The 55,655-nt window shown below is 40.3% G+C and overlaps 2 protein-coding genes across 4 annotated transcripts; one reads left to right on the top strand and one right to left on the bottom strand.

Moving 5' to 3' along the window:
* The first annotated feature begins 16,425 nt into the window (after positions 1-16,425).
* On the top strand, positions 16,426-25,533 carry elapor2a (endosome-lysosome associated apoptosis and autophagy regulator family member 2a). Of its 3 annotated transcripts, none has more exons than XM_062421608.1 (20): positions 16,426-16,607; positions 16,684-16,831; positions 16,923-17,012; positions 17,474-17,579; positions 17,703-17,855; positions 19,055-19,143; positions 19,255-19,435; positions 19,547-19,675; positions 20,348-20,438; positions 20,531-20,633; positions 20,726-20,863; positions 21,995-22,258; positions 22,348-22,521; positions 22,628-22,814; positions 23,041-23,137; positions 23,231-23,332; positions 23,468-23,594; positions 24,496-24,674; positions 25,078-25,246; positions 25,365-25,533. In XM_062421608.1, exons 1-20 carry the CDS (start codon positions 16,450-16,452, stop codon positions 25,431-25,433), a joined length of 2,754 nt encoding a protein of 917 aa, XP_062277592.1. In that variant the 5' UTR covers positions 16,426-16,449; the 3' UTR covers positions 25,434-25,533. The 3 variants fall into 3 exon arrangements, with proteins under 3 accessions (XP_062277592.1, XP_062277593.1, XP_062277594.1); XM_062421609.1 differs by having other exon boundaries at positions 25,078-25,252; XM_062421610.1 differs by having other exon boundaries at positions 22,348-22,537; positions 22,641-22,814; positions 25,078-25,252.
* Positions 25,534-32,601: 7,068 nt separating this feature from the next.
* grm3 (glutamate receptor, metabotropic 3) lies at positions 32,602-51,127 on the bottom strand. Its single transcript, XM_062421611.1, has 11 exons — positions 50,810-51,127; positions 49,354-49,497; positions 45,807-46,076; positions 44,680-45,298; positions 37,449-37,691; positions 37,139-37,328; positions 36,540-36,849; positions 36,239-36,432; positions 35,931-36,063; positions 33,840-34,017; positions 32,602-32,678 (listed from the first exon to the last, which is right to left on the bottom strand). Exons 1-11 carry the CDS (start codon positions 51,125-51,127, stop codon positions 32,602-32,604), a joined length of 2,676 nt encoding a protein of 891 aa, XP_062277595.1.
* Positions 51,128-55,655: the final 4,528 nt, after the last annotated feature.

Genomic DNA, 55,655 nt, shown 5'->3' with positions numbered 1-55,655 from the left:
TATTTTTCAAAGTTGTTGCACTGACTCCCAGTGACCAAAACTGTCTAGCAATGCTGCTTTAAGTAGCTTTCATGTATTAGTATATGTATTCATTATCAGCTAGTTTCAACATTCATTCAACTTCATTGAAGCTATATTATGTTCAAAACTCAGACTTAATTTTGAATGGAAATATTCCAGATGTAGCTACACTGCTTTGAAATTAATTCTGTAGGCTTTAACAATGATTGACTTCAGTTAATAAGTTTTTAATGACTGGCCCAGCAGCAAGCTGCTGCTTATTAAAGGGTGAAATGGTGTCCTTCAAATATTTTAATTCTTTACCATACAGGTGATGTTCACAGCATTCTGTAAGGAAGGTCATTTGATTTTTCATCAATTTTGATTACAATCACAGATCAGTCTGACCATTCTTCACTTTAATCACAACAGATCTGTTGTTGTCACAGACTGAATATCCTGAGCATTCTTTGTGATAAAGAGTAATCTGCTTACTGATGAAGGGTCAGCGGATCTGCTTATCCACCATCCTTCTGTTAAATCCGCTCACTGAAACCCCTAGTTTCATAGTGAGGGTTCTTGGAGTGTCTCTCATTGGGTTCAATCTCTTTTGGATAAATATCTAAGTTGCTGTACAACTACTACAGCAAGCTTACTGGAAATGACAAAAAGAAAAGAAAAATACCCAAGGGTTGGGATTGAAATCTAAACATGTGGGCGTCAGAGGAGTGAAACATTTCTCAGGACCTACTCATAATTTAGGAGAGGGGTGACTAAGAGTGTTGAGCTGAACAATAGGATGAGTCACAAGAGGGGTCGTCTCTGAAAGAGAGGACACTCCCTTCAGAGACTACCACACTCAGTCTCCCACCATGCAGGAAACAGATGTGTATGCACTGGATGTGTGTATGTGCACTGTAGTTATTTCTGTTGCATGCTTCACTTAAAATAATGCACAATTATGCTGTATTTATAAGTCCTGTCAGAGGTAAAACCTATACGCTATAGGAAGAAAGTACTTCCTAACTGCTGTGGCAAAAATAAGTGAAGCAAACTCTCTTGACATCAGCGAGATATTGCAACTGTCAGTGGTTTCCGTTTCAGAGAAGTTCCGTACACTTAAACCCACAATTGAGATGGAGAGATTGAAGGGGAAAGTTACATTGCTCAGTTACAACCCACCCCCTTTTACTGTTTTAGAAAATGCCCCAAATTTCACTCAAAACTACTATGCTCTTTACAGACTCCTGTACAGTTTACCTTTCTACTCAAAACTCTACAATATTTCCAGTGGCTGACCTGTGAGGGCACAGTCCATAGTGCTGTATACATCCTTCACTGTAAATAAAGGTTGATTGGATTATGCAAGCAGGTTTGCAAACTGAAGGTCATGTTGTTGCCTTTTCCTGTGTGTATGTGGGGGTTTCCTCACTAGGATTTCATCACTGCCTGGAACTGGCGTTACAGCCCCCACCTCTCTATCTCACATCGCTGGTATCTAAAGTCTTATTTCTGGGACAGATGTTTCTGTTATCGTCCAAAGGTTTCCCATAGTTCTTGTGTTTGCACGTGTGTGTATGTAGGTTTCCAAGTGAGGCCCCTTGTTTTTTCTTCGTCAGGCCTCCAAGGGCCTCAGGGCCTCCACTTTAAACAGGATATGACAGTTATCTGAAAACCATGGTGACAGAGAGGCTTTCCTGTGAGTGAGAGCAGGTCCTAAAGCTGATAATAGTGAATCTCTTTTCAAGATTTGAAGGATATTATTTTTAGGAAAGACATAAATATGTAATAAGGAATAAGGATATATACTTATATTAAATTAACTGAAGAGTTTGGTGACTTAATTTTCTTTCTCATTTGTCACTCTGTGTTATAGTAAAAAAATGCAAATTTAAATATGAATCGGCTTTGATAATGCACAAGGAAAAGGTCATTTCCACATTGCTTTGCTGAATGTGTGTGTCTCATCACTATAGGAAAGGAATAGATGGTAAATAATTGCATGTAGTTGTAGTGTACATAAACCCCCCCCCCCCCATGTGTGCGACCTACTTTGAATGGCTGGGGGTCTATACCAGCAGTACACCCACCATATGCTGAAGCTGAAATGCATGTTAAAGAGCCGTTGGTTAAATATGAGATATTTGTTGAAATCATCAGTCCTTTTTTTTTTTACATCAAGCCACTATTTTCCTCTCCTTCTGACTCGTCCCAAACACACTTGAAGCATTCTTTCCACTCTGTTCTATTTCCTCCCTCATGTCTGACCTCGTAACAGTAAGGGCAAATAACCTCAGTGCACTGGCGGAGAAACCGCAAGATAAAACTGAAGTAGTAATCCACATTTATGACATGTGTTTTGGAAGAAATTGCCAATTAAGTCACTGCGAGTGACTGTGTGAGTTGCGTAGAAGTTTGCTTGTGTATTATGTATCAGAGGGAGTGGATAGATTGTGTATCTTTAATAAAGCTGGGTGATCTTTTAATGGAATTTGGGCGACACTCCCACTGTCAGCCTCTCTGTCTGTCTCTGAGATGTGTTCACCAGTTCTTGGGGTAACGTAATGCTTTCAGCTTTTCGTACCGTTCCCTCTATTCACTGTGAATGTTCAGCCGAAGTTCAGCTAATTCAATCACTGCTGGATGACTCACACCACAGTGTCCCTTTCTCCACAAATGCACAGACACACACAAGCTTGAAGGCACACGCAGGCACGCACGCAGGCACGCACGCACACGCACACACACACACACACACACACACACACACACACACACACACACACACACACACACACACACACACACACACACACACACACACGAACACATGCACCATGATGCCTGGCTGGATGAGAATTGTGAGGTCAGTGCTGTGTCAGCCTCGCAGGACACTTGTGAAATAATCTCTTGTTCTCCAGCTTTATTACCCACACACACTCTCCCTGTCTGTTCTCACTATAAGATGATTCACGGCCATGCAATGCTATCGTGTTAATTATTGATATTTCTGGTCCTTCACTATGTACTGTACTTGTCTGCACCATTTATATCTTACTCTCTCTTGAACATCAACTCAGACATTCTTCTGTATCTATGAATACTGTGGAAAGGCGTCAATGCAGTCCAGAGCAAATCAATGTTCATAAACCACTGACAATTTTTTCAAGGCTGCCTCATTTGCTTAGTCATTGGCATTAGGATGTTTTTTCACTTGTCACTGTTCTCATTCACTACACATATGTTTCCCTTTTCTTATTATAGCTAAGCCACACATTCCTACCGGATGTACAATGTGAACACAGCCACAGATCTGTTCTATTCAAATGAAAACGGTTTCACTCAAGTGTAGATGAGCAAATTAGAGTTTTGATGCCAATTCCTGCATTTGCATGCCTTGGTGTGTGTTCGTGTTTGCATGTGTTTGAATGTGATGCATTTGCACACATGCAAAGATTAAGATACAGTAATTCTACTGCAGCCCTTGGATGTCGTCGCTGAGGCTGTTATTACTGGCCAAGCCACCCAGATTTATTGAGCTTTACTGTACAGAGCCTTTCTACTTAACCTAATGACTGCCAACAGAAATGAGAGCAGATGGTTTTGTATCAGTACAGTAAGGGTAAAATATCCACAGAGTTGGATTAAAGCACCCACTATTTACCAAGTCCATTTTATGACACAATCTCTATGTTTATATATGTGTCTGGGATATAAATATTTGAAGGGCAGTTAAGAAATGTATACTCTGCACAGATGTTGAAACTATTAGAAAGTTAGTTTACATTTAAATGTAGTATTGCAGCGTGGGTCTATGAATGGCTTTGTCAGGCCAGATTAAATATCTCAACAACTGTTGTATGGATTGCCATGAAATTTGTACATTTATGGTATCCAGAGGATGAATACAGACTTACGTGGCCCCCTGGCTTTACATCTAGTGCCACCAGCAGGCCAAAGTTTTCACCTAACATCAGATGTTACTGACTTCAGCAATCCAATGAGTTCTCTTCTAGCACAATCATGAGGTTTGTGTTTTGAAGAAACTGGTTTGAAGAAGCTACACAATTGAATGGGCTGTCATAATATCTGGCACATAAATACACGTCCCTCTCAGGATGAGTTTTTTAACACCTCTTCTTTTAGGGCCATCATAAGGTCAAAATGTACATTTTTCCAACAATTAGATTTATAATCATATACCTGCAAAACTAATGCAAATACAAATTTCAACCTCTGCTGAAATTTGTATTTAGTGTTAATTATTAAGTCAACTTAAGTGAACGAAGATGGTGAACATGATTAGAGTGAATATTATAATTGCTGAACATGTTAACATGCTGCATGTTAGCATTGTAATTATGAGCATGTTAGCCCGCTGACATTAGCATCCAGCTCATATCACCACTGTACCTACATCCTCACTGAGCTACTGATGTGGACTGTAATGCTGTGTCCCAAATCCTTATTACACACTAATAAGCAGGTTGTGAGTATGTAGTGTGTTTACATTAGAAAAAAGGGACACAATTTAGTATACTTAAAACTATTGAAATGCTTGCTAAAAAGCCTTTCGTGAGTGTGCTGTTGATGTGCACTTTTCTCCCATAATGTGCACAAAAGGAATAGAGGAGCTACCCACAGCTGGACAAAATTAAGGTAATAGTGGATGGTGATGAAAAAACACCAGGAACACATCACAAAACAAAACAAAACAAAAAAGTTTTTATAAACATTTTTCTGTCTTTTTGTTAGGACTAACAGGTGGTGGCATTCTGAAGTTGCAGTGTGATTGCCTTTGCACAGCACACATTTTGCATAATTTCTTATAAAAGTATAAAATGATGTACTGTGTTGATTTCTTGTATACAAACTTGAAAGAATGTTTACATGCCAAGTTAACTAGGAAGAATATTATATAGTTTATACTGTGCACAGTTGAAATTGCAACATAGCTCTTGATTCAAGACATACACAGTTGGAATAATAGAGCGCCACCATTTCTAAATACAGACATGGAAGCGCATTCCATATTTAAGCATATACATACAAACCTTACATAAAAATCTCAGTACACCTTCACAGAACTAACAAAAGCTAAGAGGTTAAGTAAAAACTAAAATGGCATTAACCCAACTTAATAATACATATAAAGCTAAACAGAAAGAGAAAACCATTAAGGTCAAATGTGCCAGGTGACAGTCCTGGACCAACACCTATAGTAGAGACAGGCAACATAATAGAGTTGTGTATCTGTCCCTCCCTCTATCGTCCACTTGTCTGTCTGTCTGCATATTTGTGTGAATAAGCTGAATAAGCAGGATTTCCAACACAGAGAACAGGAAGGCCCTTCCAACAATACACTGTGTGCATGTTGTTGGAAGGGCCGCAGGAAATCAAGGTCAGTGTGACAATTGTGTGCATGTGTGTGTCAGAGGGAAAAAGACAGAGGAGGTTCTGTACTTACATTACCCCCTAGTGCATCATAATCTCTTCCATTTTGTTCTTGTGGAGACGGGGGGACAAAAGTGTGCTTGTACTGTTCAAATTTCTCTCACTGGAATAAAAAGGTCCTCAGTGGTCAGGCTTAAAGTGCTCATTATGTTGATATGAGATATAACTACTCTTGGAGAACCACATGCAGCAGATGTTCTCTTGTTTTCTTTTTTAATGTGTGTTTGTGCACATGGAACAGATGTATACATGAAGATGTTAATCCTTAAAAAGCATCTAGCGGTCAGTAAAACATTAATGACAGTTTAGTTTGGTAACCTATAGTCTGTTGTTCAACTCTCCATGCAGAACAGTACAGGCATGTTTCGCTGCCTTAAATACACTTGATTTACCTTATTCAAAGCACATTATGTTATATACATGGGCTGGACAAAATAATAGAAACACCAAATAATATCATGGACTCAAATACAACAAATACCACCTTTGAAAAATTTTAAACAGTAATTTTTTGTTGTGCCAAATTCCCTTGTATAGTCATTATCGAGGCCGTTTATGGAGTTTTTGCACTGGAGAGCATTATTTTGAGAGATGTTTTTATCTCCCAAACCCCTCTCCACAAAATCCATGCTTTTTATGTTATCAAAAGGGAGTTAAAAAACAAAAGACAGAGAGATTGACTGCAGATGGGACAGCCTTGGTTTGTATGTGCCAAGGCTTTGTTACACTCTCTCCTGTAGGTATATTGGCACACACACATACTCTCAAAAATGTATATTCACACACACATAGACACACAATGTGCACACTCAATCACATTATTAATCAGCCACTCAACTCCATCCTTTTATCCATTTGTAGCCCTCCACCCCTTCCAGTGCTGTGCCCTAAGACTAATCGCCAAGGTAACCGCCAGCACTCAGCTCCTCCAAGACATCAGATGAGTGCACGCACGCACACGCACACGCACACGCACACGCACACGCACGCACGCACGCACGCACACACACACACACACACCTTTCTTCTGGGTCACTACTTTCTACAGACAAAGAACTGTCCCTAATCAATCATAACAGGACAATTTATGGAAAACTACAATTCTTTCACACTGACATGTTGATGCATTGGGGGCACAACTGTGTGAACCCCATCATTTCCTCACACACAGATATTTCACAAATATGTTCCTCTCCACATAAAATCAAACTTTGTTTTTCCACCAGCCTCAGCCAGAACTTTTTTCCATTTCAAATCTGTGCCCAACAAATCCAGCATAGAAGAGTGGATACAGAGAGTGGAGCTGAGACAGAAACGAGGAGGAAGCTCGTGTTGTTTTCCGTACCTGATAACCCTCCATCCTCTGCCTCTCGATGGTCTGACCTGTCAGGCGCTGTTTCCTGGAATTCTGATTCCTGAGGTGAGGGTGTGGGAAGGGAACACAAAGGGATACTGTCAGTAACTGTAAGGTCATCACTGAATAACAAGCACATTTATCTAGAGGGCATGACCAGTACATGTCAATAAGTACATACCTTTATGAGACTGAATAGAGCAAGGTATGGACAATAAAAAGATAAAGCTCTTGGTGCAATGGCTAATTTTAGAACAACAGACATGCACATAGTAAAATCACATTTGAAGACAATCAGCAAGACAATGTGGTTCTCATTTGTCAAATATTGAGTAAAATTGAAAATATTTTAAAACTCAATATAGAGATAAAATGACATCACAAAAATGATTTGTACAGTATGCCATGTCAAAATTAGGGGTATTTTACATGCACTTAACATGCTCAGAAGAGCTTACAATCAAGGGACTGGATCTTAAGGCTTTTCACACTAAATGTCTGTACTCACCACAATAGGAAATTACAGCCTGATATGTATAAGTATAGTTTCAAATGGTATGACTCATACGGTACAAGAATAAGATTGTTTTAGACCACTGTTAGGGGTACACAGTGTATGTTCTACTGGGGGATGATCATGTTCTTTGCACTCTGTCATCCTGTTCAAAACAGCCCCTTTATTTGCTTAATGACAGTGTTCGGTAATCTTTTAGTACTGTATGTGTTTGAGTGTGTGAATGTGTGAATCAGAGAGTGATACTGAAGAATTTGTATTATTGTTTATAGAAGGATATTCTTTTGTGAACCATGTAATCACTGTGCTTGTATATGTATTATGTTGAATGCCCTGATATGACATTAGTTTGTGTTCTGGATCAAGGAAGTGTCCTATAAACACGTCCGGCTTCAAGGGAGGGGTTAGAGATAAATGATACAAACGTCTTATCACACGCTGATGCACACACACACACACACACACACACACACACACACACACACACACACACACACACACACACACACACACACACACACACACACACACACACACACACACACACACACACACACACACACACACACACACACACAGCCTTAGGGCACAGGAGATCAAAGCTACATCTGTTGTGCTGGATATCTTAACAAAGACTACTAATGATTAAGTCAGAAGAATTACACACTGTTAAAATTGCATGCAGGACTAGCTCACAATAGCTCAAAAGTCACACTCTCCTATACATTTTCTCACTTGAAATACTGTACAGTCCTTTCACATTATGCCTGTCAATAATTGCTAGTATTTTCACCGTCAGTCCCTTGAGCGCCACAAAAGAGGGGACATTAATTTGCACCCAGGGGCCAAGAAACAGTAAGGCTTTTGGGTGATAAAGAGGAGAACCATAAGCATAAATGCACATGCTCAGGACATGCCTGTGCTCCAGCGATTCAATCAGTTTCCTCTAGTCACTGTTCAATGAGTAACCTTGAGTGTTACAAAAGATTCATATTTGCTTACTTACCAAAGTAAACATTGAGAAAACTTCCTGTTTCTACAGAAACATATGCTTAATAGATACAGTTTTGTAAGCAAGTCAGCTACAACTCATCATGAATCAGCATAATAATAGCTGTTTAATAGGGGGGATCACTGTATACATTCATAGCCTTAAACAAATCTTGAGAGGTGCCACTACAAACATGTCTTGTACTGTTGGCAAGTAGGAGGCTCCACTGCAGTTTTATTGGGAGGCTGGTAAAGGGTGCTTTTACAGATATTGTTGAGTAATACTCCATTTACCGAGCTTGTATCAGACTGCTACAATAAATCAACCATATGTTTAATACTTTCATGGTATGTTTCTTAACTTAGACCATATCAAACTGTACATCTTCTGGCCTAAAACGATCAACCCAACAGATGTCTAAACATCTGCCGATGAGATGTCCCCTGTTGATGAAGTAATCAGCAACATAAAATTCCAGGATTCCTAAAACCTGCCCCTCCTCCTTTTCATTCTTCTGCTGTTTCCACTGCTGATCAGCATTATTGATCAGGGCCTGAGGACATGGCTTACATACAATAATGTGTCATCCTCTTCTTGGAAATAGGAGGACAATTGTGTGCAGAAATACTTTGTTAGGTAGGATTAGTCAAGAATAAATAACAACTACACTGTGTTTGTACAAGCACACACCCGCATGCACACAGATCAGGAAACACGTATCATGTTGAACAGGAGCTCAGGACACATTTCACTGACATCCTATCTACAGTCACTGAGCACTTTGACTGCAAAGTGGATGTGTAAGTGTGTACGTGTGTGTTTTGAGCTTCAGAGCTTTTCACCTCATTGATAAGAAGATTTAGCTGTCTTTTGAGAAATGGTTGGATTAAATCCGCATAGGGGGGATCCTCTACTGAAACCCAACACTCACTTTATTTGGGTTCTACACCCCCCTTGTGGTTATATAATGCAATACATCAAATCTACTCTCAACTGGGGTAACCTTCATTTAAAGGGGATATATATGTTAACTATCAATCACAAACAATTATTAAAATTAAAACTTAACTTAGAAATTTGGTTGTTTCATGTCAAAATGATTTCTGTCATAATCAATTACTGAACTAATTATTAATGAATATATCAGCTAAAAACAAATGTTACTGGCTGCAGCTTTCTTACCTTCGGTTGTCTTAAAATAATAGAGGGTCTGGGGATTTGAGGGTATTTCACCTCAAGTTCATGACTTAAATCCACCTCCAGGTCATCATCCCCTGAGCTCTGGGAGAGTCTACGGCAATCCGGAGGTGACTCAAAACACAGACTGTCATCTTTGTCTTGCAGGTGGCAGATAGAGTTTGTACCATTTTCTTTATAGGTTCTACTGGAATGGGTTGAGATGCAGCTGACAGTTCTTTGAGGCTGCTTATGCTGCTGTTCTGGGCTGCTTGGTAGGGGCTGGGATACAACTGGGTCTGCTACTGGAGGTCCATGGTCACATCTGCTTTGTCTGGAGTTATTTGGCTCCAGAGAGGGCGCTGGATCAGTATTAACATCAGGTGGATTACCAAAACAATGCCCTAGAGATGAACAAGGTAGCCCATGCATACTGGCGGTTACCAAGAATAAAAGTAAAACAAACCCTACTTGCACTGACATCAGGTGGGTCTGGGGCTTCCCAGGGTGTGGCGTAACATTAAGCAGTTAATCAGGATTGTCTTCTTGTACAAACGCTAAAGTAGAGTATGAAAAATAAACATTATTTCCTCTAAGTGGGATAAAGGCAAGTGCTCTACATAAGTATGTATCAACTTGTTCTACACTGTTTAAGCAACATATAAAATAAAAATCTCTCTTTATCCAATGAAGGCATTTAGTTTGATCCATGCCAAAGAATATCCTTAATAGCTGTCCATTACAGCATGTCTTCTTGTTATTGCATGGCAGCTTAAGTGGTCCACCTTGTCCAGTTGCAGATCTTTCAATGGGTCATCTATATATCCCAGACAACCTTGAAAGTCCAGACTGTGTCAATCATCTTGGTCAGTAGGTCGATCTGTCACCACATTATTCTCTCAGTCTGGCACAGAACATCAGATCAGCTGCTCTTAACAAGCAAAGGTCACTCTTTACACAGCCCACCATACAGTCGTTCCTTGTCTTCCTCTCTGACAATCTGCATGTGTATGATTGCTGCAGAGTTTGTGTGTGTGTGTGTGTGTGTGTGTGTGTGTGTGTGTGTGTGTGTGTCAGTGATGGGTGTCTCATTACTTAAACAGGTACTCCCTGGTCTGTTGTGAGTTTGGAGGCCAGGGTTGGGCCACTTGGTTCTAATAGGACTCTTGTTACCATCTGATTCAGGGTCAGTTACTAACACACTTGCCATACACTTCCCCACTATTAATTAATTTATTCATGAACTCATCTGATCACAGAGCAGCGGCCTGGAATGTAAAGGTTATTGGAGTGTTACAGATGGCTGAATATGAGAGTTCAAGTTACAGGCAGACACCGCAAGTGATAGGCCTCAGATGAGAAAGAGAAAGGAGGAGAGAGAGAGAGAGAGAGAGAGAGAGAGAGAGAGAGAGAGAGAGAGAGAGAGAGAGAGAGAGAGGGAGAGAGAGAGAGAGAGAGAGAGAGCTGCCTCGGTGACTGCTACTTAAATATTCATACAATCACATAAAGCAGACTTACATCAATAGTTTATCCAGCCCATTGTACTGGTGAATATACATTTTTCATAAGTTATTATCAAGTGTTGCATTATGACAACCCTGCTAAGATACAGAGCATCTTATTTTTTACTTAGGTTAGGCTATGTGCATACGTTTGAATTTGTTCCCTGAATTTAAACACAATGCCATTTCAATGCAGGATGGTTATTAGTCTAAAATATTGGTGAAATATTTGAAAACACCTGTATCTGGACAAATATGGCAGTCATAAAGGCCCTGCAACAAAAGAAAGAGCACTTTAAGTTGATATTTTGATTAAAGTTCTCTTCCTGACATGTATTAAGACATATATATATATATATATATATATATATATATATATATATATATATATATATATATATATATATCTACCTTTCCACTTTCAGCAGATGAATGTGAAATGTGAAAACAGCTTTTGGTGTCAAACTGCACATACATCATTCTACATTGTCAAGCTCAAACTTACAACTGTAGAAACAAGAAAAAAAACAAACATATTAAATAAAGTCAGCTTTTAATATGGCAAAGTCATTGCATACCATTTTTTTTAAACAGTAGTGTCTCCCGCACCCCTGGTGGTCTCAGGATCAGCACCTTGGACAGTGACTGTAATGCACCAATGCAGAATGCCATACTTTAACTTATGAGGTGAACAGGAAAGCAGGAGGATGACCTAATTGCAATATATTGTAAAAATGATTTAATTTATTTTTCACTCAAAAACGTGTTTATTAGAACATATTGATATGTGTATTGCCCCAAATTCTTAAAGGTGTTTTGATAAGTTCTGTCATATTTAATTTTACCTCTAATATGATACCTAATATGTTAAGCCTTAATGACAAACAGGTTTATTGTGCTCATTGGTATCAACTATTCATATCTATATATTCCTTATATGCAGGCCTGATTACACTCTCTCTAAGCTCTCACAGTTGCCAATGGGCAATTTATGTCTATTAGAGCATATTATTTGTATTTAGAAAATGCAAAATACAATGAATTGTCTTATTATAGGAATAAAAATGATTCATAAAGCAGCTTGTATGGTAATGGTTGCGGTAAGGATGTGTCAATGCAGAGCTTGGTTTCTCTCTGGCGGTCAGTGATAAGTACTACAACACATATGATTTAAGGACAAATGCTGCATCTTAACTGCCAAGTTTTTGAAAAGATGTAGGTGCTTTCAAAGTGTGCATTCTCACAACGACATTATTAAATTATTAAACATTAAATATGATGACATCGATTCATGATTTTCATCTTCATCTTACATTTTAGCACTTGTTTTATAATTGATAAAAAAACAAGCAAATGTTCACATAAACTAAACAACTTTAACTTATAATTATAAGATACATCACTTTTTAAATGGTCTGTTACTGATTTTTTCCTGAGCGACGTCATATCAGCGTCAGAGTCGGTGGTTTGAGGCGCCACACAGCTTCGTCAAGTCTCCAGATCTAACCTGAATAACATCAGACCATTTTAACTCCACATTAAAGTTATACAATCACTTCATACTTCATTCAATAAATGGGGGGGGGGGGCTTTCACACAAAATGAACGTGATGAAGAGTATGCACGTTAAAAAAAAATACTATCACAACAATAGGAAGATCCGGCATGAGCAAATAAACAGGATTACGTTAAGAAATCCGATCATTATCTTTAAAGCATGCGTCCTGAGTTTTAGCTTGAAAGCCCAATCCGGAAGCGCTCTGTTATTCTGTCCAGTGTGGTTGACATGAAGCAGCCCTGAAGCGCACAGTCTGAGGATAATCGCAGGTGGTGAGGGCTACAATCTGCCAACAAGAGACGGCAGATGCAACGCTGGTGTTGATTTGTAATTGACTATCCTGTAATCTGGCTCAAATTTATGATACATTTCTCTCTGCTGGATAGACGTTGTTTTTGTTGTTGTGTTTTTTTGCCCCTCGATGATCTACAATGCGGTCCTCGGCTTGGTTCGTCGCCAGTTGCGCTCTCATCCTTTGCACGCTCCGGCTGATTGACAGGGCCACAGGACAGAAGCAGTGTAGTGAGGTGAGAAATGCCACAGTCGATCAATATGCTTTCAATGCTGTTTCCCTGCATTTACTATCATTGTCAAAGCTCCTTAGAAAGCGCAAAAGACACTGATTGGGCCGCTATGGCTGCACGCGCTGACAGTGAGTTGGTCATTCACGATGTCAAACACGGTTAAAAAATTGATGACACATTTCCGGGGCGATTTATGGTTAAGATGATGCTTAAAACCACAGTCCCTTCAGTCTTTCATCATGACTCGCAGTAGCTGGGAGGACTTGAGTGCACCTTAACCAATGCTCACTTTAAACAAGAGCACAACTGATTGTTTCTCTGGTGTGTTGAGTTTGACCACTCAGTGGCCAGGGGCTGTTATCAGTTTCCTGCATCCTTCCTTCTGCTTTGGCTCAGCTCAACACCTCCTCAGTCCAGACTGGCAGTACAGTCACACGATAAAGGGGCAACATTCCTCTTAAGTTATTGGCACAATCTCTGTTCTCACACGGGCAGAAAGTGATTACTGCAACTCCTATTTGGGCCTATATGGTCCTAAATTTCTCTGCTGCTGGCTTTAATTCTTGTGCTTTTGGGGAATTACAAATATCATCATGTAATATGTTTAATCTTATGAAATGCATCTGGAGGTTGAGGCTGAATTACATTGGTGACAAATGTGGAAAGTCTGCCATATCAGTGATTGACAACAGCTCTTGTGGAAGTCGCAGGACATAATGGGCTTAGTGCAACAGAGTTCGGAATCCTTCTCTTGTCTTGAATCACAGAGTTTGGTCCACACTTCCATCTGACTCCTCTGATCTTTTATCAACAGTGACTTAGCTCTATCACTAGACCCCACCGTCAACAGAGAAAATCATTCCACACACAGTGGCCTGCATGCACCCTGGTGTCAAAATCTGGTTTGGCTCAAGGAGCAACATTATGTAAACTATCTGAAAATTAGGCCACACTCCTCTGCAGAGAGAGAGGTGGCAATACCAAGCTCTGTGGAAGCGAGAACTTCAAGCGTCACCCCAGATCTCAGATTAATACTCTAAAACGCAAAAAAAAAAGAAGTCTTCTCCCTGATTATGTGAAAAGCTTTATCGTGTCTCTGACTATTTTAACAGCAGCCCATCACCCCTGTTTCCATCGCTGTGGAGATGGAATGTTGTGTATCCAGGGCAGAAGAGTGGCTGTGGCTGTAGAGATAACACCGTAACGAGCACTCATGTTTTGTAAGCAGTTTGGATAAGGAAGTTGGTGGTTGCTAATGCAGTAGTTCCATCCACTCAGCCTGCTCTGATTAGCAAAAAAACCCCAAAACATTCTCACCCGCTATGAAATGACTCAGGGATCTGATCTGGGTGGAGGCGTCTTGTGGTGTGATTCTTAATGACCTGCTTCTGGTCTAGATTTGCTCTTTATTTGGGTCCAAGACTGTTGTGGCAACTGATTTCTTATGCAGATATTTTCTGCGTCTCTTTGGCAGACTGACTACTACTATGAGTACACAGAGTGTGACAGTACAGGATCCCGGTGGAGAGTGGCTATCCCGCAGAGCCCTGGAGCCTGCGTTGGGTTACCAGCCCCAGTACGTGGAACAGAGTGCAGTAAGTTGGCAATAATTAGACGTGTGTGTGTGTGTGTGTAAGAGAGTGAGCGTTGATGTGTGTACCTCACCTTCCTATCAGTAGCCTGGAATTTCCACAACTACATCCTGACGGACCCTGCTTGGATATCCTTCAGTCAACCACAGTGCAAAGCCACAGGCCAATGACCTCAGTGCAAAACAATGTCACATAATGATTGTCTGCTGGCTTTTTTTTTTTTTTTAATAAACTTTTTTGTAATTGAAACATTTCATAGCAAATACAACTTTACAAAAACATATTTTTCCTTTTGTAAATTTTCAAACAAACCAATGACCCACCCTTTCCATCCCTCTCCTGGCTCACAGCTCCTGTCCCACACAATTGCGGTTTAACATAAAACTGTACAATATGCATTGCATGTAAGGTATAAGTAAGAAAACTATGTATAGTGGTATACAAATTGCAGTGTCATAAAGACTAAGAACAGACAAACAAAACAAAGTAAAAAAACAAAGGAGAAAAAAATATATGTACATAATTGGTAAATAATAAAATTATGTCTCCTCACTTTTTTAATAAGTCACATCGTTGATTGAACAGGTTGTGTTTCACAATGATTGTTTGTGATATGAGGTAAAGTAACTGGGGAAAGATGTTGGTGTTTCTCAAGACAATTTTCATTGTTAGTGTATTGGAAAGGATACATTTATTCAGTAACTAACTATAAAAGTGCTAATATTTTGCCATGGAAACAGATCTAAGTCGAAGGTGAGTCATAGGGAGTGCATATGGAGTCATGAGGGTGTACCAACCGATTGGTAGTGAAAAGTGTCATCATGATGGAACCAGGAAGACACATCACAATTGTGTAAAAGTACACAAATTCTCTTACAAAGTGGTCAAACAAGTTTGTTTTGTTAGACCTCACTGGAACAGGTTTGCCCTGCACTGTCACAGTGCTGCTTCACTAATGGTTCAATTGAGATTATCACCAGTGAAATCTGTGTGTGTGTGGATAGAAATGTCACTTGCAGAATAAGGTGCACAGGCGTCGGCTCTCTGTTAATGTTAATGTTCTGCTAATGTTTGCTAACAGTTGTTTTTACGTATAAACTGCACATGGAAATTATTCTCATTATGATTATGGATCATTATGAGGCAACACAGCTGGTCCCAAGAAATGTTCACTTTACTGAAGTGTGTGACTTCCACATTTCCTGTTTGTATCTTCATGTTGCATAGTTCTGTCCAGATAAAATGTTCACCATTAAGCAGTGATGGAAAACTAACTAACACTTTTGTTATTTTTTTAAATTAATTAATTATTTTCATTTTTCTGTTTCCTTCTTCCTGTTCAGAGTCATGCGAAATTCAGACACCTGTTTCCTCATAACAACTGTGCAAACTATCTTACATTTGATATAATACTATCTTTGCACCATGATCAAATGCCAAATGCCAAGAGTCATAGTGTGAGAGGATCATAATGGCATTAGACCAGATCAGGTATGAGGAAAAGCTGACACTGTCAAATGCAGAAGGCTCAGTGGAAAAAGTGCAGAGCAGACACAGTGTGTAACAGGATGTAAGGATTATGATCCTCGATCATTGTGGCTACATAATACTGATTTGCATGACCGTTTCTTCTTCAGGCTGTGTCATTTCATATTGTGTATGGGTTTTGTAGCAAAATGTGAAGAGAGTTATGAAAATGGCTTATTTGTCATTATATTCTTGTTTTTCATTTTGCACTACTGTGTCCCTCAGCCTTTTCATGTGAGGCTGGGGAATTCCTGGAGATGTCGGCTCAGGAGTGTACTCGGTGTGCAGCGGGAAGCTACTCCCTTGGCAGCGGCATCCGCTTTGACCAATGGGATTCTATGCCTACTGGATTCAGTAGCCTGGCAACCTCCCTAGAGAACAGTCCCCGTGGAGATGATAGCCTCACCTGCAACAGGTGTGCAAGTAAGACACAACAGAAACTGAAAGTCAGGTCGTGAGCTTGTTTTTAAAATTTGTTCTTTTCACCGCAGTTCTTCCTGGGTGCCTCAGGGAAACTACCTGGAGTCCAACAGGGATGAATGCACGGTCTCTCTCATCTATGCCGTCCACCTTAAGAAGCAGGGATCTGTCAGCTATGAGTACCAGTATCCAGACAACAACCTGTTATTTGAATTCTTTGTGAGTATCACACATTCATCAGCTTTAGTTTATTTAACACTAAATTAAAAGGTATTTCAGTTTACGGATGCTGATAATCTGTGTGTTGTAGATCCAGAATGATCAATGTCAGGAGATGGATCAGACTGCTGATACAAAGTGGCTCAAGCTCACCAATCATGGTGAATGGGCAACCCATACGGTAAGAGTTGCATGCTTTTAAGATCAACAGTAGCCAGGAAGGAGGACAGATCTTAGCCTGCTGGCCTTGTTCTGCCAACATAAATGTGTTTCACTCAGGCTGAGCTGCAAGAAATGGGTGGATACAAGCAGAAAGCCTGTTGGTACACAGGGAGAGGTTGCCATCACTTATAATTGTCTCCAGTACTATTTTTATGGTTTTCAGCAATCTAGATTGAACTTGATAGGTACAGTATTAGATTACTATAAGGATATTTAGCAATTTAAGCAAGTTCGCTTTATTTATCATCTGTGTATATATATGTATATTTAATTGTAATGATAGTCTCAACTCTTCAGATCCAGCATTTTAGATAACCTCTTATTTAAGCAAACCAGGTTTTTTTTCTCTTGAAACTACCACTACGAAACTACTGTAGGTGTTTGCTTGACTGACGATTCATGAAATTCTGCGTATTCCAGGTGAACCTGAAATCTGGTACCAACATCCTGTACTGGAGGACTGGTGGTGTTCTGATGGGGAGCAAAGTGGTCAAGCCTGTTTTGCTGAAAAATGTCCAGATAGAAGGTTGGTGACTTATTTCAATCTTTTCTTCCTCTTTTCTATCTAATCATTGACAAATCAATATACCAGTCAAGTTTTGATTATCCTTAATTCTGTTTTTTTCTTGCCATTATATCCTTCTAACAGGAGTTGCCTATACGTCAGAGTGTTTCCCATGTAAGCCCGGAACATTCAGCCGAGTCCCAGGCTCTTCCACGTGTGAACCCTGTCCTCGGGACACCTTTTCTAGCCATGGTGCCAGCTCCTGTACCTCTTGTAACACCACCACTCACTATTCAGGTAGAAACAGTCAGAAAAAGACACATTTGCAATTTTCAAGTCTACATTGAATCTTTGGAACAACATAACAAGACTGCATTGCAGTATTCAGTGTAGCCTAATTGTTATCAGTGCTACTCACAGAAGCATGCAACACACTGAAAGGATGGAACGGGAGCTTGTTCTATTTTTGGCCACATTAGACGGTTTTTTCAAACTTTAGAAGAAGAAACATGCTTGTTAGTTCAGCGGGGAGCTTTTTTTTCTTTTCAATTTGTTTACTAATATGCTCATTTCTATGAGTAAAAGTAGTATGCTCCCTAATTGTTTTATTGTATTTTTCACCAGGTATTTTCTTGATACATTTCCATATATAAACTTGTCAATGTACTAGTTTTGAGAAAAAGGGCCAGCTTCCTAATAAGCACATAAAAGTAGATGTTCATAATTATAGAAATGTGGTATATGTCCAGCTGTGATGTTTTAACCTAACATAGTGAGAAATCTTATTATATGATGTGAATGCATGTCCTCTTCAGTGTTACTAATGATACAGAGGAGTGACTGGACAGAGACTAGACTATTCAGCACCTATTACATATTTAATTCAGTACACCTCTGCATTTTGTATGATCCCTGGCTGTTATACTTTTAGCAGGCTCCTGCTCAGACAATCCTTACACACTGTATTTCAGCTGAATAGGTCTCTATTCCATTTTGATTCTTGTGTTTTAATGATTTACCTTAATATATTTTAGGTGAAGTGCTTTGCTATATCTTTTAAGAAAGGTGATTATATATTTCAGATCAATTACATTTTAATTCAGTATTATTTATACAGCGCCAATATCACAACAGAAGTTATCATAAGGCACTTCTCACATAGAGTAGGTATAGACCATAGTCTTTAGTTTAAAGAGATCCAACACTCCCCCATGCAAGAGCAAGCAGCAATTAAACACTCCCCTTTAACAGGAAGAACCTCAAGTAGAACGGGGCTCTAGGTGGGCAGCCATCTGCCTTGACCAGTTGGGTTGAGAGAGAAAGAAGGTGAGTGCAGAGGAGAGAGAGTGAGTTTAAAGTATTACGGTATTAAAGTACTGTTTCTGGGATACTAGGTAAATAATAAAATGTATCCTGTATCCTGTTTTTTTGCTCCTTTATTTGATTGCTTCTTTCAGGAATGCGATTTTTATTTTTGTCTCAATTTGTTTTTCAAGCTGAGGGATCAGCTGTGTGTAAGGAAAGACCTCCATGTTCCAGGAAAGACTACTTCCAGATCCACACAGCTTGTGATCATGAGGGAAAGGTGAGGGGAAAAAAAGAGGCCACCATTGAGATTAAACATCCTGAGGAATCTCATTCCGTAATCACAGTTTCTGCTTTTTTCCATCACTCTCCATTATCTGCGTAATTTCAGACCCAGGTAATATATAAGTGGATGGAGCCAAAGATCTGTCTTGAGGGTGTGACTGGAGCGGAGACGTTGCCTCCAAGTGGAAAACGAGAGCCCTGCCCCCCCTGTAACCCCGGTTTCTATAACAATGACACAGCCACCTGCTCACCCTGTCCACCTGGGACCTATTCTAATGGGATGAAACGTACTGAGAATTCTCTTAATTTATCTTGTATTCCTCCCTGCCATTTTTCTTCAGTTGCTTCTGTCTTTTCTCTGCATGGTTTCCTAATTGTGTACTGTGTCCATGCCCCAGCATGTAAGCCGTGTCCAGCTGGCACTGAGCCCACCTTGGGTTACGAGTTTAAATGGTGGAATGTCCTTCCTGCAAACATGAAGACCTCCTGTTTCAACGTGGGCAACTCCAAATGTGACAGTATGAATGGTGGGTGTTTCTGGAAAGAGGACACAATGCAGTATGTTCATTAGAGCTACAACTAGGATTTTTACCTTGATCTTTCTCTCTTTTTATACCTTATATTAAAGGAATAATTTGGCTTTTTGGGAAATATTTCTTAACGTTAGATGAGAAGTTTGATACTCTCATATTGGTATATTATTGATATGGCAAATTAAGCTACTAACAGCAAGGGGTTACCTTAGCTAACTGACAAGCTCAGCTTAGCACACAGGCTGGAAATGGGGACACAATTAACGTTAGCCTGGCTGTAACAAAAGGTAACAAAATCAATGTTTTGGTTTTATGGGGGATAAAGTGTAATTATTTACCTGATGCGGTGACTTCCTAGAGTCTTTGATGCCTGGCAACCTCACAGTAATGTCAAGACTCAAGTTAGTGTGCCCATCCACCACATAATCCCCCATAAAATGGGAACATGCCATTCATACACTGGTTTTTGTAAAGTGTTGTAGAGATGTCCGCCTGTTTCCAGTCTTTATGCTAAGCTAAGCTAACCTGGCTGTAGCTTCATATTTACTGTAGGGACATGAGAGCAGATCTTCTCATCTATGCCTCTGCAAGAAAACAAATAATGCTGTCTTAATGTATCTATTTCTTGAAAATGGTTGTGTAATATGAATTTGTTCTGTCCGTTAGGCTGGGAGGTTGCTGGGGATCATATCCAAACTGGAGCAGGAAGCTCGGATAATGATTACCTCATCCTCAACATCCATGTTCCTGGCTTCAAGTGAGTACAGTCTCCACCACTTTTGTCAGTGAGGTGTCTGTTTCTTTCTTCTGCGTCTAATACCCCTCTTTTCTGTTTACATCCTACATCAGGCTCCCTACGTCAATGTCAAGCCACTCAGGGACAGAGTTTGGTCGTATCACATTTGAATTTGAAACTTTGTGCACAGCTGACTGTGAGCTCTACTTTATGATGGTGAGAACAACTGACAATCTAACATATGTTTTCTGCTATATACATTACTATAGAGGTGTTTGAAAGATACATTTGTTGAATGTGTCTTTTAGGATGTAAACAGGAAGAGTACCACAGTGGTGGAGTCATGGGAGAAAACCAAAACAAGACAGTCCTACACGCATATCATGACAAAGAATGCCTCCCTTTCCTACACATGGGCTTTCCAGAGGACTAACCAGCCTTCAGATGTGAGTACTTTTATCTACAGTACCAATCAAATGTCTGGGCATGCATACTATTATCATTTCTGTGGAATTTTTTAAATATCAGTTGTCCTGATGAGTTTAATTTGCTTAATTAGATTTTACAATAAAGAAATAAATTCCATGGTTGCATGCAGAATAGGGTTATATAAAATATTGTTATGCCTGTCGTCTTAAGTCAAGAAACAGGAAAGCTTTGAAAAACAGCCTTATCATCCTCTTTCAGACTTGTGAATCAGCTCCACACTAGGTACACTGAACACTCCCTTCTGTTTGGTATTCAAAATCATTTCAAAGGTTCTGTTTAAACCACATAAAATGGAGTACTTTATCACTGTGCTCAATCAGTATCTTGCATATAATGCATGACCACTAGAAAATATGTTTTTATGGGCATAGCATCCATTTCTGATACCTCCAACCTTATTGGCAGTGGCAGAGGTGAAGCGTGAATCATCTACTTGCTTTTTTGATTAACCTGTTTTGCTAAATGTATGTTCCAGGGAACTGCATATTTCATGCAGTTAATGCTTGAGTTAATAATAAATCCAGGGCTTTTTATCAGAATTGTACTTACACCAACAAATACCAACAATCTCTACTGTGTGTCTCATAGAAAACAACACATTTGGAATATTTTAGTTCTGGACCTGACCTGTCAAGAAAGTAATCATTCATTATGGATGTTTGCATGACTCACTTTGTCTCATCAAAGTTTCCAGCATGTCTTCACCACTTTGTTGTCGGATAAGATATTATCCGACAACAAAAATATTGTCACAATCAAGTAATTTTCTTATTTTTTGATTGTTTTTCCTAAGAAATATCAGAAAATATATATTTAAAAAAAATTTGGATTAATATTCTGTTGATCGATTGATGGATTAATGGACTAATCATTGCAACTCTAACATGCAGAAAAGTCTCTACTACTGCATGTGAAAATAAGCTGGTTAAAATGGCTTCAAGATATCACTTTGAAGTGGCTTTTTTTTATCATAGTAAGACTGCACTAAAGCAGTATTCATTACAAAGAAGATCACCGGTAGTAATTGTGATTTAGGTAGCAACAGAAGTCTAGTTCATTTGGTATCTTTGTGTGCCTCTCATCCCCAGGTGCGTCGATATGTTAATGATGTGGCACGAATCTACTCCATATCAGTGAGTAACGCTGTAGATGGAGTGTCGTCTGAATGCCGAGCTTGTGCCCTCAGCACCGAGCCGTCCAGCTCTATGTGTGTGCCGTGTCCACCTGGACATTACATAGACTCACGCACCAGCCAGTGTATGGAGTGTCCTCAAAACACACACCTCATCTCTCACGCCACACCAGGTCTAGATGCCTGCAGACCCTGTGGACCAGCCAGCAACAGCGACAAGGTTGGTAGCCACTCTTCATCATTCTTTTTCATTAAAATGTATTACTTACTTAAGATACAACCATGTATATGTACTTTTGTTTTTTCCAGGATCACAGTTTATGTTACAGTGACTGTCACTTCACCCACACAGACGGCAATGTCACTCTGACTTATGACTTCAGCCCCCTTGGGTCTGTGGGGTTACTGATGAATGGTCCAAGCTTCACCTCCAAAGGAACCAAGTACTACCACCAGTTCAATATCAGCCTGTGTGGAGGACAGGTGAAAAGATGGAAATGCACACATGCAGGACATTCTGCCTTTTCAAACATTTGTGTATACAGTATGAATGTAAAGCCTTAACCATTTGCTCTTTTTTTAATTTCAGGATCAGTTGGCAGTATGCATAGACAACGTAACAGACCTATCCATCACTGACTCCCAGAGAGAGAAAGGCGAAGGAGCTAGTGCTGTCAAGACCTTCATCTGTCAGTCAACAATAATCCCAGCTAGTGGACGAGGCTTCCACACTGCACTATCCTCGCAGTCCATTAACCTGGCTGAGACATTTCTTGGTGAGTGTGAGAACTTAAGATTCAGAAGTGTGGGTGAATTAGGTATGTTTTATACTGCTTTCATTGCTAAAAACAAAGTGCATAATGTCAAGAAGTTCTTTTGGGGTCATGCCATGCCATTACCATGCTTGGTCTTCAAATTATTATTGTTTTTAATTAAGAATATTAAAAACATGAATTGTATGTACACACTTTAATCCAACCTTCCTTTGTATGATATTAACAGGAGCAACAGTAGAAAATACACTTGATGGAATAAGGGCAAGAACAGAGCTGTTCCCCCAGACCTCCAAAAATGTCCCTGATGTCAACTTCTACTACCGGTACCTCAAACATTTTCATTATTTTTTTCTTAGTCATGAAATTTTTTTTGCACTCTAAAGTTCTGTCTTTCTTGCTTTCTTTTTGTTGGTAAGGTCCTTGGAGGCGACCGCGTCTTGTGAGTCAGGTCGAAGTGCAGTGGTGACACTTCGCTGTAACCCAGAGAAGAGCACTAAAGGGGAGCTCTCAGTGCCCAGGTACATCTCTATCTCTGCTTCTCTGAGTGCCTGTGTTGTATTCCCCCATAGTCATTTTCAGTTAGATCACATGTAACATTTATCAATGCTGTGGTGTGGTGTGGATGTGACTAAGTCTGTGTTTTGCCATTGCAGTCAGTGCCCTGCAGGAACGTGTGACGGCTGCACCTTTCATTTCTTATGGGAGAGCTCAGGAGCCTGTCCTACATGCACGGAGAGGGATTACCATTGGATAGAGGGAGCCTGCAAGGGAGGACACCAGGTGTGTGTGTTTACATAGAGTTTAGTCCATAAGTACTGGAACAGTTATGTTTACTTTTTTTTTCTCCTTCATGCAGCAAATTAGATATGAAACGAAACAATGAAAGGAAATTGTTGACGTTTAACTCTATTTACACTTATATTCCATGAAATGTGTTGAAATTTTTTTCATTTTTATACACACTGCCTAAGGGTAAGAAGGGCTGTATGATTTCCGTATGGATCTGAACACTGTTAAATCTAAAAGTCTGCACTTTTAGCAGTCTTTGTTTCACTTCAATTCCAGTGTTATGGGCTAGAGCAAAAGCAATGAAAAAAAAAATCACTGAAATACTTAAAAATAGGAGTCCACTGGTTGCGAATTGCACCTATTCGTCAAATTCACAACGGAGGGTTCAAGGATCAAAATAGATGCAGCAGAACCAGAGATATCACCAAACGTTTCTCTTTCTTGTCAAACCTGGCGCCGTCATTACCCACAGTGCAGCTCTACTCTGTTCACTCAAGATGCTAGTAGCTACTAACATAGCCTAGAGACCTAGCCTCAAGCAGAGATCAGGAGCGGGCTACAGTGGTCTGGTCTGGTAACCTCACGTCTTTCAAACTACACATACAGATTTCTTTCATTTTTAAACTTGTAGTCAATAGCCCCAAGCCAGGTTTTCCCAGATTTTGTGCGGCTGCCTCTGGAGTCACACAAGTCCTGTGCAACTTATTTCACATAAGCAGCAGTACTCCCCAAGACTTGTAAACAGGGTGTACAATTGTACCCACTTAAACAGACTGCACTTTATGTATGAGAAATTCATATATGCAATTTTCTGTGTATCTTCCACACATTCTTACATTCTTGTTTTTAATGCTGTGTGTATGTGTGTGTGTGTGTGTGTGTTCATCCTCAGGAAATGCTGTATGTGTGGACTGAACCGAAGCTGTGTATGGGAGGTGTGTCCTTGCCTGAAAAGAAAACCATGCCATGTGAGGGTATGGAGTTCTGGGTACGGCTTGGTGCGGGGCTGGGAGCTTTCACTGCAGTGCTGCTTGTCTCCCTCACCTGCTACTTTTGGAAAAAAAACAAACGGTACCATTTATTTTCTTCTTTCTTCTTCTCTCCCTCTTGTTTCTTCCTGTCCATCTCTTTTCCTCTTCTGGTTCCTTCTTGTATTCCCTCTTAACCTAATCCTTCCTTCTCTTAATGTCTTTCCCTATTCCTTCTTTCTCCTTTTTCTGTTATTCCTTTAATGTTTTTCTTCTTTCCTTCCTCCCTACTCCCTGTTGTCCCCCTCTTTGTCATGCCTTCCTTACTAATTTCCCTATTTTTTTCACTCTTTTCTTCCACTCCCATCCTGTCTTTCTTTGGCTCTTTACTTCAAACTCCTGTTTGATCTCATCCCTCCTGCCATACTTTCCTTGTTACATCACAGTTTTATCATTATTCATGTGGACATTTTACAACGTTGTTGTATCTCTTGTCTCTCTGCTAGGTTGGAATATAAGTACTCCAGGTTGGTGATGTCTGCCAACAAGGAGTGTGAGATGCCAGGAGCTGACAGCTGTGCTGTGATGGAGGGAGAGAACGAGGGAGACATGGAGGATGAAGTTGTGTACACGAAACCTTCTCTACTTGGCAAACTCAAAGCCATAGCATCAAAGGTGAGAGTCACATCATCATTTTACTGTAACTGAAAGCAAATCCCATTACTGTAAAAGGTTTTGATTTTAAGTGAACTTTATAAACTATTACAAAATGAATGTTTGTTTATGGTTTTAGGGAAATGGAGAGAACTATGAAAACATGCAGCTCAACTCATCCCATTCGAAAGCCCTGGTGTGGAGCTAGAACAATGGTGGCATGAATGAGAGTGAGGGGAGAGACCAGACCCTCGAGAGACTTTCCACCGAAGACCCCTTTAACCAGTGACCCCCTTTATGAGCTTTGGTAACAGGAATACTAACTGTGTACATGCACAGATATACACACACATCATGCACCTATAGAACCAGGTTCAGAGAATTCACAATAACATGGTGGCCTTAAAGCTTGGTACGACAGAGCCGTCCAACTCGAAGCATGGTACTGTGAAGCAGGTGTGTGTGTGTGATAGACACTTCCTGGTAGTAGTTTGATTCAAAATGATGTCAGAAAGGCTGTTAGAAGAGCTCAGGGCAAGACAAGGACCTATTTAAGATGTTTTGTTTATATTTATTTCAGTCTGTGAGTTTCGATGGTGTAATTTGCCATCAGGATCACAACAGTGAGTTTGTGTCCATCTCCCATAGACACTTACAGTGCTTGGTATATTCTGGTCATATAAAGCCTATATCTTCTCATCTGTTTGTTCTTTTGCATTGATGTAATAAGGAGAAGTGCTCGTCTGACTGATTGAAAATTAAGATGTCGTAATGCGGATGAGGTTGTGGTGTTGACTTTCCATGTACGTCAAATAAATTATGATGTATTTATGTAAGTTGATGTTCTTTTCAACTTCTTTTCAATTTCTTTTCTTTTGAGAACTGTGTTGGAGACTTGGGGACCACAGAGAAGGGTTAAACTGACATTTTAAGTACAAATAGATTTAAAGTAATACAGTTGAAATATTAAACCATTTTGAGTGTAAGTAAACGTAATTTGGGTTTATGCTTAGAAAAAAAGTCCATTCCAAAATATGATTGTATCGAAGTGCATATTTTTTGACCCATGATAATGGCTAATGACCTTTTCCTATAAGAACGAGAGTTCTTCTTATAATGCCAAATGTAACGCCACAAAGAGTGAAACAATTTCTCTCTCAACTCCTTTTGAGGTCATGTTACAATGAGAATGTTTAATGGGGTTTCTGTTGCACATAGGGAATTGACAATGAGAAATAACTAACTGCAAAACATGTCAGTAAATATACTTGCATGTCAGTCATAAAAATGTCATCTTTTAGGCATATGTAGCGTTTTTACTGATTTTTCTTAATTTGTAAAACTTCTTACATTTGTATTATAAGTCATTTCATGATTGGGAATTATTGACCTCTCTGTAACTCTGGAAGCTAAAAATGCTATACCCCTCTTAGCTTTGCTGAGGGCAGTGAAGGCCTTGTAATTCTAATCGCATAGTTGTCTTTTTTTGTTATTTGAAATTATTAAAACTTGATATAATCTTCCATTCAACTGTGAGAGTAACAGTATGACATCAGTTTGAAGTTTTTCTAGATCAACTTGCAAGTCACTTGCACTTGGCCAGATTTATTTTGTAAACATCCATTCATCCAGAGATTTGTGTCTTGTGCAGCCCAAAATCATTAAGTACTATAAAAGCCTCTGTCACTTTGCTTACAAACCCATTTTATGAAACTGTAGAAACTTTGGCCTGACTTTACATAACAGCTGTGATTATGTCAGTGGCTAGCCACTGATATGATACTGCAAACTGGAAATGGAGGGCACAATTTGGTATTAGTATTAGTTCAGTGATTAAAGATGTCGACACTTAAGTGTCCCTTTCAAATTCTAAGGTTCTGAGTTCTATCCCTGTTAAGGGGATAGAACTGAATATTGCTGCAATATTCAGCAATGATAGTTGAACAAAAACGCAGACACATAGTTCTCCCAATCTGCTGATTACTGACACTGGCCTGCCCTGACATAAACATGCATACTCCTTCAAATTAAGTTCTTTAGAAACAGCATAAGCTTATTTGTACATACTTCCCAACATATATTGCATGGGTGTGAAAATTGTCCATAAAACTTGGACAATTTACATGATGGAGGCCTTTGTGTCTTTTTAAACGTGTCAGAACAATCAGATGTTTTTTTCTCTGATCAACAGTAAAACTATTCAAACCATGATGAAGTTAGATATAGTATGTATGTTACTCACTCACTGCGTTGTCTTACATAGCCTTACCTCTCTCTTTTTTGGACCTTTTGGAACTACCATATACTTTGAAATTTGAACGTTTTTTCTAGCACAAATGGTCCACCTCATTCAGCAGATGTAATCTACTACTTTACTGTTTTGTAGTGTATTCCAGCAATTATATATAAATTACAAACACAATTTGTAATTGGGAAAATTTGATTAAACTCAGTTGGAACCTTTGTCACATTGAAAGTCAAATGCTCAGACATCCTTTATCCTACAGACTCCATTCAAACTTTAAAACATTCACAAAACTTTGAATTCTATGTCGTTTTTGCTTTACTCACTAACAGGGTTTGCAATTTATTTACCCTAAGAGGCTCTGCCTCGACACCTGAGAAAAAAATCTTTGCATTTACCACACATTTGGGGGGTAGCATCCTCGCAGCACAGTCCTCCTATAAAGCCTAAGTGCTAGTATTGCCTGTCTCCCTTTTTCAGTCAGCCACCTTTGAGAATGGCTCATCACCTGCAAACTTCATTCAAGGGCCCAGGGCGGACATTTCTCTGAGCTTATATTGTCGTTATGTATGTATACTTGACACAATGTGTTTGCTGTTAGACTTTGGATTTTGTATTGTATTTTCTATGACATCACATCACATACCTTTTATATTAATTATTTTTGCCATTAAGCCCCAGCAGCTGTGTCCATTTCTTTAGCTCCTTATTGAGCTTCTATAAACTCTCCTGTAGAGGGCAGCAGAGAACAGAAATATGTTGAAAGATAACTTCTAACATTGTGCTTTACATTCAGAATTTAGAAATCCAAGTGTTTACTAACCTGCTATTAGGTGATTAAACATGCATGTTGCACAAGAGTTTATTGGGGCTGGAAATTCCTGGCTGTAATTTATTAGGTTTAAAAGTTATTTGTGTAATGTGTTTGTAATGACTTGATCCTACCACCAGAGAGCGATCATTAGTTGGCCAAAAGACAAGAGTCATCATCTAATTTTGCAAAAGTAGGAATTACATGCAGTATGATGCTGCCACAAATAACAGACAGAAGCAGGAATAAACTGAAAGCATTTCTAAAAGCATTTTGAATTTCCATGTATATCAATCAACAATTTGACATGTTGAGTATAACATCTAAATAATCTAAAAATCTCCCACTGTGTCAGACTGTGCTGGCCCCCTTCTTTCTGTGTGTTTCTTTTAATCTGTTTTTTGTTTTTAATTTCTTTTCTCCTTTTCTCCTTCTTTCTTTCTTTTTTGGTTATTTCCCTCTTAGTCTTTTTTTCTTCAAGAGACTGAGCTTACACACCGGAGTGCATTGCCCTCAGGCAGGGAGCACTCCATAGATGGTTTAATTGGAGTGCCATCACTTAGAGAACAGATTAGGCAGAGTGTTACAGACATCTTTCAACATTTGCCAACACACGCTATGAATAGAGCCTGTGTACCTATGCGTGTGTGTGAAAGTAGTGGTGAGGGCTGTTAATGTTGTTGACAAAATCTATACACACTTGCATTCAGCATTTAGATTTTACCTGAGATTTATAGATGCTGCGCACACAGACACACTGAACTACTTTTTTTTTATTAGTCAAAGCAGGACAGACACAGAAGGACGAGTAGACAACAGCAGCTGTTTGCTTGTTGTTATTTATTATGATGTCATCACAGCCTCGTTATTGCACGTATCATAAACATGGAACTATTGCTTTGTGGTTGGCCAGTTCCAGAGTTCGGCTTGACCTTAGCTTCATTTCACCGCAGAGATCTTGTCTTGTTTCAAAGCCCAGAGGCCAAGGACACATTCTCTTGTATAGCGGGGGCTACAGCACAGACCTTTGTAGAGCACATGGCAGTTGGCAGAGGTTGAATAGAGAAACAATGTCTGTAGTGAAAAGGATATTGTCCGTAGTGAAAAGGATATTCCAATTAAGAAACCTTCCAGAGAGAGTTACTAGGTACATGAGATGATAAACTGAGTGTAGTGTAGTGAGAAAGGTGATACATTTCAAAGTGATGCATATTGTTTACATCTGAATCCCATTTTAATTTACCCATACATTCTCCATCTATTTTTTCTACCCTCCCCTTGTCCCTTTTCCAACCCCCTCAAGACCGCCTTGTTGGCATGTGCTGCGGTGGGCACACCTATCTGAGTGCTTCAGTTTAAATGTGGTGCTACCAATCTGTTGGCTTAGGTGGGCTTGGCTGAGACCAACACAGCAGCAAGTTTCACACATAGAGGGTAGACAAAGGTTGTGGTGGATAGGTTTAAGGGGTGAGGTGGACTGAGAGACAAAGGGTCAGGGGAAGAGTGTGAGACTCTTGTCCGAGACTAGTCCCTGGACTAAATGATTGGAGAATCAGGGTTAAGTGTTCTATTTGTGTGGCCATTAAAAGCTGGGAGTAGAGTACTGGGCCTTGCTGAGCCAAATCTCATCAGTCACTGCCAATTTGAATCAGAACCAGCTAACCCGTTTTTCCTCTTTCTATTCCTCTTCTTTCGCCCTCTCCTCCCACCCTCCTCTCCATGCAGACAAATAGACATTCCGGCAGCGGATGCGGTAATGGTTGTCCATAGCAACCTGCCATGCGGGGTGTATCTTGTGGGAGCAGGACCACTGAGTGAATGGCTAAGCCTTCTGCTAACAAAGACTGTGAATCTCTGAGATGCTTTGAGCTCCCATAGAAGCGCTGTGACTTCTGGGCTGTGGGAGTGCTTTACATAATCCAGCAGCAGCTCCCCTCTGCTCTGCCACATCTCTCTCTCCTCCTGCTCTCTGCACCTAAAACACACACCCCAATGTAGGTCGGCTCGTCTTGGCGCATCCACCCTTCTCTAAAATTCTTTCAATCTATCATTCAGTGTGATTATCACAGGATGATTTTGAAGACAGGTCAAGAGATGAATGTTCAACAGTTCTGCCTGTAACTAATATCAATTTTAAAATGGAGAAAATAGATCTGGATAGGTTGTTTGGGGAAATCTTAGAAAGTGTAACAGTCACACTGATATTTTAGACTGCATAATGTAGTATTTAACCATTTAAAATCAGTTTATTTGTAATTTACTCCCATCCTAAGTGCATTAAAGTCACGCAAGAGGGCACTTTTTAAAATGAAATATGCTGTGATGCTAAATTAGTCCAGTAATTTAAGATATTTATTTGGCTATGTGTTTTTGTCATTTATTCCTCCACCTCATAATTATCCACCAGCAGTCTGTTATATTTCCAGCTACAAATAGAGTGAGTTGATGGTTATGGATGTTTTGATTAATGTTATGTATGTTATGTATATGAGTTCTACTCTAACATCCTTTTGTTAGCTGGGATTTGCCAGCAGCTGACATTGTGTGCTCTGCTTCCTCTTGTGAGCCTCTATGGGACTGCTGAAGCCAGCTGCTCCACTGTGCCTCTCAACGTCAACACATTTAACACAGACATGTAAACTGCACACTTCAATAAGTCAATAAGTCAATGACTTCATCTCAATGGTATATGAGCTTCTCTTCCCCTGCCTTCTTATTGGAGCCAAGCTATAAAAAAATGGAACGTAAAATATGATGAGTGTCTATTAGAAATATCCACTTAATGATCTTTTTTTAAAATTACGGACTGGAGGAATAAAGGGGGGGGGGGGGGGGGGGGGAGAAAGTCATTTCCACCTAACGATTCCTCAGATTCACTTTTTCACACATTTAAGGTAAACAATCAATGGCAGAAGGCTTGATGGGGAATAAAACTAAAAGGCATAGTGTTGCCCTGAAAAATATACTCTATAATGAGATCACTTTTACATTGACCAAACAAAGATTTGCAGGCCCTGATGTATAACTGATCTCTTACGACCTCTATCTGGAGCACTATCAAACATACATTAAGGCACATAGCCATATTCAAAACATCACCACATACTGTATATATGGGGCACAAAAAAAAACATAAGCTACTCCCCTGTAGTTGGCAAAAATCAACATGTGTTCAACAAAGCAGACAGTTTCGCTCTCTTAGCATTTGAGTCATTTGAATATAAATTCATAATTACTGAGTAAGACATCAATTTGTTTTTGTTGACAGAACTAATGCAGAACTGTGTGTATTTACAGTTTTGAGGCAAAAGAAATGCATTAGATGTACTCTTCCTTTTATCTGTGCTATTAGTTATTATTAGCACTCCATTACGGCAATCCTCTGAAGAAACCCGCAGTTTGAGAGTGGGAGTGAACATACTGTTGCTTTGGTGAACACATGTCTGGAACTATGGCCATTTAGATAAAGGGATTCCATGATTAGAAATAGAAAAATGAACATTTGTATCAAAAGCAAAACATATTTTCCTGCAAAACAGCCACAATGGGTTCTTTATATGGATCATATGGATCTATGAAGTAAAGCACATCTATCAAGATGTGAATAGATGAATTTTCAAACCGAAAATTGTGTTCTGCCACAGTATAACTGTAAGTCAATGAGCTTGATGAATTTTTTGTACACGTCAGTTGCCAGACGCTCTATCTGATCCAGTTTATGCTTTTTTCTGCGTTCATTCTAGGGTTACAAGACTGTCAACATTGTGCTGTTTGAACCATCAGTAGTATAATATACAAATGTACAGATACACAATAGAAATGCATACATAATTGGTTATTACAATGAGACCTACAAAAAAGAATGAGAATAAAAAGTCTGTGGGATATTGCAGGTGAGTCAAGCAGAGCCACAAATGTGCATCCAAACTGAGGGACACACACCCTCCTACCATGAGTAAGCGAATGTCTATTTACACCGCATCATAACAAAGCTATCAAAAACAAAGGCTCCAAAAATTCCTCCTAAAAACTTTTTTTGTTTTGTTTCTCTACTTACAACAATGTCGATTCCATGTATGTACATCCCTAGAAAATAATTTAATTATAGATACACACTTTCTACATTTGTGAAACAATACAGTTCTAGTCCACAAGGAAGGTGTTTGTTGGTTTGTGCGTGTATTTGTGTGTATGTGTACGTATGTGTGTCTGAGTGTGTTTAGTAGTGTGTATGAGGTGGGGAACAATGCTTGAAAAGGATAATGTTCATGGATTCGCTAACAGTCGCAGGGGCAGATTTAGAGATAGGTATGGGTGGGGTCACAGAGAGGAAGTAGTGGAGTCAACAATTTCTCTCCCGTTGCACACGGTCGGGACATAGTGGGCACTGACAGAAGCTGGAAAAAGACAAGGTACGAGGGAAGAAGGAAGGACAGGATATTTAAAAGGAAAGTCAGAAATCAAGCATATTTGTTCATATAAGCCTACTTCACTTAATGAACAATTTTTTTTATTAAAGTTCTACATGCACAACTGTTTTCAATTAATGAGTGTGATAAGAACTCTGCTAGGATTTTAGTTGGGTGGAGCTGAGCTGAGAATTATGTCATCCCAGTCTGTGCTCCCATAAAAATAATAAAGGTATAATTTCTGAGTGAGGCAGATGTCGATCAAAGAGTCATTACATTCCCACATAGAGCTAAGAATAATTTTAATTAGCCAATAAATAAAATCACCTATGTAGCTGTGCTATCATTGTTTCAAATTCATCATAGGTATGTGTATCTATATAGTCAATAATGTGCTGTGCAAATAATAAATAATAATTAAAAAAAAGAACAAAATCATAGTAAGAATCATATTGTTAAATATATGCTATTACAGAAGATTGATCCAATTTGTAGATGACAGTGCCTGTTCATGCATCTGGGCAGGTAACAAAAGAACTGCACAATATCATATTGTATATGAGTCAGAACAGCTGAAACTAACAACCAAACTAACAAATTATCAAAGAGAAATGCCTTTTTAGAACACTGGTAAGAATTATAAGTAAAATATGAGTTGTGGTGTGAATTCAGACTTAATCTAATGATACTTTAGGTAGTATCACTGCCAATTCATAGTTTATAAGAATTCAATCTGTTATTCAACTCATCCCACCTGTAAATATTATTTTTTTTGTCACAAAAGACTTATATGTTCAAATTTCAGTCACTACATAGAGGCATGCATCTTCACTGGTATCTCTATTGTACTGCTCCCATTGCACTGCTTCAGCTCTGTCAGCAGGTTGCTATTCTTTAAAGTCTGATTAGTTTATGATTGAACTTGTCAATCATGCTGTTCTATAGGAAAACAATACAGAAATGCACACAACAAGCACCTATATACTTTTAAATTCCGGTTTTGTATTCCCTTAAACTAAAGTGGAACACAGAGTTGTCCGCTGTGCTTGATATTGAATGTTAAGCACCCCCATTTGACAGACACGTCATTAAAAAAAAACTGTATGAGGGTGCTGCTCTAAACCCAGTCTCTTTAAAAATGTAACCTACCGTGAGACGCATATGTGGTGGCAGCCCCGCTGACACTGAAGCGATTGAGGTTAAGCCTGTGGCTGGCCACATTCTTCTGGGGCTGGAACATGATGATATGGACCTTGGGGGCAAACATACAGCCCAGGACCACAAAGCCACTCAGGCTGACTGAGATACACATGGTTGTGGTCTGAACCTGCAGAGGGAGAGGAAAGACGAAGAGACTTTAATTAATAGCCAGACTTTGATGGATAAATCTTATGCTAATGTAGTACAAAGTAATTGCCGTTAAGAACTAATTTGATGATAACAATCTAGAATAATGAACATTTTTCAAAGGCATTTAAAGTAAGTAAGTATTACGGCATGCTTTGCTGAAAATAAAATATTAATAAATCAAAGCTAACTGGATAAACAGTGGATAAACAGATCAAATTAACCGATCGCTAAAGTACACAGAGCCAATGAGGCCTTTAAAGTGAGAGTATGACTCTTTATTGGCAGACTTTGTTACCTTGCAACAATCCATAGGATAACAAGTACAGAGTGACATAAAATACTTAAACTTTTACATATACAGTACCAGTCAAAAGTTTGGACACACTTTCTTATTGATGTGAATGGGAAAGTGTGTCTAAACGTTTGACTGGTACTGTAAATGAAGTTAAATTCAAGTCCTTGTCAAAATGTGTTCATAATATGCTGATTAAGTCTATCACCGCCAGATAAATCTCTCTGTATTTCACAGTATACAGAGTTTAAATCTCATGTCAGGCAGGACATTCTGTTTGAATGAGCACCAGACTTCCGCTGGTCGGGCTGGTTAACTTCTGTATACCTCTGCTAAATTGAATGGGGATAAAATAATTTAATCGTGTGGCTGTTCTAGTCTTTCCAAAGGTTATTGGACTGAATGGATCAAATACTGATATTGAAACGTCTCATTTCGTGTGGGTTGTGTAGTGCTGAAAAACAATTTATCCACCACTTTACAGCCAAAACAATAGCGATAGCAGAGCCTATGATGTAAGCATATGTCAACAGTATTTTTGTAATTACTATCACTACCAGAAGTGGGACACAACAGAGACCACAAAGGCTGAACTCGACAGTATCACAGCAGTAGCTTTAACTTAATCTTTTGTGATTTATTGTACAAAAATCAATGCTAAATATAATCTTATCCTTTCTTCATTTGGATGATAGGTTTGACAAGGTTCCTGCTGTATGTCCATTTTAGGTTGCCATTATAATTGCTGTGTTTAACTCTGTGGCTGATAAGTGTTGTTGAAGGTTACAGAGTGAAGTAACAGCAGCTTAAGGCAAAGTCACATTACAGTGAAGGACATCAGCTATCTACCCCCCCAAAATTCTCCTCTGTGTATATACCGTATGTTTATGTGTGTGAGTGTGAGAGGGTGGGTGTGGTGAGTGATGTTATGCCTCTAACTGACTAATCTTAAAGTCAGATTACAAGGCCAAAGAAATGCTTATTTTCAGAGGGAGTGAGAGAGAGAGAGAAAGAGAGAGAGAGAGAGAGAGAGAGCTGTTTTTATTGGGATCAAATGAGCAGCCTTGCATCAGCACTCTTACACTCTTTGATACTGTGCAGTGTGTGTGTACATGGAAGTGTGTGTTTATGGTGTGTGTATGCGTAAGATTTGTATGGATCAGGTGAACACTCACTCCCTTTGCTGTTAAATCTGGACATGTGTCAGCAGTTTGATGGAGCCTGTCTGTTTGTCATCCTAGTACTGCAGAGCTGGGACATTTGCCAGAAGGATTAGAAATTGTTTAAGTTGCCACTACACCTGTGTTTTTTGTGACCTGTGTACTTATTCTCATTCTGGAGATAAAAATCTGCTCATATATTCATGGCATCCATTTGGGGTCAAAATATAGGTTCTCGGAATGGTTGACATGTGGTGTTTGGGTTAATAAAATTAATTAATAAAAGTCAATGCAATGTCCTCCTAAAGGACAAGAACAATTTATGTGTGTGTGTGTGTGTGTGTGTGTGTGTGTGTGTGTGTGTGTGTGTATGTGTGTGTGTGTGTGTGTGTGTGTGTGTGTGTGTGTGTGTGTGTGCGTGCATCTTCAAGAAGATACCCTGTAGTCACTTGATGTAACATAGAAGATTGGAAGAAAGGCCAGCCAAATTATGCAGGTGGTGTACATAGTGAATCCAATAAACTTGGCCTCGTTGAAGTTCTCTGGGCACTTCCTGGTCTTGAAGGCATACCTAGAGAAAGAGATGAATATTTATGATTAAACCATCTGGAAAAAAACTCATAGCTACCTTGACCTATGTTAGAGTCAAGCACAACTGTTGAACATAGTTTACAGTGTAGTGTAGTATAGTTTCAGTGTAGTTAACAGTGTATCACGCCAAATCAAACCAGCTCTACTACACTTACACAGTACACAGGATGACCAAGAGCACGTCGTAGCCCAGTGACAGCAGCATGCTGGAGTCACGTACGTTACACTTGAGGATGACAGTCTGCCGTCGCTCTGGCAATGTGAAGCGCCGTGTCCCGGGAACTTCCAGTAGCAGCCACACTGACACCATTACCAACTGGACTGAGATAAGACTCAAACAGATGAAAACCTAAAAAAACAAAAGAGGAGAGGACGGTAAGGTCGACAAGAACTACTGTCTGTCCATCCATCCATCTGACTGTTGCAAATGGAGGATGTGATGCTGCAATTGCTCACCTGAGAGGATGGGCTAATGAAGCGTGGTCTCGCTGGACCCGCTCCGTCTTTCACCGCACTGAAAATCCTGGCGATTCTGTTGGTTTTGGTGAGAAGGGCGGAGTAGCAGACAGCGAATGACGTGCCCAGGCCGAGGCGCCGCAGAGCACAGATGGCAGGAGAGGGCTTGGCCAAGAAGAGGAAAGTCATGGCATACGACATGAAGACTCCCAAAAGGAGGATGTAGCAGAGCTCTCGTCCTGATGCTTTCACCAGCGGTGTGTTATTGTGCCGAATAAACACCCAGAACACCAGACCAGTGGACATGAACCTGGGGACAGATGGGGGTTATTCAGCGAGACAGACGAGGTTAATCAAAAAAAGAGTATCATAATTACTACAGAACCACCTTCTGATATTGACAATGGCCGATTTCATCATCCATGTTTAGATTTGGAAAAGCACTTTAGAAGTGGTCTAGTAAAATCAGAATAAGTGATGGTTGTAAATTGTACTGATCCTCAACTTCCTTTCTTCCTCTCAACACAACTATAAAGACATTCACACACACTTAAGCCTTTCAGAAACTGACATCATGTTGACAACTCTTTGTCACTCACCCTGCACAGGCAATAGTAATTGGACCAATGGCCCAGGCATCTTCCCACATAATGTAATCCTCAGGAAGGTCGTAGCAGGATGTCAGATCGTCCGTGGGCCACTGGCCAGGAGCACAGGGTGAGCATGTGAACTCATCAGCCAGGTATTCATGAGGCTCACAGGCTGTGCAGATCCAGCAGCAGTACTCACCTGGGAAACAGGAATATGAACAGAAGAATATGACAGCCTGAGATTTTTCAAAAGGAGCTGCTGTTTGGTATGGTATGTGGCTGTGACAAAAAAGAACACTGTTGAAATTCAGTCTCCTACCTGCCTGCATTTTCTTCATCTCATTGCGCTCGCAGGGGTCGCTGCACTGTGAAGTGGGCACCACTTCTCTGGGCCAGTGAATCAGATCACTGCTCAGAGTCAGACTCTCTGCCCATTCACCTACTGGCACGTAACCGTAACGATCGCCAGAGCGCTGGTAGCTGAAGATGTTGTATCGGCCAATGCCGTCCCCCTGGGAATCAAACTTCACTGCCGTCTCACTGCCTGGAGGAGCGAAAGGGGCTAGAGGGTGGTGAGGAGTGAAAAAGAAGATAAGTTGAGTGAAAAAAGGAGATTAAAACTAAACAATCACAAACAATCATCCCATTGATGTCTCATTGATGCCTCTTAAAAGTAGCATTGAGGACTGAAACAATAAGCCATGGTCAGTTAAGCCTTTGGGGTCCAGAACAGACAGTGGGGGGCATTACAATAGCGTTTTCATTACTGAAGACCAGCCAGTTACAAAGTATTCATTAAAAGGCTATAAATGCCTTGTATGCTTAGTGATGTTTGTGTGTGTCAGTGTCTTCCTATCCATCCCTAAGGTCACATAGGGACAGAAACGCTGCTCTAAATTCCGATCTGACAAAGTTTATTACCAAACGCATCATTAACAAACTGCATGCCCATAAAGTCATATAGGCATGAAGGCAGAGGACTGAATCCCTGGGCAGTGCTATAGCTACCCACACATTGATAGAATTAGCCTTTGGGTCTCTTATGTGAGGGAGGTACACTGCTGAAACTGCCAAATTGGTTTGTATACAAGTTGTTATGAAAGGATTACCATCTGCCCTGAGGATGTGGGAACAGAAGAGATTGTAAAATTGGCAGGATGTTGAAACCATTTTTTTTTTAAAAACCAAGGAGGAAAGCATTTATGAACCGCAAAAAAGTAATTTCTTAAAGTGTTGCAGGCAGTGTCGGACTTGACATTGCTGACACTTGGTCGTTTTGACACGGACAAAAAGTATGTCAGTCCTACAGTGCCACTTCAGTCCTTTAAGAGGAGCAATCAACTCTGTTCTGCTGACAAACTGGACACGGCTGTTTGTTATACGCTGCTGCCTCCCCTGTCAAATGATGATGTGGCTGGGGATAGTGCAGCATACGATGGGTTTATCAAAGCATCACTCCTCAACATATAACAAGGCTCTTGGTCCTCAATCAACAGCAGCATTGATGATATTGTGCTGCCTTCCTCATATCTTTGTGTCATTGAGTTACTGAAGAAATCACGTGCCAAATTCTTTCTCCCAACATACAGCTTAGGATCAGTGGAATGAATCAGAATACAGATTGTGAGTAAACTGTTGGCTAAAAAGTGAGTATGAGGATGTCTGTGCACGCACCCAGATGGAAGCTCCATTAGGTTTTACTTTACAGTGTGATGGTTAAGGTATTGCTCTGAGCACTGTGGGAGGCTGTGCTGACAGAACCAAAGCTCTGACCCTGCTGTTAGTTGTGATTGTGTGGATGTGTGGGTGTGTGTGTGTGTGTGTGTGTGTGTGTGTGTGTGTGTGTGTGTGTGTATGTGCATGCAACACTGACAAGGGCTAAAGCTGCTCTATTGTTGTGAAAGCTCAGTGTGTTCAGAGAAGAATGGTGTGTCAGATGGCAGCATAGGGGGTTAGGGTTTATGAAATCCATAAATCACCGAGACAGCATAACCCTCTATATTTCTCCTCTCCCTCTCTGTCACAGGAAATTCTAGATGTCAAGTCTTCTTTGAATTTTTGGGCTAAATGTCTTAGTGACAGCTAAATGAAAATGATTTCAATAAGAAAATGCTGATATTATCTTCAGACGAAGAAGACCTATGAATCCATTTTACTGCTACTTGGCAGATAATAACATCTGCTAATAACACAGAGCAATAAGACAAACTGGGCCCTCCTCCTCTTAGACTCTCATACACACTCAGAAAACACTTTGCCACTAGCTAATTATCATAACTGCACCTTATTAGGACCTTAGATGTGTGCTGAAGCCTAATTAGCTGTATGTGGTAATTACGTGTAATACAGACTAAAGAGATAACAGCATTAGCCTACAGACCCATTTGAGGGTGCTGTATTGTCCTTGACTTCCCTCTAACAGATCACATCCAGAGAGCAATAGACTCAGGGGAATGGTGATTCCTCCCTATAACCAACAAGCAACCTTGCTGACGTGACAGAGTGGCTTATCAGAAAAGTGTATGAAGTGCAAGTTCAAGCTGGCGAAGGCCACCAAGGCTCCTTTGGTGAATGCAGAGAGCTGAGACAGGCAGCCCAAGTCCTTGATTGATGGACGCCTGTCTCTCCTCAAAACTGTCTTGGCTAAATTTAAAACACTGATGAGCTCTGACTTCCAGTGACCAAAAAATGTGGTTCTGAATAAACAAGAGTCTACAGCCCTACTAGTGTCACTGTGAGGCATAGTAGTGCTTTGGGCTAGGTTTTGAAATACTCACATCAACATGCAAACAATGCTTGCAATGACAATGCTAACATGCTGATGTTAAACAATAATGAAGTTTACTTCTTGGCATGCTAACATTTGCAAAGAAGCTCTAAACACAGTTCAGGTGAGGCTGATGGGAATGTTTTTTTGTTTTGAAGGTATTTCGTAATAATAATAAAAAAAGTTGGTTTGGCATTTGGCAGACACTTTTATCCAAAGCAACTTATTAGTGAGTCAAGTCAATCAAGCTTTAGAGGACAGTGAATTAAAAGAGCCATGGTACAAATTCTCAAGTAGCCAGGTGACAGGGACATGTGCATTGAGAAAGAGTGCTAGACAGTTTTAAAAAAAATAGCTGAAAGTAAACAAGCACAAAAGAAGTACCAATAAAAAAATAAGACAGTAGTGCAACAATCAACAACAGGTGAAAAGGTTAAAGATGGTCCAGTGTTAAAGGTGGAGTATGTCCTCCAAGCAACATTTTACTCAAGCATGCCTGTTGTGTAGCTGGGGTACAATGGATACACTGCAGCAAATAAATTGACATGCCTGGAAATACAAAGTACCCTTTATGTAGACCAACTGTGAATATATTGCTATTTAGCTAAAAAGATTCACTGCATTGTCAACTAAAATCTGTTCTGCATACCGCTGAATAAAGTTAATGAAACAGCTGGAGCCACAGAATATAAAACAGTAACAGTAAAAAGGCAAATAAAGTTAGGTGAAACAAACTGTGATTATAACACAGACTAACCAGATCCCTAATTTTTTGAGACACTTTAGCATTCCCGCTAATTTGAGAAACACCTTATTATTCTTGATTAATTAAAGCATGATGAAAACAGGCTTTTCATTCAGAAGCTGAGAAATTAATTATGTTCTCGGCCATGTCGGGCTAAAGCGAACCCCAAGGGGGATTGTAGGTATTAAAGGAAGGGAGAGAAAGGAGGCAAAGGGGCTTGGAAGGAACGAGTAGGAGTAAGTAATCTAAAAGTGGAGAGAAAGAGAGAGAAGTATACAGACTCATAGAAAGAGGTGGAATTTTTTTTGTTGTTGAGTGTATGAAGCTGTAAAAGGTGGCTGTATATTTGCTGTAGTTGAGGGAATGGAGAATTATTCACCTTAATTCACCTGAATCCTTGATTTAATCCCAATTCAAGCTTTGCAAAGTAAACACTGCATATAGGGGCATGTGTAAATGAAAACCTGCTCCAGGTAAAATGTAAAGAAAATACAATGGCTTAGCACTGTAAAGAAAGAGGCATTGTCCCTCTCTTCCTTACTTCAGAGGGTTGATGACTCTGTGCCCCACAGAAATAGTGTGGAAGGACACACACACACACACACACACACACACACACACACACACACACACACACACGCACACACACACCCACACACACACACACACACACACACACACACACACACACACACACACACACACACACACACACACACACACACACACACACACACACACACACACACAGATACATCTCTGAGAATATACAGATATGGACAGAGGGATGGACTCTCATGTCACAAATGCACACACAGACGGATAACATTAGCTATATTTGTTCTCTCTGCAGATTCAGTCCCCAAGGATGGAGCACTGCCTGGGCCACGGAGCAACAGGCCACAGAGGAATAGAGCACAGATAGGGTGGATAAAAGGAAAGTCTGAAACAAGAGACAGAAATGTATAGGAGAAAAGGCATGTGAGAACTGAGGCTTGACTGAAAGAAAGGTGGTGAGATAGAGGAGACAAAAGAAAGAAACAGCAGGCCAAATGCAGGAGGTGCTGCGAGGGAGGATGAGCCAAGAGACAAGATAAGGGCAAAGAAAGGAGGGAAGTGACAAGGGGGAAGAGGGAAAAGAATACAAGAAAAAAAGGAGAGGAGATAGCAAGAGAGAAAAGCAGGGACTGATGTGACGGCAGCAGAGATATAGCTGGAGGATGGATGGAGGGAGGGATGAGGAAAGTGAAGGAGTGGATGAACAGACCGGCGTAGAGAGGTGGTGGAGGCAGGAGAGCAACCTTGTGAAGTCTGAGTGGGATGTGCTGTTTTTGAATGTAGATGGAGGGTAGGACAGATTCTGGGTGAGAAAGAGAACAGAGACATAGAGAGAGATGTAGAGATACAGAGTGATGAGCAGCAACAGAAAGACTGAAAGACAGAGAGTGACAGAGGGAGAGAGTGAAGAGAAAATGAGGGAAAGAAGGAGTGAAGGTTGTTCTCTAGCATCTAAACGTTGCAGTAAGCTCTCTGCTCAATATGGCCCTGAAGGCACACCGCCTCTGCTAACACAGACGTATCACACACACACACACACACACACACACACACACACACACACACACACACACACACACACACACACACACACACACACACACACACACACACACACACACACACACACACACACACACACACACACACACAGGGAAGGTGCAGGGAAGGGGGAATATCACATCTATCACCACTATTTGAACAGAAGACTGTGTGCATGTGTGTATATACTGATCTGTTTGCTGCAGATCGGGGAGGTGGGTGGGTGGGAGTTGAATGATGGCTAGGAGAAGTGTGTGGGTTGGGGTTGTCTGTAATTTCAAGCTGGTAAAAAAACAAGCATTTCAAGCTGCCTCTTTGTAAAAAGCTGACTGTTATGTGTTTTGTGCTCTAAGTATGCATCAAGTGCCTCATAAAAATGCGCAAATGCACCCCTGTTTCTCTTACTAGTTGGTGGGGAGCAGTTCCCATCATCTACCAGATCACTTCCACAATTGGCAATAGTGTCGGCTTCATTACCATAGCAACTAGCGAGATGAGACTAGATGAAGAGAGCGGCATATGAAAACGCACTCCTAACCACACAATATAGTGCCTCTGTGCAGCAGTGTTAGTAACACACAACAAAAACAGGCCTAACACAGCCCATTCTGTTGTGTGTGTTAAATCCACGAGAGGGAAACAGTAATTTAGTGGAGTGGGAATTCTGAAGATAAATGTAAGATCAATCTTTGATGCAATGTAAAGTGTGTAATGAACATGCATGTGTGTGTAAGAGGAGATGGGAGAGAGATCTGGAGAGAGCGCTGAACAGTGTTGGTTTTCCGTCTGCTACAGTTCAGACTGAGAGCACTGCGGATGGCGATGCTGCAGTATTTATACCCCACATTCAACCTCATCTCACCTCAGCTCCTTCCTTACATACTGTAGATAGAAATATGTTTATGTGAGAGCAGTGAGAATTAGTCATTCAGAGCTAGCCAACAACTCAAAACAAACCACAGTTGCCAGTTTATCCACACCACCCCCATCAACATCCAAAATCACCATCTAAGCTTTTTTTAGTGCATTTTTTACCGATACAGCTGTTTGTCATGCTGTCACTGTCGACGCTGACACTGAGCTATAAAGAACTTGAGATCCTTGTACATACTGTTACTCTTTCCCTACTGTAGAATAAAGTCACACGCCTCATAGACATACATCATTAGTGAAATGGATGGAGGGATAGTATGAGTAGGGGGATGTAGGGAGAGAGATGATCAGACATGGAGATGTAGGGAAGTCACAGTGGGATTCACACCTCCTCTCCTCTCCTTTCCGGTCCTCTCCACTCCTCTCCTTCCCTCTCCTTTCTACTTTCTCTAGAGCATTTTAAACTTTCTGTGAGTGAATCTGCATATCTCTTCCACTCCTCTTAGTATGCATCCTATAAGGGAATGGTTATCATCTGTGCCAACCAGAGGCTGCGACTGCAATCGGCTTGACTGTTTCCTCTCTTTCCCTCTCTATCTTACTGACACTCTTCCCATCTCTTTCCTTCTTTCTGTCTCCCTCCTCAGACTGAAATGCTCCAAGTCCTTTGATTTGTAGCAGAAATGAAGATGGGGAATTTCAAAGAGAATCCTCTTCTTCTGCTGACGCATGCTGTCCCACTCCGGCATTGCTTCAGTGCTCCCTCGTTCCTTCCCTTTTTCCCTCCCTAACACTTTTACCTTACCCAAAACACCCTTCTCTCGCTTTAGTCTGCCTGTCAGTCTTATCTGTAAGATTCCCTCACCCTCCCTCCATATGTGACGCCATTCTATCGTCCTCCATCCATCCCTCCTATTTGCTCTCCCCAGTGTCCCGTGGAAAAGCTGCCGTGTTAGTGCTGTTTGTCTGGCTGTTTTGATGTCTGCTCCTGGTCACGGTTGGTGGAGGAATAAGTAACTCTAAACCTGTGTCAGTCCCTGAGACACAGTAGTTTATTTATAACGCTTCCTTTGTGCGCCATCTGTCAGTCAAGCCAATCCTCTGTCTCTTCTCTCCCAACTCTATAGAGACTGACAGATAGACAGGCAGCCTGCTATAGAAGCTATTATAACACACACAATCTCGTTAGTGCAAGTGAGAAGAATATGGCTGATGGATTAACTGCAGCTCTCATTCCTCAAAGCAACTTTGTAGTGTCGTATCAATTACGCATGGGTAATAGGTGTCAATGGCAGGCTGGCTTTGACAATACATAGCAATTAAGCGGATTTGTCTCAGTACTTTTTATGTTCTGTGGCTTGGCTGCTTTGGCAGAGGAGAAGGACAACATCCTTGTGTTGTACACGAGAGGACTGTTAACTAGGCACAGCACTCACATTCCTGTCTATTTCTCGCTATTTTTCCTTTTTCTTCCCCAGCTCGCTTCCCCTCCAATATTCACTTCTTTTCACTCTTCATGCTCCTAATCTAGGATTCACTCTCTCTGCCATGCTGTCTCTCTCTTACCTGTGAAGCTGACATTAAGGATGTAATCCCTGTAGAGTCTGCGCCCGTCCAAGGCCTTCATGCTGTCGCACAGCTTGGTGGTGTTAAAGCACAGGCTCCGTTGCATATTATGGAGGGCATAAGCCATGGCGTACACCGCGTTTACCACAAACATGATCTTGGACTCTGGTTCAAAGTTACTCTTGTCCATTGACAAGTCCTTGTCACACGGTGGGAGAGGTGTCTCTCCCAATCCAACACCTCCCCCTGCTACTGTTCCTCCACCACCCAAGGAGCACTGGAATCGCTGCTCCCAGAATTCCCTGTACCAGGGATTCCGATGGTTTTTGACCGGGTTCAAGTTGAGAAAGTAACGATTAAACTCTGGCACGGGATTGGCTGCCAGCTCAAGTGTGATGGCTCCTTCAGCAGTGACTTCATTTCCCTTGACAATGCTTTCCTGCGCACCCCAGCCATCACTGGCCACCCAGATGAAGGAGGTGTTAAGCCTGGCAGCAGCTGCCAGCAGCTCTCTCGCATCATCGCTGCGCAGGAAGAGGACGGCCACTCGGGCGTTAGGTTTCTGGAGGAGCTGACGGATCACAGCTTCATAGGACTTCTTAGCATTAGAACGTCCCACCTGAACAGAAAGTGGATTTAACGTGATGACAGAAGTACTGACCTGTATAGGCTGCCTCTACACCCAAAATGCATTGGTAGCTATTTGTGAATATTTATCATGTTCAGTCACATGAAGAAACAAACAAAGAAATGTGTTCTGTACTTTAGTCTTACACCAACATGCATCTCAGTAGCAAATGAGATGACAAATGTCAAAGTACCCAGAATGAGTTCTTGGAGATAAGCTTTAATTTTCTAGTTCACAACAGATAACAGCCAGTGTAATATAAACCTCATTTGTGTGTAGGACAAGATAAGACATTGTGACAAACTTGTATAAGCTCATAAATGTAGTTGCCCATTCATTGTTACTGGTGCAGCTTCAGGCCATACATCAGTGTGACACTGCAGATTAAAATGTTTTGGGTATCTGGCTCTGAGCAAAGTTTGCTAATATTCATGCAGGTCACAGAAATAATCTCATATTCTATTATATTCTTTGGGTTCTATTCTATTCCATGCCTTACTTTCTCTGAAGTGGCAATACAGATGTTCCTCATACGGGCCTCTTGCTCGAAAGCCTCTATGCCTGTTTCACCATAATCCCCCTCTGATGCCACTGTGGACACATACGTCCAGTTGAAGAAGCGGAGGATCTCAGCCATGGCTTTGGCCTGGTAGAAGTCAGGGGGCACGGTGCGGGCAAAGTAATCATAGCGGGTCTTATCGCTGAGCTTGGCACTGGTTGACGCGTAGCTGATCTGAGGAATCTGGAAGAGCCTGAGAAGATTGGCAACCTGGGGGGAGAGATTCAGTAAAATGAGACATAAATCAAGAGTAATTATTTTAAGTTTTCTTTTTAATGAATAATACAAACTTATATGTGATGGAGGTGTTAAATGATAATGTTATGTTTTTGTTTCAGAATAGTTACTAGGACTAGAAAAGGTGGAGGAGAGGAGAGGAGAGGAGAGGAGAGAAAGACATTGTTTTCACGTTGTCTACTAGTTACTCCATAGTTGCGCAGTTCAGGCCTGCAGTGTGGAACTGTGTTAAGTGTTTACGGTACAAATGTTTGAGAGGTGGCAACAAAAGAATACATTACTATCCAGTTAACTTAATGGAGCAACCCCCAAAACTGGGCAAACACAAACAGAGGAGATGCAGTATCTCAAAAACAAAACTAACAAAACTATATGCTAGGTAAAAACTCTCTGGCTGATGAAAAATGTGTATTTCCCTCGAAAAGAGCCACAACAGAATTAACCCTCTCATACTTATCAGATACTCCTCTGAGAAATGTGCCCAGTCCTAGGATAGATACAGCCATAATTAGTTATTGTTAACAAATACTGAGAGTTGAACTGTTGAGTTCAACACTGAATTGAAAATCTGATCAATACTGGGCACTGGCAGCTGCACACAATAAAGATTTCAGATACATAAAGTAGTGTACCTTTCAGTTTCTAGGGAGCTCCAGTCTCTAATATGGCCCAAGGGGCACAGGGAAACTAAAAAAAACAACAACCCGAAAGCAGCTAAAACAAACACTTTGCAGCACAACATATACTGGAAAAATCCACAGAAAATCTTTGTAAAAGTTGATAGTTTCTTCTTGGTAGTTGGGAAGAAAAAATGCCTGCATAAAGAATGTCAGCAAGCAGAGAAACTAATGATGTGTATGAGTAATGTCAAAACAGATCAAATGTAGAATTATTAACAGCAATGAAATCGCTCAACCACAGATATTTAAAGACATGCCAAACTGCAGGGCTATAGTGTTGCTGTGTTGGAGTGTTTTTCTTCTCCCTTGACCCGGCTGCTTTGTACTGGAGTGCAGATCTCCATGTGTGTCAAACCCCTCAGTTAAGAAAGGGAAAGTTTGATCAAAAATGACTGGAACAATGTCAAAAAACAATGAATGTAAGACCAGCAAAAACAACTGGAATGATCCTTTAACTAATGTATTTTTTTTCATCAAAGCAAAAATTTGAACATATTTAGAAGCTTGCTGTTGATAGGAATTAGAACATATTTGGAAGCTTGCTGTTGATAGGAACTGCTTTATGCATAATATGATTATTTAACGATAAAAGACAATGTATTGAATGTACATGAAGAAGAAATGCACAAAATGGCAAGCACACACATACACAAACACACAGACACATGAACGCACAGTTCAATAAATCACTGACTCATGCATTAGTGATGGACATCATCTGGGGTTTACTGATGTCCATATAATATTCCCTTTTACCGTTGATTGGGGATTGATCATGTTCTCTTCATTACAGTCATAGACACCAACACAAGAATGGAAATATAATTGCTACATATACTCATGCACCACAAAGCCATGTAAACATACACACTCAAACATGCACACACAGGCAAATAAACACCAACTACACAGCCATTCTGTTCTTGCCTCAGCTTAATCCTTTTAGAGCGCATCTCTCTGGGCTTTTCTATATTTCATTCATAGCTCAGATGATGAGCTGTTTTGACAACATGTCAGAATCTCATTAGACTAATAGTGTAGAAGATTATAAAACACACTCACATACAGTACCAGTCAAAAGTGTAGACACATTTTCTCATTGATGTGAATGGGAAAGTGTGTCCAAACTTCTGACTGGTACTGTATATGTATACATATGCACACACACACACACACACACACACACACACACACACACACACACACACACACACACACACACACACACACACACACACACACACACACACACACACACACATACACACACACACACATACTGATACGTGCAAAGACAGGTCGACACATACACAAACACCTGCATTTGAGGTACACATACATGCACACACCACACACAGTCACATAGATGGCAGCTGACTTAAATGTCAGGGAAGGTCACACAACTGAATGTAACCCTATTGCTCCATTACCCACCACTGAACAATGACCACAGCTAGCTAAGAGACCTGTCTGCAGGGACATGAAGAGTTTACTCTGTTAGGGAAAGCTACTCTCTTCCTGTGAGAGAGAGGGAAGGGTGATGTACTGTAGGAATGGGCTGAATATGAGAAATCAGTTGAAAAAAATGAAAGGGAAGAAGGAAAAAAAATTGGTGCAGTGGAGGGGTGATGCCTGCTATGTAAATGCCTTCGAGGCATTGGAGTTTAGTTGTGCATGGTAAAATATGAAATAATTCACTATTACTTCATTTAGAAGCAACAGAAAAACTGTACAAGTAGAGATGCATGAAGGAGTAGCTGGATTATCTACACAGGTACAAGATCATAAGGCAGAGCACAGTTCAGGTCTCATGAACAGTGTTTCCCTCAGAAAAGGACAGGTTAAAAACAACAGCAATGCCAACATAAGGCAACAAGTATGAGCTGCGGGAAAAACAAGGGATAATTTTGTGTGATGAAGGACAAGAGACAGAGCAGATGTATTAACAATGGCTGTCCCAGGAAAGAGAAGGAGGAGAAGGGGGCTGAGGTCAGCATACACTGATCTCTCCCCAAATAGCTGGGAGGGATGCCTCTGAATGCATATAAAATCAGAAGAAAAAAAAGAAAGAGGAAGTGATGAGAAGGAGGAGAGAAAAGATTTAAGGGACAGAAGAAAAGCAATAGATAGAACGGGAGAGAGAGAAAAAGAGAGGATGAGAAAGATAAAACAGAGAGACAGTTACAGAGATTAGGGATTTAAGGACTGATAGGAGGAAGCTTTTGTGCAGTCACAGAGGAGTAAGGGAGAAGGAGGTTTTATGCTAAACTATGTAAATTAACCAGCTCTGTGACAAGAGCTACAAGAGCCTGGGAAACACACAAGAACATGTCGATGGAAGTTGAGTTACAGAAACAAGTACACACACAAACACACATGCAGAAACCTAGACAGGGGTACACTTGCACTGCCATGTAGCTGGACTTCAGCTTTTGCCTACTTGGTCATGGTACTTTTGGTACAAAGATGAGTAAAATAAGAGAGAGAAGCTACCAATGGAGTTAAAATAAGATGGTGAGGGTGAAATGTGGTCGTGTAAATACTCCTGTATCTGCTGGTGTATGTATTACCTGTATGGAGACACTGCTGAAGGATCCTCCAATGACGGCAGCGATCGCGAGCGGGCTGTCGTCCTGCAGGGCATAAGATCCATCTGGACATATAAACTCTGTGTCGTCCACCTTAGTGAGGGATGCTCTTACAAATTCCAGAGCCTGGGAAACACAAGCACATTAATATTTTATATCAAATGTTGTGCACCATACTGTGTACCATATGGTCTATATTATCTATCATTACTAATCAGACTGTGAAACGCTTTGAATTTGGTTATTTGTGAGAAATATGCTACATAAATAAAGACTGATACTTTCCCTGATACTTTTTATGATGTAGGGTTTTATCTTTTGCAAGCACAATAAAGCCAATTTCTCTACACTATGGGACCTTAATTGCTTTCAGTACAGGATCCAAATAGTAAATTAATTCCTGTGAGGATAAAGCACATTATAACATATTGATGGTCTTTAGACAAACAGCCTATGAACCTGCAACCCATTTAGGGAACCAACACTTCAAGAAACCAGGGTTTGCTGTCTTCAATCAGTCAAAGAACTAATTTCATTATATATAAGATTGCTAGATGCGTCATCTATAAATAGCTTGGCAATAAAATACAATATATTGTTGAAGATAACAATCCCTGCGGGAAAGTGCTGCCTTTATTTTTTTTATCCGGCTCATTTCCCTCATTGCAAATAGTTTCAATCTCTATTTTTCATCAAGCTGCTATCATTAGAGGCAAGCTCCTTTACCCATAGTGGATAAAATAGAATTTTGAGGTACATTTACTTTACCTGAATATTACCATTTAATGAGATCTTACTTTTTCCTCCACTTAAAGTTGAGATATCGCACTTTTTACTTCTGATGCCACAAATTACTTTTCAGAGCAACTTTTTAAATATGAAAGGTGGGAAAGGTTCAGGTCACCCAGCAGCACACAAGAACAAACTAATTAAAACTGTATCTGAACTATAGTGTATCTGAAAACTTGAATCGGCATTCACGGGTAAACGCAGATACATTTGAATGCTGTACGGCACACGAATGGTTGACCGTCTTTGAGAATAAATGCTTTAACTTGAGTAAGTATTTCATTGATGTTCTAGTTTTGCAGTGCAGTTTGTAGTTCTAGTTATACATTATTTGATTATCATTGACTTATCTTGGTCAAACATATTATAATATATAATATATAAAATATATGTTATGTAATATGCAATATTTGAGTTTTAAAGTAAACAGCATCCTGTGTGGAGGTGAAAATGATTTGATTTACATTTTTAAGATTACACTTTATACACACATGATATGAACAATGTTTTAAGTGGATGGCAGGCAACATAAACTTAGTAAAGATGAGAAAATCTTTTCTTTGACAGAAGGGTGTATTTACATCTAGTTTGGAATCATCTCTAATTGAGAAACATGCAGCATTTATGTACAGTAACGGTGCTCACCCACCTGCTCCAGTGCATAGGTATCTCTAGAGCAGGTGTCCAGGATGTGGACTCCGAGGGAGACCCCTGGCAGCAACGTGTTGTCCATATTGATTCTGTCTATGGCAAACAGCATGGCCTCCAGCCTCTGGATCCCTCTGTCCTCGTTCACACGCCCACATTCTTCCATCCCAGCACCTTTTTCATGCACTGGGAACAAGCCGCCAAGAACCAGATCACCCTCAATGCGTATCTCCCGGCGGGACGGAGGTGGATCTCCGATGGATAGCAATACACCCCGACACATCATAACCAAGAGTAGTGCAGGAAGATGGGCCACCATGTTGAGCTTAGGGGGTTGTTTAGGATTCTCAAACTGTGAGGAGAGGCTTGACGGAGAGTGAGACAGAGGGAGGTGAGGGGCTTAGGGTAAAGGTTAGGGATGACGGGTTATGGGTGAAGCTTGTGAGTGAAGCAGCAGCCGTGGATGCTTGGGTCGATTTGAGGCCCATGAAATGGTCAGGAAGAGTATAATTGGAACACACATGGAGGGGCACACCATCTGGACATCAGTCCTGCTTGAGAGGCGAGGAGAGGAGAAAGGAAATATAACTCAAGTCAATCCACGTGCCACAGGACGAATCACAAAGCTGTCAAGAGCTACAGGATGAAATACTTTGGTAAGTGTCACTATAAAGTATAAAGACTGTAAAGTAGACCTTAAGTGTAGTTTGGGGACGCTGTTAACAAGGACTCAATGTTGTTTCCACTTCACAGCCATAACCAGGCCATGACTAAAAGGGATATAGAATTGTTTGGAGATTGTACCCCACTGTTCTCCAACCTGCCCCCTCCCTAACATCACACAGTAAACTTTCTTTTGTGTGTGTGTGTGTGTGTGTGTGTGTGTGTGTGTGTGTGTGTGTGTGTGTGTGTGTGTGTGTGTGTGTGTTTGCCCCTGGTTGTATCAGGATAAGCCAGCTTAGATGTCTGGTAGATACATGAGCCCAGCGTTCTCATACCATAGATCAGAAAAGCTTCTCTAATCTGATCTCTGTTCCGACAATTCTCAGCTTGTCCATGAGTTTATACCCCTATGTGTGTGTGTGTGTGTGTGTGTGTGTGTGTGTGTGTGTGTGTGTGTGTATTATCAGATTTATTGCCCTCCCTCCCCCCTGCATAATTATCGTGTGTGAGGACAGAATGCATTTTACCATGAAAGAAGCTGACAACAATGAGTCCAGCAACGACTGAAGCTACTTATCTTAGCTTGCATTCAATCAAAGCTAACACTCTGGTTTGATTGACTTCACTAACATTTCCCTCTACGTTTGCCTGAAATATTTCTATAGACAGGGACTTTAATTCTAAAGGGCCTCTCCACAGATTTTACAAAGGTCCACATACTGAGCATGAACAACTTTTCTAATGTCTTCTTTGTCTCTGGGGGGAACTTTGTCCCCTAAAAATGTCAATCAGGTTATTTAAGCTTGGGCTTGGAAAAGGTTGCAATATCCAGGATCCAGGGTATTATGAACATTTCCACCTGCTAATAACATGCATCTGTATCTGCATATCTTATCTGGATGATATTATCATGGGCCTTCACATTTACAATTGATAATAATGTACATTCTCATAATCACCATTTTTGTGATCAATCCTAATATGCAATTATGGTTTTAAGGGAAGAGATGCTGCCATCTGGGCTTCACTGAGGTTGTCTGTAGGTATATGCCTGAACAGGGGGAAGAGGAATTATGTGACCTTTCAGCTTGTTAGGTAGAATTTCTTTTAGTTGAGCATGTAGCCAAACTGACCGAGAACAAACATTTTCCTTAAGATCTGTATATATTTCATGTTGACACCAAGTGGAAAGTCAGTAGATCCCAGTCCCTGATGTATTGATTATGACCTTTCTTTTTTTGCAGGTTCCACAACTTTATGCTAATACAACACTAAATCGCTAGATGTTAACAGCTCCAAGATTTATCTTTAAGATAAACAAATAACCTGCTTTTCTCTGTGTCTCTTTGTTAGCTAATGCAAAGTTGGTAAAAGAAAGCCCCGGGTAGGAAATCGCTTTCGTCTTTAAAATTTTCTCGCTCTTGTCTCCCAAACAATCTCTAGATAGAAGCTAGAGGTTGACGTTTTGACTATGATAATCAATTTAGACCAAGGAATAAGCTTGTAGTGAACTTCTGTTGATTGCTGGCATCTGTGGCCCGAACCTAGCTTTGTGTGTGTGTGTGTGAGAGTGAGAGAGAGACCGAGTGAGAGAGAGACCGAGTGTGAGAGAGAGAGAGAGAGAGAGAGAGAGAGAGAGAGAGAGAGAGAGAGAGAGAGAGAGAGAGAGAGAGAGAGAGAGAGAGAGAGAGAGAGAGAGAGAGAGAGAGAGAGAGAGAGAGAGAGAGAGTATGCCTCCCCTCTTTGGTGGGCAGGTAGGAGGATGAAAGCTTCTCTTAGATGCAGGCAGCTCAGATTTTTCTGCAGGCAGCTGCCATACCTTTACCACTGTGCTCTGTAATATGACACACACGTACAGACAAACACACACACACCCAGACAAATATCCACCCACACATGCACACACAGACATACACACAGATGCACAAACACACTCCTCTGCTTCTCTGAGGGGTTGACCTAAAAGCAGACTTTTCCTACGTCTTTGCTCCCCTCTCTCAACCAACAGAGATCTGTATTAATGTGTTCAGGAAACATGTAAGAAACACGCAGAATCAGAATAAGTGATTTTTACAGGAGTGCTGATAAAAATTTGTATGATGTACACTAATATGAATTTTTGAAGTTGCTTTTGTCTCTGCTGTGATCGCTTCAAGAAGCTGTTTCCTGTCAAAATCCCACAGGAGACTATCTGACATTTATTTGATGGATATGTAATTTAACATAATGCCCGTTTTTTTCTTTCAGAAAGAACATTGCTAATGCTTTTGCATTATTTAGATGCAGTCTCTGAGTTGTCACATGTGCCAGATGTGTGTGTGTGTCCATTGTATGTTTGTTTATATTTATGCACTGGGGAAAACAGTAGAGCCCCTTTGAAAGACTTCCAATATTCCACTGGAATAGTTGGAGTTCCTGGAAATAAATTCTTTAAACAAACTTACATCATTATTAGAAGCAACTTTGAACTAACACAAAGAGGAACTTTGTAATGAACTCGGGTTTAAGGATGTGGCTGAGTGTGTGTGAGTGGATGTGTGCACATTTGAGTGCTTACACATGGATGTGTATGTTATGGTGTATACAACTGTATATTCATGGAGCTGAGACTAAAACAACAATTTCACTCAAAGCCTTACTTTAACAGTATGCCTTAACATAATTGTCAGCTTTTTTAAATCAATTTTTCAGAAATGTGCCAAAAAATGTCTCTTGGCATTTTGACATTGCTCTCATGGTGTCCAATGAAATTGAATGTTTGCTTCATAATAACCTCTTGGAAAAAACCCAAACTCAGCTTCCTGTCTCAAGAGCAACTGTGCAAGCAAAGCACACACTGTGAAACAGAAAATGTCTCAAAATTTGTCCCTTCTTTTCTTTATGGCCATGAAATATCACCAAGCAGGCTAATGTACAGGACAGTGCATTTCACCTATGAATACATAGTCTTTATATATTTTTGCATGTTTTAACCCTTATATTAAAAAGCCAGAATTATATACTTCCAAAATTTGCCACTGCTGTATGACACTGCGAACATATTTTCCTTTTTTCCATGATGACAGCTCATCACAGTAGATTATGGAGGTCAGCATGCTTAGACTTGAAACATACATAAAATACATATTCTAGCATGGGAAACATATTCTTTGTTTTGTTAAAATTTAAGTTTAAACCATCAAAATAGGGGCTCTAACATCAGAGTTTCAAGACTAAAATGCAAACACCACTGCACTCATAAAATACGCTGTCAGAAAATCAAATCCAGAAGGCAGACAGGCAAACATGGACACTGTAAAATGATAATGTAAAATTGGACTAGTGCATTGCATTGAAAGGTTTCGCTTTGACAGCTAACCCTCAAACCTCAGAGCTTCCTTGAACACAGCTGGAAAATTTGACCTCATACTTGACAGCTTGTTATCTGTATTGCATGGTGCCTACAGTGTATCATGTTATGTCTCAGCCTGTAGCAGTGTGGTCAGTGTTTATTTGATCTTCTTGAACAGTTTCATTCATAAATGAAAACATTTACAGTAAGTGTAGTACATTTTACGTATAATTACTGATTGTATTATCTATTCAATGTGTAAAGAAAAACTGCTGACAACAATGGCGGACTATAGCTTACAACTACTGCTCAGAATCTGCTCAAATTATGGTGTACAGTATGACATCAAATTCTACCCTAAAAGGAAATAAAGTATTATCATGATTGCTTAAACCAAGGAGGGTCAGAAGCTACATTTTGCTTCTTTTCTTATGGCAGATCAAGTGTTAATTGTGGTGAGGGGAGTAAAATACTTGGGTCACATCATCAGCAATGATTTATATGATACAGCGTCACAGTTGCAAACTGTATGCACAAGCTGATATGTTGGCATGCAAATTTCATATGTTTAGAGTTGATGTAAAGACAGTTCTTTTTAAAGCATATACAGCCCACCTATTTTACAATTTTGGAAAAGCAAAAATGAAGAAGCATCACGTTGCATTTAATGATGCATTCAGTATCTTGCTTAAGCTTCCAAGATGGACAGTGAAAATAATATGTTTGTTACCAACAACGTCCCCACCTTTGACGCTGTGTTGAGAAATATGATGTACAAATTTATATGTCGCTTAAATTATTCTAAAAATGAAATTATAATGGAATTAACTGAACCTACACAAAGTGACACAAT

The sequence above is a fragment of the Scomber scombrus genome, chromosome 6 (genome assembly GCF_963691925.1).
Source record: "Scomber scombrus chromosome 6, fScoSco1.1, whole genome shotgun sequence".
Lineage (NCBI taxonomy): Eukaryota > Metazoa > Chordata > Actinopteri > Scombriformes > Scombridae > Scomber > Scomber scombrus.
The sequence above is the reverse complement of the archived record's forward strand: the minus strand, read 5'-3'. Positions and strand labels throughout refer to the sequence as shown.

Coding starts and splice junctions, on each gene's coding strand:
- grm3 (XM_062421611.1), bottom strand. CDS start 51,127: ATGGTGGCCCATCTTCCTGCACTACTCTTGGTTATGATGTGTCGGGGT. Junction 45,299..45,806: donor GTATTGCCACTTCAGAGAAA/GTAAGGCATGGA, acceptor CTTTCTGTTCAG/GTGGGACGTTCTAATGCTAA. Junction 36,850..37,138: donor ATTACTATTGCCTGTGCAGG/GTGAGTGACAAA, acceptor ATCTGTCCCCAG/GTTCATGTCCACTGGTCTGG.
- elapor2a (XM_062421610.1), top strand. CDS start 16,450: ATGTCGGCTCAGGAGTGTACTCGGTGTGCAGCGGGAAGCTACTCCCTT. Junction 17,013..17,473: donor GTGAATGGGCAACCCATACG/GTAAGAGTTGCA, acceptor TGCGTATTCCAG/GTGAACCTGAAATCTGGTAC. Junction 23,333..23,467: donor GGGGAGCTCTCAGTGCCCAG/GTACATCTCTAT, acceptor TTGCCATTGCAG/TCAGTGCCCTGCAGGAACGT.